Below are 54,326 nucleotides of genomic sequence, written 5' to 3'. Positions count from 1 at the left end.
ATGTTCAATGTCCGCGCACCATAATACGTGCTAGATCATTGACAAATCCAAGGAATGACCACAAGGGGCTGGAGTTCCCCTTGAACTAAAATTTTCTTTTAAATTAAATTCTTTATTTAGTATAAATAATTAATTTTAATGTTAAGTATATTCATTAAAGCCCTTGGTAATTTATTTCATAAACGCCCACACTAAACTTCATCCTAGTAAAGTCAAAAAAAACTTAATTTCTTTAAGTAATTAAAAAGTTTCCAGTTGGAATTTAATCAAATTAATTTTTCTATTTTAATCTAAAAAATAATTTGACTCATTACCTTCTTTTCCAATTCAAAATCCTACATCTACAATCCCTAAAACCTACAAGAATCTAACGACATTTCATGTTTGCAAATCTCTAAGGCTGAAGACTGACAAATACAAATCATTTTCCAATTAAGTTCCAAATACGAATCCTCTTCCAACTAAGTTCCAACAGATATTCTTAATTCTTAATTTTCTAGTCATAATTACCATCACATATGATTATTTCTGTTAAGTTATATCATGTAATATTATATTAAATGAATTTCAAGTCTTGTATTTTTGTTTCTATTAAAATTGTTGAAAACTTGAATTAAGGTTAGTATTATAAATATTATCACTATTTTTTTATTGAATTGGTTTTATTATCTTATTTTTAGATAGTGACATTGTTATTAAGAATAACCCACTCGTGATAATTCATTTGGGTCCGTCCCTACACTAGATCAACCCTCTTTAACGCTCCTTACAATATTGCGATGGATCAACCCACTTTTCTTGTTTAGTATATGTAATTAAATGTAGCCACCACATATGTGACATTTACTACTAATCACATGCTTAATAAACTAGAGACAAAGGATTAGAAGCGGATAGATACGCCAGGACAGAACAAGATATAATTTATTTCATATTATTGATTTTTGTAACATTTAAAAAGGAATAAATTTGATTTTTTTTTGTTTTTTGTTTCTTTTAATGGAAAGGAAAAGAGAACCACCGCTTAATTTCAATTGATATTATCTGGCAGCCGAGAATCAAACATGCATCAAGTCAAATGCCTGGCTAGAGATATTGAAGATGTGAGGATGCAACGCCTCGAAAGAACATTCCGGTTAAAAATGAGACGCGTGAGCCTCTCTAAACACAGCGACAAAAATTCTTTTTCGAAATTTGATTTCATGGCCACCGCAGATTCCACGCACAACCAATGCTGGACACAGATTCAAACACGTCAGAGATAAATGGGTCCCACTTTCTTAAACCTAGAGATTTCCAAACTCTTCTTTTCGTGGGGAACTAAAAACAGAAAAAATCTTCGTTACCTAAACGTCCCTCCCCCGTTTATCTTAGGTTCCCATACTCGGTGCCTAAAGAGCCGCTTTCAATTCCCCACAAAAATATTGTGGGAGCTAAAATTTCTTTTGTAATTATGTAAATAATTATGTAAATATAATTTTTTTAAAAATAAAAATAGAGTAGACATCTCTTGAATATTTAAGAAAATTCAAATTTAAGTTTTTATCTCATTAATTGTTTGATTGTAAATATATCAATAAATATTTTTATGTAATGTGAGTTGTAATCCTAAATATTAGTCTCTTGTAATAAAAAAAATGTTAAAATGAATCATTGGTTTGTGTTTATATTGTATAAATTTTGCCTAATTTAAATATGACTTATTTAATAATTATATTAAAATATTAAAATATGAAGTCAACATCAAAATAATTGTTTTATTAACAAGGTAAATGGATCAAGAACTAAAACTGTAATTCAAAACAAAAAAAAAAATCATATTGACTTGGATATGATCTATTTAATAAGGATTAAGATTCTCTCTTGATCTGATCATGTCCTGAGCAAATAACTCAATTGTTGATTGGTTGTTAATAAATAAAAAAATAAAACAAATTAAATCTTACTCATACACTATCACTAAAAGACACATGGTAAAAGATATTTAAAAACTCAATAAAACTCATATTAGGAGAGGATTCTATTTCATTTGATAAACGTATTAAATTTGATAATCCAAGCTCATTTATTCTTTTTTTTTTCATGTCAAATAAATGAACCGTGTTAAATTTTGTTAGCTCTACTTGTGACAAATGAATAAGTAGGAATTGCAAAGATAGAATTTTAATTAAGGTTTATAAGGGTATTTTGCACATCTGAACTCCTTTCCAATGTTTATTATATGGATTTCTCTATGATACTATTAAAAGAATTACAGTCATTATTATGAACCATTTGTTTAAAATGAAACATCTCCATCCCTTGATTAATCTTTAATTAATAATTATAAGTTACTCAAGTTATTAGTAATTCCTTACTTTAAATTAAATTAGGTCTAGCTTATATCCTATTATTGCTAATAATTTTTTATATATAAATAATAAATAATTATTTTCATTGATTCATTGTAAAAACATTAAAAAAAAATATAAATACAATTAGACCTTTTTTAACTAAAAAATTATTCCATAAGACTTGAAATTAGATCTTAAAAAAAATTAAATTAGATGTATTTTATATGCGTTATTTAAATGTACCATTTCATTTTGCTGTTTACAATATTAATCTCGAAAATGTAAAATATTAATATGTAAATTATGTGAAGATAAAATATTATTTATGAAGATTATTTTGTTTAACTTTTCACAATACATATAAATTATCAAAATCAACAATGATGCATTACCAAATTTATATCAATCAATGTAATTATAATTTAGTGACATAAAATAAAAATACAAATTGTTTGTGAGTAACAAATTTTATTTATCAAGTGATTTATAAGAAAGAATTTATATAATATAGTTTTATATAATTTATAAATAAATTGTATTATTAATTTTTTTATTCTTTTAAAGTTGTAAATTTCTCGCTAGGGTTATTTTTACATACCTCCCCTGAGGTTTCACCTAATTTCAGTTTAATAGAAAGTATCTCCGTATTTTTACTCCCCTCCCCTGCAGTTAGTATTTCCGTCAGTTGACTGTTAGTGGACTAACAAGAGGACGAAAATACCCTTTAAAGGCTGACAAGTACAATTTCCCAGCAAAGTTGACAGTGCAAGCATATTCAAAAGCTATTCAAAAGTCGAAAATATTGAAATCAAACATAAATTTCTCGGTGCTTAAAAGTTGGAGATTTGGGGTCAAAAAAATTTTCTTTCTTCTCCATTGCACAGGAGAATAGGAGTGCAGAAGCCATGGAATAAAATTAAATCAATTAATATAAAAAATAAATTTTCTACAAATTCAACATACATTAAAACCCATTAATCTTTTACAACAAACATCCACAACATGACAACACCAATTTTTCTAATCATTCGGACATGATTACAAGTGAATTTTGAGTACAAACACCCACACCATATTTTCTTTGACTTTTGCCCAGCCATTTATATAGAGAGAAAAAAAGAAAAAGAAAAAGAAAAGAAAAAGAGTGAAGCTCACGGGGAGAGAGAGGAAAAAGAATCGGATCCAACCCGACCCGCGACTGTGATCCGGTCGGATCTCCCATTTCGAGCCACCGTTTCAGTCGAGCTTGGTACCGATCGAAAGCCCTTGAACCGTTGGTTATCTCCATGCCATCTTTGCCGTCGGAAAGCGTCCGGAAAGCCACCGATCGAAGCCGTGAGAAGCAGCGAAAATGCCTCCTCGATTGGCCACGGACTGCGCCCGTCGGCAGTCTTCTATCAGCATCTTCTCGACTCACGAGGAGAGAGAAAAAAACGCAGCCTCGACTGGTATTAGAGCCGTGAAAAGCCACGGAAACTCGCCCCTCAGCAGTCTTCTATTAGCATCGAAGCTTGTCTTCTTCATGGGTAAGTTCAAAATGGTGATGATTCTTGATCCTCAAACTCACTAACACTCGCTTGTTTTCACACTTAAGCTGCTGAGGGGTGAATGTTTGCGTGAATGATGAGATTTTCGTAAGATTTACACTTTCGTGAAGAGATTTTTCTTTTGGGTAATGAAATGGACGGATGCAACGGTATTTCGCACTTACCAATGCCACTACAGCTAACTTTTTAAGTTTTTTAAAATTTAAATGCGCTTTTACAATTGTAAACTTATATACTGATATTATACTGACAGAAATACTAATAGTAGGGGAGGAATATAAAAATACGAAAATACTTTTTATTAAACTGATATTAAGTGAAACCTCAGGGGAGGTATGTAAAAATAACCCTTTCTGGCTATCCTATTTGAGTCTTGTTTCTTATCCCTTTTATCAAATTTAAGTTATCTACTTTATCAATAACTTCGCTTTTCTATTTATCTTATTTAATTATTGTATACCATAAATTTCACCCAATGCTCCACATTAATCTGTTTCTCAACATTAAAATTTGTTTATCGAGTACTGATGTATATACACGTATAATTTTTATTTTTCAAAGAATACATACATTAATACATATAAATTTGTTACGAGGCGTCGAGGCCAGCCCATAATTGTTGACTTGACCATATTCGAAGCTCAATAAAGAACAACACTCGTTCGCTCTATTGAAGCAAAAATCTCTCTAAATCTGTAAATCGGGTCGGTTTAAACATCTCTTCTCTTTTCTTTGTTTCGCAATTCAAGGTACAATAATTATTATTATTCTTATTTTGGTCTCTGATTTACACACCTTGAAATTCCTCTTATTTCAATTATTATTAATTTTTTTAATAGCTAAAGAATTTGTGAATGAATTAGACAGATTTGAGTATGGAGGCAGCCGCAGCAAGCGTGGCTCGATCTTCAATCGGCTTGCATAGTCACAGACCAGTTCTTTTTTCTGTTTATTCTGGACCTGATTTTATTCGTTTTGGCACTAAATCGCTTTTACCGATCAAGGTATAATTATCAAACTTACGGATAGACTCGTAGCTATTAATTTTGCCTTGTTTGTTTTTTTAATCGAGATCCGTTACTGTTTATTGTTTCGTTGCTTTTTTGTCTAATTGATTTAGACTCACTTAGTTGAATATGTTCAATTATCTTGCGCCTGTTTGATTGACTATTCTATTGGTTGATTCGCTGCAGCATTACTCTTCAGTTTCAAACCCTAAGCCAAGGCATAGGAGAAAGGGATTTGGAAGCAGGAGATGCATGGTCGTTAGAGCATCATCTTCTTCAGAATCATCTAGGTCAATGGATCCAATTGCTCCGCTTCAGCTGGAGTCTCCAGTGGGACAGTTTTTGTCTCAGATTTTGATAAGCCACCCACACCTTGTACCTGCAGCAGTTGAGCAGCAGCTTGAACAGCTTCAAACTGACCGTGATGCTGAAAAACACGAGGAGGCTTCTGCTTCTGGCACTGAGCTTGTATTGTATAGGTTAGTTGCTCATCTCTTGATATGGAATGTGAAATTAACTTTAAGGGAAAGTTAAGGCTTACAATTTTGTGTTTAGTTTTAGAAATTTGATGAGAATGTCAACATAAATGATGGAATGCTTCTTGTTTGATTAGTATAAATGATGGAAGTGTATAAATGCCACTTACCAAAGCTAGAAATATGAGGAAATGAATTTTTTTTTTTTAATAACAGCGCTATCATTTCATTTGGCTATGCTTTGAAATGTGTTTCATGGTTATGAGTAAACATTAGCATATGTTATGCTGTTTTTTCTTGCATCACAGTTTTTATATACTCTTGGGCTTGAAGCTCCAGAAATACTGTTATTGGTTAACTAATTTTGAAGTTGGCCTTGTATGGAACTTTTCAGATTCTTTCAATTGATCACTATATAAGTCTTGGTAATTTAAGAATAGCAAAGCTCATGAACTAGTTTCCATTACTATGTTTTATTCCTATTAAATATTTAGTTATAAAATAAAGCACATTCTTACATGCTAAATTTGGAAATCAATGTTATAAGCTTGATGATGGAAATTGTACATTAAACATTTTACAATTATACATCTCTCATATAGTTTTGTATATATAATCTTTTTTTTTAAAGTAAAATAAAAAAGCTCTACATTGAAAATAGGATGCACGGTAATTTATGGGCTTTAGGTTTTGACTATTAGGTTCACGAAATCTCACTCCGAATGCTCAAAAATTTGTAGTATAACTGGCTTATACGAGATAAACAGATTAAGATAAATGAATTTAAAGCGAATTAAGTGCAGAAGGTGGTTCGAAAGTGAATTTTTGTGCTGTAGAATGTTATGATATTTTGGGAATTGATTTATTTTATTGTTTTCTTTAAGGGATTTCATAGTTACCAGTGGCAGAGCCACATAGAGGCAAGCGGGGGCAGCTACCCCTGTAAGTCCTAATTTTTTCAGAAAATGGCTTTTAGAATTCAACCAAACATTTTATTTGTCCCCAATAAAATTTTTAATTTGTCCCTACTGCTTTGAATAATATATAAAAATGTAGGCTCAAAATTAAATTATCATCACTAAAATCACTTTAAATGAATATGTTAAATCCAAAATTATTTACAAACATTTGAGGAAAATCAAATTCTTTTAAGGAAATTAATTTGCTCCCACAGATTTGAATTCTGTCTATGCCACTGATTATTATTTGTCTATGGTTGATTTGGTTATCTTCTCGGTATATTTTTCCTCCATAGATATGCTCTGTTGTATTTTTTGAGACTTCTGGTTTGGATTATAATGTGTGCATAACATAAATATTGTTCTTCTCCTGACTTGCTTCTATTTCTCCTCCTCCTTTTCCCTGTGTTTTATCTCGCTTTTCTTTTGGTTGCCTGTGTTATTGGTTAAACCCAAAATTGTTATTGCTCTCTGAGTTCCCTTTCCGTTATCTCTATCCTATCTTTCTGGCAAGCTCCCTACACACCATTCTATGGTTTATGTTCTATTTCTTTGTCTTTTCTTTAGATCTGATTTAGCGACACTACAACACTCGAAATTAGAAGCTTATGTAACCTTAATCAGATGATGATCAATCTCAAAATCATATAAATGTAACCTATATGAAATGTTTACTAGAAATTTGATTTTATTGAAACCATTTATTATCAAAACTTTTGAATTAGGTAAAAGGCAGTAGTAAATTTCTTTGCTCATGCTTGCGTAAATATACCTTCAACATGTCAGTGATAAATTATTTAGTTTTACTGTCAAGAGTTGAACCTTAAACTATGGTATTTCAAATTTCCAGGAGAATTGCTGAGGTGAAGGCTAATGAAAGGAGAAAGGCATTAGAAGAGATTTTGTATGCATTGGTTGTGCAGAAGTTCATGGATGCTAATGTTTCCTTGATACCTTCTATTACCCCTTCTTCTTCAGACTCCTCTGGCCGGGTGGACACGTGGCTAAGCCAAGATGAGAACCTTGAGCAGCTTCACTCATCTGAAGCCTATGAGATGATACAAAACCACTTGGCTCTTATTCTCGGAAATCGGTTGGGTGATTCAACCTCTGTAGCACAGATCAGCAAACTCAGGGTTGGGCAAGTCTATGCTGCTTCAGTTATGTATGGGTACTTCCTCAAGCGAGTCGATCAGAGGTTTCAGCTTGAGAAGAGCATGAAAATTCTTCCAGATGCATCAGATGTAGAAGAGAGTGGTATTCAGCAAGTGGTAGGAGACGTGACACCCACTGGTGCTGAGGGTTCTCATGAAGCTCTGTCATCTCATCCTGAAGTTTCATCCTTTTCTGGTGGTGTCAGTCCTGGAGGTTTTGGTCATGGGATAAAGGCCTCTCGGTTGAGGACCTATGTGATGTCTTTTGATGGGGAGACACTTCAGAGATATGCGACGATAAGATCCAAAGAGGCTGTTAGCATCATTGAGAAGCACACAGAGGCGCTATTTGGAAGACCAGAAATTGTTGTAACACCACAGGGTACTGTTGATTCCTCAAATGATGTACAAATCAAAATTAGCTTTGCTGGTCTGAAGAGACTTGTTTTGGAGGCTGTGACTTTTGGTTCTTTCCTCTGGGATGTTGAGAGCTATGTGGATTCGAGGTATCATTTTGTCATGAACTGAATGATGTTCATTTTCAACTGTTTCAAACAAAGTTTGTACCAGACTGACCAAACCCAAATGGAGCACGGGATAGTTTTGAGGACAAGTATTAGGTAATTTGCTAATTGTATTGTATATAGTTAATAGTTTAATTGTCATGTTTACTTGTTTTATTGCATGCTATAACACTTGTGGTTGCTAAATGAAATTTACCTTCATTTTGCAAGTGCCTGGAAAACTTAGTTTAATCTAGGTTGACGTTGTCTCTTTTGGTTAAATCACAATATGTAAGCATATACTATCTCTAATTTATTTATTTAATATGTTTTAATAACTAATTAAATTTATTTAATATTTAAATTATTGATGGGAACCGTGTACTCCTGGCCACCCCCTTAGTCATCTCTAGTGTTATTACAACACAGAATCGCCGTTTTTAAGTAGCCTTTGATATCTCGGACGATATTTTCCAACAGAACTTCGATAGGCGAGATATGCAAACAGCGCGAGGTATGAAGCGATCTCGTGCGGAGACTGAACGACTTTCACGTTCCATAACCATAATGAAAGAAAGCTAACCTAGAACCTATTCCTGCAATTGCATTTAGTCTCGCTACCTGTTTTGTGGCCGCCCCCTACTTGCACATTCGCAATTTCTACCACAAGAAAGTCGCCCCTAAATTCCATATCCTTGGAATTCTCGTCCGAAACTTTACGCAACAATCCAAAAAGTTAGGGCCCGTTCGGTACCCTTTTTCAAGGCATGTTTTCGTTTTCATTTTTATAATACACACATAAAACATGTTCGGTGAATTTTTTTCACAAAATAAATTACAAAACACAAAATCCGGATTCATTATTATAACTACACACAAAACAAATTACAAAACATAAAATTCGGATTTATTATTATAATTACACAACTGAAAACAAATTAAACAAATTCTCCAAATTTTACAGACTAAACCTAAAAATGAATTAGAAAACAAAAGAAAAATTGTGACCTCCTCCTTATCTCTTCACTGACGCTCTCTCTTGCCCGCAACTTTCTTCATCCAGTTGCAGCAAATCTGCACTCTCTCCCTCCCCTTATCTTCATCCAACATCTTTCTCTCTCTTTATTTCTCTCGATCCACTCTCTTCTCCTTATCTCTTCACTGCCTCTCTCTCTTCCCCCTTGCCCCGTAGCCTTCTTGATTCAGTTGCAACAAATCTGCACTCTCAGCCACTGTCGTTGCTGTGTTTCCGCCATAGCCGCTGCTGCTGTGTTTCCGCCATAGCCGCCGCTACTCTGTTTCTGCTGCTGCTCTGTTTCCGCTGTTGCTCTGCTCCGTTGCTGCTCAGTCGTTGCTGCTCGTCTTCACCCAACTTCTGTTGCTCTCCCGGATAGGTCACTTGCCGGTATTTGTTTTTTTTAAGTTAAAAACAATCCACAAAATGTCGTTGCTGTTGTTTGGCATGTTTTGCTTCTGTAAGCATATACATCATTCTTTGGAAACCAATTTAAAACGAAAAAAAGGACATTATAATTTACAAGATTTTTGACTTAATTAACTTTTAAATATTTCTTAAAGTAGGATGTTTTTGGACAGCGATATATGACATTTAGAATGAAAAAAAAGCCTGAGAATTTAATAAAAATTTTTAGAAATTATTTGAGTGATTTAATTGTTTTTAATAGCATGTAAAGATGATGTTGTTCACGATTGTCGTTGCCATGATATTGATTTTACTCCAAATTCCATTTTGTTGATGATGCAAAAGTTGAATTTATTGCCTGTCACTTTTTTTTTACAGAGAAAATGCATTAGGTAAATTGGACTTTTGTTATTAGAGAGAAATAGAGATTTTTCAAGCTTTGCCCTAGATAGAATTCAATCAAACAATCTGTAATTTCAATTTATTGCTTTAGATGGAATTCACAATTTGAATTTATTGCTTGTGATAGGTTATTTGGAGACTTTGATGTGCAAGATTTGGTTACCAACGAAGGAGATACTGGTAGACCACTTATTAATATTGATTTATCTCCTACAAGTGTCGCAGAGACGAATGCTACAAGAGATAGAATTGCAGCTTCTATGTGGCATGATTACATACGTAATGCATAATGTCTATTATGTAATTTTTTTATAATTATTTTGTTTAAATCATGTGTTGTAATATATATCTTAATTATGGTGTAAAAATAATGACAATGTAAAATTTTTTTTAATTAATGCTAATTCTAAAATTTTATTATCATGTAATTTTTTATAATAATTTTGTTTAAATTATTATGTTGTATTTGTGTATGTATTAGCTAAATAATTATTTTATAATTATAAATATGATGTAAATGCTAGTAAAAATTATTTTTGAAAAAAGTACTACCGAACGCATATTTTTTGTTTTTATTATTTTCAACTGTGTTTACCGAACGCATATTACTGTTTTCAGTTTTAAAATACAGAATACATAAAATGATACCAAACACATACTTAAATTCGAAATACAACAATTACAAAATACCATTTTTATTTTCATTTTTATTCTCAGAAAATACAAATTCAGAAACAATACCGAACGGGTCCTTAGATTCCATGAGTTCTCTTTTCTTTCTTCTTCTTCTTCTTCTTCCGCTTTTTTTTTTTTTTGGGCTTCCCTTTCCCGGTAGATCTATGGCAAATAGAGACTATATATATATATATATATTGATTACATGAGACAATTGTTTAAGAGTACAAGTCATATTATATGAGATTATAACTGATATTTACAACAGATTATAACTGAGACTAATATACATCAATTCTTATGAAGCATGGTCCAAATTTTTACTTTCTCTAATGTTCGAGAGACGTGTACTTCATTCACATTTCGAAAGGGAGAAGACTACTTTCATTTAAATTGAGCAAGAAAATTAAACCCCTACAATGTATTGTGGGGACTCAAACCTATGATTTCACAATTGTAAAATTTGGGTTCTAACCACTAGGTTAAAGCCTAGTGAATAGAGACTATATTGATATCGTCACATAGACCTCAAAATAAGGATTATGTCAGCACAAATATGATAAACAAACAACATCTATAGATTCCTACTGCTGGTTAGTGGTGGTTACAGTAATTGTATAATTTTATTAATAAAATCAAAATGATATTATTTTTATAGAATTAATATAAAATATTAAAATACATAACAAAATCCTTACTACACTAAATGTAATTTTCTGTTAACTTTAATATAATAACATAGTATAATATACTATAATATAGTTAGATATAATATGGTGTATCAAACATATTAGAGGAGATGCAGAGGTTATTATTTGGGGCGTTATATATATATATATATATATATATATATATATATATATATATATATATATATATATATATATATATATATATATATATATATATATATATATATATATGGATTGGATCATAGCCCCTTGTTATTAAATAAATTAAAATAGACTAGGTCAATTTTATTGACCCCCTTATTGTTATTAGGGAAATTATCATTCGTATACTCTATATTTGCTCTGTTATAAAAAATACTACAACACTTTGAGGGTATATCAATCGTTGATGAGAACCATCAAGTGATCCTTTGCACATTCATGGAGGCCCAATTACAAGAGTAAGAGCCAAAAAGATGCAAGCTGCTTTAAATGGATTAATTGAGAAAATATGGATTGAAAATGCAATTCAAGATGCAAGACATCATGAATTGGGCTTGAAGAGAAGACAAGGCATTGTGGGCATTATTCAAGTCAGTGGGCAGCCAAATACACAAGTTGTATCAAATGCTGAAAGGTCAAATTCGGAATAAAAACTGTATTGATTGAGACAGAATTAAAATGCAAGCTATATACCGTTGGAAAGATAATTAAGTTAGCTTTCCAATAAATTTTACAGAGCTGGATTTGGAGTTCTCTAGAAGGAGTTATGACCAATTCTTTACAGCTTGTTCAGACTTGGGATTTTCAACGAATCCTTTGTTTTTCAACTTATTTGTTTGTTTTGTTTCAAGCTTATCAATGTGTAAGGTAAGTCTACCATCAATGATGGTGGGCTAACATTAAGTTTGTCAATGATAGCATTAATTATAGTAGGCTAGCATTAAGTTTGTCAAAGATAGCATTGATCATGGTGGGTTGGTGAAGACTTTTGAAACATCTTTTGACAAACTTACTTGGAGGGTTGTTCCAATGTTTCCATTTGTATTTTTAGGATCTTGGGTTCCTTTTAGCCTATTTAAATTCAGCAACCTTGGTATGTAAGGAGATGAATGTTATTTTGAATTTGAAAGATTATTCTTTCTTTGGTTCTTTTGAGAACTAGTGAACTTATCAAGAATTTACATTCTTGTGGTGTTCCAAATTTAGACTTATCACTCACCTTCTCATCTTTTTCTTGAGTGTGGCGTCAATACCTTTCTCTATACCTTTGGTTGATATTTTCTTAAGCATTGGGTCAAGGTTTTTGTTTGCCATAAATCTGTTTAGAACTTTCTTGGGAAGTTGAAACTACAAATTAAGTGTAGGATTGAAAGTTTCATTGTGGGATTCATATCAATCGTCCACCCTTAGTTGACAAAATGTATCAGCCGACCACTAAACCGTTAGTTTCCGTTTGAAAGTTAACGGAATTACAGTGAATTGACAATTTTACCTTTGAAAATTATCACTTGTATACCCTTAAATTCTCTTTTTATCACTTGTATACCCTTAAATTATCACTTGTATTATATGAAAAGACCAAATTACCTATCTGATGTCATCATACTTAAACGGCAACTAACGGTTTGGTGGTCAGCTGATACATTTTGTCAACTTAGGATGGACGATTGATACACCCTCAAAATATTGTAGTATTTTTGATAATAGAGTAAACTAAGGGTATACAAATGATAATTTTCCTTCTTATTAATATGCATTTTTAATTTAAATCAATTAAAATAAAAATTTATTAAATAAATAATATTTTAAAAATAAGAAGAAGAAGAAGAAGAAGAAAAGACAAGTAAAAAAGGAAAAAAAAATATTTTTATTACAAATATTTTGAAAAATTAAATCAAATGAGTATTAACAAAAAGACAAAAGTTTAATTCATTTTCTATGAAATCTATCTCATATTTAGCATTTTAAGTTTTCTGTTTAATGTTTAATGTAATTATTTTCTAAATACCCTGATTTTTTTTTTTTGGCTCTCGTTTCATGTTTACGTTCATGTTTCATGTTTCATGTTGCAAGTTCAAAGTTTCATATTTGATGTTTGATATTCACTGTTACAGAGGTACTCGTATTTTATGTTCATTGTTGCATATTTTAAGTAACGTGTTTCATGTTTATTATTATATGTTTCATTCAATTACTTTCGAAATACCCCAAATTTTTTTTTTTGCCCCCGTTTCATGTTTCAGTTCATGTTTCATGTTGCAAGTTCAAAATTTCATATTTGATGTTTTATGTTCACTGTTACAGAGGTATTTATATTTTATGTTCATTGTTGCATATTTTAAGTAATGTGTTTCATGTTTATTGTTATATGTTTCATTCAATTACTTTCCAAATACCCCGAAATTTTTCTTTTTTGCCCTCGTTTCATGTTTATGTTCATGTTTCATGTTCATTGTTGCATATTTTAAGTAACGAGCTTCATATTTACTGTTCAATATTTCATATAATTATTTTCCAAATACCCCAAAGTTTCATATTTGATGTTTTATGTTCATTGTTGCATATTTTAAGTAACGAGCTTCATATTTAATGTTCAATATTTCATATAATTATTTTCCAAATACCCCAAATTTTTTTTCCCCATGTTTCATGTTTACGTTGAAGTTTCATATTTCAAGTTTTGAGTTTCATATTGATGTTTTATGTTCACCATTGCAAAGGTACTCATATTTTATATTCGTATTGCATATTCTAAGTAATGTGTTTCATATTTACTATTCTATATTTCATATAATTATTATCTAAACACCCCGAAATTTTTCTTTTTTCCACCCGGTTTCATGTGTACGTTCAAGTTTCATATTGCAAGTTTAGAGTAGCTTATTTTTATGTTTGTTGTTTATTGTTTCATAATTTATGGTAAGTAAATTTCATTTTATTCATGAATGATTTCTTGTAGAAGTAGTGAAGCCAATGTTAGTAACAATTATGGTTGTGGTAGTTCTAAGTTAGCTCGCTCAAGTGAACAATTTTCATTCAACGCTAGTGAAGCATCATATGAACTTGAAACCCAAAAGGAATGTGGGAGTAGTTCTTATGTGTTCTCACAATCTAATGATTATTTCTAAAATAATTCATCAATGTCACCATCACTAGGAGGGGATACTTTTACATTTCTTCCATATCCCAACATGCAGTCTAATTGGTGGCCTCATGACAATTCATTTGACTAATCGGAAGACGTGACAATTCATTTGACAAGTTAAGATGAACAATTGTATCCAACTTTGCAAGAGTCGTGCTTTAATTGAAGCTTTTGTTAGTGTGTTACTATTTTGTTTATACACTCATGATATGGAATTTATATTCGCCTTAACTTGTCTTATTTCTTATCTTTGATGATTGTTGATATATACTTGAGTTTAACATGTTATATGCTTAAATTTCTGTTTTTGGATGTTCATCATCATGTCTCATGCATAAAAAATGGCATTTGAAATTTTTCAGAATCACAAAATGGTCTCGGAATTGATCAAATTTTGGCCGAAAAACAAGACGGTCTAAATTTAAGGAGAACCGGCTAATCACTTTTTTAAAGCGGCTAACCGTTTTCTTTAAGTGGCTATCTGCTATTCAGTTCTAGAAACTTAGTGGCTAGCTGCTTGAAGCAAGCAGCTGACCGCTTAGTTTCTAGAACTGAAGTAGTTAACCGCTTGGTTCAAGCTGCTAGCCGACTTCATACATATTCACAATCTTTGTCACTCGTTCTCCATCTCTCTCTACATTATTTCGTTTCCATCTCTTTCTCTTTCTCTTTCTCTAAAATTTTTCATTTTCCACTCACTTTCTTGCCAAAGCGACTCTCTAGAACCATTTTCCATTTATTAAACCTCACCTATTCACTCTCAAAACACCATTTCCTTATTTATTTTCAAAATTCCTAAATCTTTAAACCTACTTTACCCGTTTCACATACCCCCGCTTTTGAGTCACTTTTCGCTCATTCTTGACCAAATATTGTGTGTGAATTATATTTCTACACTATATCATTAACAAATCATTTTCCCTAAATACAACAAATTACAAATCTAATAACTTAAACAATTACAAGGATAAGTTTAAAGCTGAGTAACCTCGATGAGAAGAGTGAAAGTGAGAGCCGGGAGTAGGAGCGAGAGTGAGAGAAAGGTAGAGCGTGAGTGTGAGTTGGACCAAGAGTAAGAGCAACAGCAACAGCGACGCGAGAGTAAGAGTGTGAGCGGGAACGGGAGCGTGAGCACGAGCGGGAGAGTGAGCAAGAGCAAGAGCGAGGCATAATGTGGTGATCGAGAGGGAGAAAGATGAGGGTTTTCTTGTTCAATGTTCCAGAGGAGGAAGAAAAAGCAAGGGGGAGAAAGAGAGGGAGATGAAAATGCTTTTCTTCCGTTTGCCCGCTTTTTTTTTTTGCTTTTATTCACTTTTTTTTTTTTATAAATTGATACCCCAACTGTTGGATTCAAATAAGCTGAATCCAATGACTCAAGGGCAGCCCTTACACCATACAGGGGATTTTATGCCCTGCATGGTAGCTGAGGCCATATATATATTGATGTTTCAGTAGTAAAATTACCTAAATGAAACCAAAGAACGATACAAATAATGATCCTACACAAACTCTGGCTCTTCAGTAATCAAATAAACTATACCAAGATGCGGATGCCTCTAGCTTTATACGGATGAGTGACGTGGCTGCTTGATTTTATTCCATCCGTGCAAAACCTTGCCATGAACATCATAGAACTTAATCTCTGCTTCAAATTGAGTCAACTTCACAGACATGAATCCTTGCCCGTCGTAAAAAAAGTTTAAACCATCTCCATTTTCTTCTTTAATATTTCCTCTCCATGCCTTAGATCCTGCTCCACTCGTAAGAAATTGTATAGGGCTGCCACAACAATCTTACGAATTAGTCATATGAAACATAATCCAATCGTTTAGTTTAATGAAAGATAATGTTGCTTCTCAAAATTACCTTTCCCTGTCACTGATATGCTCCAAGCAATGGTCATGGCCGTTCATGTAAAAGTCAACGTCGTAGGTCTGAAATTATTCACAGGATTTACCGGAGTTCAGTGTGCTGAAATGGGTAAATTATTGTATTTACATATAAGTTATTTTTTACCTTGAGAAGTGGGAGGATATGCCTGATAAGTTCCTGGGTGTCTCCATGGTGCCCAATGCTTCTAATTGCATGGTGGCCAACAACTATTTTCCACTTTGCCATTGATTTTTTGAACGCTGATTCTAAATCCTATTATGGATACATGATTGTAAGATTACAACTAATACAAATTTTATCTATTATATCGTTGATTGAAATAACAAATCTTTATATATGTTTTATACCTTCAATATGTTGGCACGATAAGCTTTTCTAGAGATAATACCTCGCCAATTATAAGTATGACCCTCTGCTTTGGAGAAGTACATATTGACAAAAGGAGTGGTATCCACAAAGAAAATCTCAGCTAATTCTGAAAAAAAAAATGTTGGCAATTGAGTATTATTAAGACAGTTTACGTCTATATGACTGAGTATTGAGTATTCCTCTGTATTTGCTTGCATTTACAATAAAAGATCTTAAGCAAATCCATCTTCTATCAATTATTCTGAGGAGGGGGCTTAATTGAGCCTCAGCATCGCCCCTATAATCATGGTTGCCCAGAACTGCATTTTGAATAAGTATTAATTAGTGTCAATTGAATATAGCATTATATTACATGTAAAATTGATGTTGTGATAAGAGATGAGTGATGAGGGAACTTGCTGCTATACCACTGCTTTTGCAAGCTCTTTACTGTGTAGATTTTGGAAAATGATTTTTCAAATGCTGTGTCATCTTCTCCACTTAATCCATTATCATAAAAATTATCTCCTATTGAAACTACGAAATCGATGTCTAGTTTCTCTCCAATTCTTCCCATCTACGTATTAATATCGTAGCAAATCAATATCAATTATTCATTTCTCTTCTAGAATAGCAATCAACATAGTTAAAAATACTAGAACATGAAAGATGATGAAAAAAAGGAATGATGATGTCGGGAGCACAAGCTAATTTGTTATTCAATTGAATAATAGTATACACTAATTATTCCCTTAATAGTCGAATACACAACTACAAAGAGTTTGTCCTTAAGATTATTCAATAAAAGATTACTCAATAAAAAATGCAATCAAAGTGATGAATATGTAATGTTTTGTTACCTGAGAAGTGAGTTGAGACTGGTTGAAGGCACCTCTTCTACCCCAATCACCAATCACCAAAAAGCTAAGCGAAAGCGGCTCATCATTTTTGGTTTCGGTTGAAATGGGATGCTCAAATCTTTGAAGCTCTGCTTTTGCACTTGTAATAAGGAATAGGAAGAAACACAGAGCTAAAACAAGCCAAAGTGCGATTTTGATGAACATATTGGATGCCATGTTATGGTCACAATAACATAATCTACATATCATGATATTTTTGCTTATTTATACGTAGTTGAAAACAATCTCCAGGAAAGTGCTTCAATCACTTAACTTGATACGTAGTCCAGGTTGCATGAATTCTGAGTATGATTAATTAAAACTATGTCGTTACTTGGTAAAATAGAGGCAAAGTTATGTCATATCCGATTAGTTTTAGTAGTTGTAACTGTAACCGCACGGGAGATCGCAGAGAGCAATTGGAGGATATGCGAATATGCCATTGGCATTAGAACATTATTAGAATATTCGTCCCAAGATTTAGAGAGCTCAACTTGTTGTGGGCCCTCTCTGCGTAATATAGTGCTTAAAATATTACATACAATTTTCTAATTTCATGAGAAGAGCATCCAGATTTATATTAACAATAAATCAATTTTATGGTCGGTTTGGCTGGACAAAAGAATGAGGTAGCCGGGTCTAAATTTCATGAATGCCATCAAATCGCCTCTTGTTTTCCATACTGCAGCTATAGAATGTTGGTGTCTTGGTGATATGAACGAATTGCACAAATAAACTTGGACTATTTGCGGCCTCAAATGAAATGGTCGGGTAAGAACTTAAGAAGTAAAAGATCTCGGTCAAATAACTTAAGCAACGCGCGCGCGCGCATCTATAAATATATATTTTAAAAGATAAAAATTTAGGTTGTGCTATAATAAAATATTAATAATTAAATTTTAAATCATAAATATTTGTAGATTTTTTATTATTAAGGACAAACAAGTATGAAAAAAATTATGAGAAGTATTTTTTTTTGAAATTATTTTTTACTTATATTTACCACTTTTTAGATGCATTAGAGGTGCTTTGTGAGGCAGCACATACACATATGTATTCTCTCTAAAATAGCACTTGTAGTGACTCTTAAGATTTTACTATTTTACTATTTAATCTTTTAAATATCTCTGAACAGCCTTTGCTTTTTAATTAATTCCATTTACTTTAAGGGTTTCTCTATGATGCTGTAAAAAATTTACAACATCAATAATGTATTAATTTTGAACCATTAGATTTAATCAATGGTGTACAATATTTGTACTAAAAAAATAATCTAAAAATAATAGTAAACAGTTTGTTAACCGTTCAAGTGGGTGGAGAATTTTTGTAAAATAATACCACCCTTAGTGTTTGAAACAATTTCACTTAAATAACATATTTTATTTAAAATTACTTTTCAGCCCTCCTTTAAATTTGTAATATGATAATCTTTTTTAAATAAATCTTCCAAAATCAATTACCATTAAGTATAAAATATAATATCAAGTAGGTTATTTAACACAAAGTCTTATAATAATTTGTATTGTATGAATTTAATTACAAACCATTAATACCTAAATAATAATGATAATAGAAGGCATTTCAATAAACTATTTTATATGTGTTTTATTAATAATACTATATGAGTCACAACAAATGAGAAATATTTTATTCACCAATTCTTATTGAAAAATATATATGTCTATATAACTATAGAGTGGGAAATATTTTGATTTAATTTTTTAACAAAAAATTAAACTATTTATTTCATGCAATTCAATGGTGGAGGATATAACATTATGAAATGTTGCTTTGACTTTCAATATCAACTATTAGATTATGATATATTAGTGGCTCAAATATTGTGTCAAAATTTTAAGTTAAAGTATCCCAAACCATATCTTTATAATGGAAATATAAAAACATGCAATGATTTTTTTTCTTCATTTTGTCCATTAAATATTATTTGATGTGATATTTTATTTATTGTCACTATTAATTATCATAATAAAAGTAATGACTCTTCGTAACATAAAAATTTATAATTACTATCAAAGAATAACAATAAAATAATCTTTCAAGATTCATAAACTAAAGTTAATTAGGAATATGTGGTAGATTTAACTTTTATGAAATTAATAAAGTGACATTTGAAAATAAAATGAAAACAAACTTGTGAAAATTAAATTTTATAAGGCTCAGATAATTTTCTACTATGTCAATAAAAATCTAAAAATATAAATGATTTTCGTTCACTTTTTTTCCCACGTAAATATTATCGGAGGCAATATTTTATTTATTATCACTATTAACTATCATAACAAAAGTAATGACTCTTCATAATATAAAATTTTATAATTACAAGCCAAGGATATCAATAAAATAATCTTTCACGATTCATAAACTAAAGCTCATTAGGAATATATATTCGATTTAACTTTTATGAAATTAACAAAGTGATATTTGAAAATAAAATGAAAATATATAAGCTTATAAAACTTAAAACTCCCACCATATAAGGATATTAACTGTAAGATAAATATAAAGTACAGAAAATAAGTATGTTAAATGGGTGTTAAAAATGATACATATTTCATGATCAATTATACAACGGCCCTTAATATTATATAAAATAATGAGTATTTTAATATACAATATTAAATTTTATTAAAACATGTGTGATCAAGTAATTTTTATATTACAAGCAATCTCAACAATGAGTTTATTGATGTAACTATGACATTTACTTAACTATATGTACTTAGTTGTGTTATTTATTAGTATTATATCATATATAAATTTTACAATTGCAACTTATTTATTTGATTTGTGTTAAATAACCTACCATTACATTTTATATTTAATGGTAATAGATTTTGGAAGATTTATTTAAAAAAAATTATCACATTTCAAATTCAAAGGGGGATTGATAAATAATTTTAAATAAAATATGATATTTAAGTGAAATTGTTTCAAACTCTAAGGGTGGTCATAGTTATTTTACAAACTTCTCCAACACTTACATATTTGTTAACCGTTTACCATCATTTTTTATTTTTATTTTTACCTACAAATATTGTGTACCATTGATTAAATCCGCACAATTAAAAATATTATTGATGTTGTAAAAAAATTACAACATCATAGAGGAACCCTTATTTTAAAGATTATCCATATTAAAAATAAAATTTAATAAAAAAACAAAAAAAAAATTTATAACCTTAACCACCTCTCACTGCGTCAAGCCACTGCGCCACTAGCTCTTAGTCATCAATTGATCCCACCGATAAAAATCCCAAGCGACCACCGGCCAAAACCTTCATTATTTGATTAGGAAATGATAAGGTCGATGGTTACATAGGAGTTTAATGTATTTGTGAAGCAATTGTCCTCATCGTCTTCTTTCCTTATTTGATGGATTTGTTGCACCTTCTTTGTATGAATATGGATTCGTTTCAATCTAAAAATTTCAGTACATTAGGTTCATTAACAACACATATAGTGCAAGAAGGAGATTTTTATATTATTTTCTCAATAAATTATTGGGCTACGAATCGGTGTGTTGATAATGGAGATAGAAGGTGGTTAGGATTTCTCAAAATTATATATTTTTTATTTTAAAAAGTAAATAAGATTAATTAAAAAATGAATGCTGGAGAAAAATTACCTCCATTCAAGATTTTTATTATTATTTTTTAATTTCAAAGATACCCTCCAACTCAATAAGTATTTATAAATATTTTACATAAAATATTCGTTAATTATTTAAATCTCTAGTAAAATAAAAAGGTGACACGTGCCTGGAGTGGTCACCCGTGCTCAGTGGCAGTTTGGCGGTGACAACGTCACGGACATACTATTAGACTTTAAATTCTCACACACCTATGCTTTTGTGAATTAAGTAAGGTGGGAGGCTTATGCGTGGCAACAGAAACTCGCCGCCGATAACTCTAGCTAACTAGGGTGTCGTCCTGCCGCCATGCTATAGATCGAGAAGCAAGATTCTGCATCGCACATAGGCCTCCCACCCTGTTCAGTTTCCAAAATTGATCTCACCATCATGTAGATTTTAAAAAAGGGAGATCTAAGGATCTTTTCACAGTACCTTGCTCGTACGGAAATAATGACCTGAGCCTGACGTAAAGAACATGGTTTCTTTAAGGAGGGTCGATAGTGACGAGAGAGTCGCGGATCAATACTGAAATTGGAGAAGATGACGAGTTTGGAGAGAATTCATACGGCAAATTATGGAAAGGCAGAGAAGATTCAACCCAAAGAGAGAGAAGACCAGAAGTAAAGGAGACAAGCTTGAAAGTCCGAAAGTAGAGAAAAAGATCCTTAACCTAGAATCCAGAATACATTTGCAGACTAGGATATTTGTTTATTTTGGCCACTTAAACCCAAGAACAAATGTGTTAAGTTTTGTGCCCAAAGCAAACGGTTTGAGAGAGATTTAGTCATGATTCTTTAATAGAATTTGTATAGTAAACAAATACGTTAATTTGTACTTATTCATACTCACAAGGGCAAGCTTAAAGGGAGATGATAGTAGCACCGTACAGAAATAAGCACAGTTAAGCTGTACATTCTGCAATATGCAGCACGACCATAGACATTTAGGTGTACACAAGATGGCATGAACCATATCCTATACCATCATCAAGTTCAATTTGTGATCGTTTTAATTACAAGCGAGAAACAAAAACAATTATTTTTCATTAAGTCCTATAATCAGCTAATATTTGGGACCCAAAAGAGAGAGAAGAAAAGCCCTGTAATTGCCTGATGTTTCAGAGTGAACAGCATCAGTCAAGGTCTTCTTGTATTTCTTCGAGTACTCAGCTTTTATATACTGCATATCAATCTCAGTTCTAGTCACAATTACCCTTACCAGTGTAGTATCGTCCGTGCCCAGACCTTTCATTGCTTTGTGTAGTACCTGGGAAGTTGAGTCAGGTTTTTCATCATTCTACAATAGTTGGTCAAACAAATAAGCAAATGCTGGTAAGCATCACAATTTATTGAAATAAAACTCCTCTGCAATGTCTTTTCAGCACCACCATCCTATAGCATTTGGTTTAATGGAACGCATAAATGCTTCAAAATTATTATTGCCCTGTAACAGTTGTGTTATCATTTTGTTGTTGGAGCCTGAAAGTATTTAAGGTGCACACAATTTGAATATCTCCAAAATGGCTTCCAAGAGATGCTTCAATGAACTGTAAGCTTTTTACCTTTCCAACCCTGTTAAACAATCTGATTTCCACTTCACATATTATTGTAGTTCTCAATAATAGCTTCTTATGACAGCATATGTTCAAAAGTATCCCTTTCCAAACACTGGCTGAATATGTCAATTCTACCGTGCAACATGAACAAAGGTACATGTAATCACCGAACAAAAATATTTGCATATTGTAAGATCACTTACCTTCGTGAAATACTTCGCAGGATTCTCTGAGCATTTTAAAATTGTCAAAAGACCATACTCAAAATTGCCCGATGTTTCCTTCTTCACCACCTGGTAGAAAGCATCATGGATAAGCATCAAATAAAAAAATTTCTCGAGTAATAACAACTGGGGAAAAAATTCACCTTTTTAAGTGAGTTTCCATACATACTGTGATAAACAGAAGCAACATAAGCCAAATGTGCCCTGCTTCGTTCACAGAATATCCGAATGAAAGTCCTCTCATCAGTTCCTAATCTCTTCTCCCCAGCTTTGTAAAGTGCCTTGGCATCATTCTCAACCATTTGTCTGTCAACTTCCAGACCTTCATTCCAAGGGGGGCTCACATATGCCAACAAGAGCTACACCAAATATATTAAACCAAGTCATAAATGCTACTATTTATTATAGAGTAAATCTCTAATACGGAAATTCAGATTTTTCTTTTCCTTCTGACTTGTAGCCTAAGCCATTAGAGCATTCCAATAACTGAAAGCAGTCACTGACAGTACCATAGAAATAACTTATTATCTCTTCCGCGATTAACACACTAAATAAATGGATCCACATACCTTTTAATTTTCTCTTCTCATTTCAAGTAGGGCTGTAGAACCTCAGATTTGGATGAATTCGATCAGATTTCAGATTGTTTGGATTGGGGGAAACAAAAAAAAACCATCTGAATCCATCCAAACCTCAAATCTGATCTGATCCTAACCGAAATAAAACGGATCGGATGAATTTGGGTTCGGATCAGTTTGGATGAGTTCGGATTTGGATGATATTTCGAATTCAGATGGTATTTCGGACTGGGTTGCATTCGGATTAGGGGTCTTTTAGCAATTTTCATACAAAATTCATGAAATAATAATTGATTTGATATATTTTTAATTTGTTCCAATAAGTAATGCAATCTGATCCAATTGTGTTGGATTAACCCGGATCCGATCCGATTGGATGGTAAAAATTGTACCCAATCAGAAATTGGGCAATAACCGAATCCGACCCAATGCCCAACCCTAATTTCAAGTCATCCATTGACTTTATTCACTTTTCCATTATCTCTGCTCTTTTATTGTATCATCAACCCTCTCATATTCTTTGTCGATCTATGACATAACAAATTTTTTTAATTAGGTGGCTCTAAACACCTAGAAAAAGTTTATGACATGACAAGGCGAAAGATGAAGCCAGTTTGGCTCTTCTAATGGGGCCTCTTGGTGGTGGTTCTAAGTGGACAAAACTAGGCTCTCACAAGATAATAAGATTGAGACCAATGTGAAGGGCCATGTTGGATCTTGAGAAATATGTAGAAAGAGAGGCACAAATAAATATAGAAAGAGAGGCACAAATAAATAGCTGTAATTCAACTATGCTTTCAGCATTTGTTCAATGGGGCTTGTAGTATCTTCGGGAATAAGATGATTGTGTAGATGATATTAGTCTTTGGAGGTTCAAAGCAAGCACAGGCAAGAAAACTTAGATTTCAGTTGAGTTGCCGTTTCCTTTCTCTCTCTCTTTAATTCTTATTTTTTGGGTGGTGATTGTTGGTATTTAGTAAGTTGAATAAACAAAGTCAGAATCCATATAGATATTATCCAGTGTTTTTATGTTATGGTAATAAACTAACTGGAAGAATGAATGAACTTAAAGGTCAAATAATTTTCTGCACAAGGGTTTCTTGTGAGAAATAATAAAATTAAGAGAGTTGGAGAAAACAAGGCAACCAAACCAGTGAGAGAGACGTATAGGGAGTTGGAGAAAGAAATAAAGGCACAAGCAAGAGAGGAATTAAATTGTAAGTTAGGCCATTGATCACTTTATTCATGAAAGATCTCGACCAATTGAATGATTCAATAGCAGGGACTGAAGTCCAGATGTCCATGAATATAGGCTCTCCACATGTACGTTAAGTTATTTGGCAAGTAAATTGCATCCTATTTTTTGGAGTAACAGCATAGAAAAGAATAGCCCCGCAGCAATTGCCCTCTCATTTGATGACTATTTTCTAGTTTGTTATCAATTTCAAAAGCTTATCCCTAAAGGGCATGCAAGAACTAAACAATATCCCGCAACTGTTAAGAGTACCCAGGTTCAGTTTGAGTACACAGTATTTTTCTTTTCTTTTTCTTTTCTTTTTTTTTTGGATACACAATTCAGGTTTGCTAAAGAAATAAACAGTTATGAAAAACATACTTATCATTTATGGCAATCATGAATAATACAACTTTCATGCAGATCCTGGTACTAGCTAAATTACCCTATATAAAATTGCAGCTAATATTTCAAGGCATAATTGTCGGATGTTAGCACAGCATATAACATGTTTCTCAATCCTAATAGAATTGTGTTTAATAAATACGTGCCTTCTCTGCCCACCTTTGCATTTCAATAAATCAATAAATAACTAAATATATGCATTAAGTATTACCTTTCTTCAACATTTATAAACTTACTTTCAAAAGTTGCTGCTGAAGATATAAAGGTTGACTATGGATGGACCATTCACATCAATAAGAAACCCTCAAATATGTCGAATTTTCTGTGTAATCGAATTACTTCAACAATGCTAAGAGAAAATGAGAAACCAGAACATTTCTGAAAAATGAGGTGGGACCACAAGCAAAGTAAGGCAAAAAGTTTCGAAAACAAGGAAACTAATAGATATTACTCCAGATGACAAATATTTAGAGCAAAGTTAACAAACACAATATTTCAGATAGAATAAAAAGAGAAACATATTCTACCTTTTCATGATCACCAGAAGTGTGTCTCTTAATATCATCTTCAAGGTGGACGCCAAACTTTGAATGGTAATGTTGTCTAATCAACTGAATCTGGGATGGTGTGCGAGAACAAATTACTTCAGTGGCAGCTTTTAAGTTACCTGTGGTAAGTGAATTTCTCACAACTACTGCATCACGTCCTGCTGGGTCATGCATCCAGAGCAAAACTGCCATCTGATTTGTAAAAGATCAAATATAGGAAGAAAATTAATAAAGGGAATAGCCAATATTTCAAAAAAGCTAAAATAGTTTTGAAAAGATATACTGAGTGCGTATTACAGTGGTACCTCCAATTTGCCACTAAGCTCTGAAGACAAGCGTTTACAAAGGTCTTCAGAATACATAGCTCTGTAATCTTGTTGGATAAGAGCTCGTTGTGTTGCATCTCGATGGGCAAGAATGTCGATCACCACAGCAGTATCACATCCCCATCCTGAATTCACATGAAAGAGCAAACATTTGATGCAATGAAAACCATAATATTCACACAGAATGAACTCATCGGAAGAAAATCTATGGAATCGTAACTGTGTCAGCCCATCCACCTCCAGGGTGCGGTTAGATTATTTTACACAGAAAATAGAACACTATATACAACAGATGTCCAAATCACCCATTTGGTTAACAAGGGTGAAGGCAGCAATATCATAATGCCAATAGTAGAATATTCAAATAATAATTTTTAAACATTCCAAATGAAAAGAACTCCACAGATACTACTTACTTTAAAATTAGAGGAAAAGAAAAAAGACATTAAACCTGCCACTTGTCATTTAGTTTAGACTTTAAAAGAAATTTGCTTCTATACAATATAAAATCCTCTTATATAAGGAAAGCATATATAGGCCTTCTCTTAGAATTTCAATTGAAGAGAGCACCTCAAATATTACTTTCTTCGCTTATCTTGTAGAAGCATTTTCTTGATGAGCATTTTCTATATATGAGAAAGGATTCGAAAGACTAATCTTGGAAACATTTCACATCAAGGCATTACAACAACATTGTGCCGGTCTCACTACTCTTAAACATGGCTTAAAAGCCTAAACTTGTTAGATCCAGTCTCATGACAAAGTAGATTTTCATAAACTACATGACTTTAGACTACAGTATTAAAATGCTCCCACATTACATTTCGTGTGTAAACCTTGACCATATCCTTGATGCTGCAACAGAGAAAGTGAGCATGTTATAGAAGAGATGCTCATACCAACAAGAAAATTTTTTATCCTCAACAGTGTTATCCGAAAAAAGTAGTATTAATATTAATGAAAATAGTTATAATAAAACTAGTGAAAGCCTAGTGAGAAAAAGAAATAAAAACAAAACCAAAAGTCAAAAGCGTAAATCCTACCTAAATGACTATTCTTTTCTTGTTTCCCTTATTGGTGACCCACTAAAACATTGATATGATCATTTTTTTTTTCTTTTCACGTATTCAAGATTGTTATGAAACAGTAAAAGTAAGAGCAGTTTTCTAAGTCGACTAATAATAGACATGTCAGGCACAATTATCATCATTTCTCTACAATTTGTACTGCTGTATTTTATATAAATATAAATGGTGAAGTGACATAATCACTAATTGTTATTAACAACTTGCAATGCATTGCGTGCTTCTGCCATTTGACATTTTGGAAAAGCACCCAATTATGGATATTGAAGGGATCAATGTAGCAACTCAATTAATGTCGACTGTAGAATGACTCAATGGGTTTGGTCTTGATGGCTCAAACTGAGGCTTTATTAAAGAAAATAAAGAATAAACCCATGTATTGCATACAATAACATTATGCTGTTTGTTGACTATTTATATGTCATAGCCCAAAATCTACATGTTTAACATATTAATGGTTCACCCATTTCCTTTTATTTGATCAATTAGCTTACCTCACTTAAGACCTTCTATTGGCAAGTTTCTCAATCAAAAACACTTATCATTACCATCTCTTACATCAATCAAAGAAGCTTTTATCTTTTTGCCTACTTTCCGACTGTAATTCCATCCAAAATTTCTTTTACATAACACTCTTCCAAAATAAAGAATCCAACACCAAGTTCATTTAAGCATAAGATAAGATTTGTCAATAATTCCAAAAGTTCCTGAGTACTATATTTATCCATGACATAAAGTTAAATCACAGAAATAGCAGCAGTCCTGGTTATGTGACATATCGTATGCTCAAATTTCAAATCAAATTCCTTCATCCTTTTAGAACCCACACTACACCGAGATTTAAGCCTAGGTTCATTATCTTTGAGCAACTCTATGAACTCTGCCTTCCTCACATCCTTTTTTTAATTTTTTTTAGCAATAGTAATTTGTAAGATTTTCCACATGGCCAAATCTTCTTTCAAAAAAATTCAAACCACAACTCAATTTTAAGTCCTAAATCACATATCCAGATCCTCAAAATCTAAGCATACCATTTTGCTTTTCATCAAATCATAACAAAGAAGATAAGGATTATGAAAAAACAAATGGGATTGTCGATTTCAACATGCCACACATGTCCCTAATTCTCTCACTTGAATTTATACGTTCAATCCGACAAGCAAATTAGCAAATTTACAATTGATTTTATAAGTCTCTGTAATCAGTCAAGAAATTAATCCCTGAGCATTTCAGAATTTCTCTACCGAAACATGAATATACGATATAATTAACAAATTCTTTAAATAAATAATTAAAAAATTATTACAAAAGTTTCATGATTGGAAGTAAATTAAAAAAAATGAAAATTCGTAGAAAAAGAGAAGAATACCCTTAAAAGCACCGTGAAGCTTGATGGCATCATCTCGTGGAGAAGTTAGGATTGGTGGAACGATTAGGCTTGACATTTTTGTTTTCTTTTTGAATTTCAAAATATCTCTCTATCTTCATCAATATCTGCTATGGGTAGGAGTAAAGGGTTTGTTGAAATTTGATTACGTAAGCACCACAGTTGCCACGTGTCAAATGCTTTTATTAGTTTTTGACAAGTTACTAATATTTGCTTCACTTCAATATCTGGCGCGTGGAACAGAAAAGGTCAACCCCAGCGATGTAATTATGGTTTATTTACTGGTAGTAATCGGGATCCTTCAAAATCGGAACAAAGTAAAATGAGAAATGAGAAGTAAAATAATTTATTTATTTTAATTATAAAAATTATAGTTGAAATGAATTGTATTGTTATTGATGTGTTTATTTTTATTTTAAAATTAAAATAAATTTTTATAAGTTATTAAATTGATATTAGTTGATTATTATCATTAATAATAATAAGAATATTAATATGATAATAATAATAATTAACATCGTTATAATTAATCTTAATAATAAAATTACTATAATAATAATGATAATAATTACCATTATAATAATATTAATTATTGTTAATAACAATTATAATTATAATTATTTATAATCATTATATTAACAATATTAATTATTATTATTATTGTAGGCCTAATTTGAAAATCTGACCAGGCCTTCAAGAACAAATTTTTATGGCCCAAATTTAGCCTTCAACCATAATAAATGTTAATATAGCCCGATGAACTACATAGAGCCCAAAGATTCATCTAAAAAAGCAAACAAAATTTATTAAGAATACGTTTAACACACTATATTATATTATTTTAATATTAGAGAGTGTTTGGTACCCCTCATTACATGCGATTGCATTGCATTAGCAATGCAGCCCCATGTTTGGAGTACCAAATAACTGCATTAAGGTGCAATTATAAATTATAATGCAGCCATTGGGCGCATTAGGTAAAGTTAAAAATTTATTAATAAATTATAATATAAAAATAAAAAAATAATATACTATTATTGAATGATAAATTATTTATTTATTAATTTATATTAATAAATATAATGTAAAAAAAATAAAAATATTATATTAAATTAAAAACTTTATTTATTTATTATTATTATTATTATTATTATAAAGCAAAAGGAAAAGTCAAAAGCAAAAGGAAAAAAAGAAGAAGCAAAGCTAATGCATTAACTGACGGATTAGCTAAACCTAACTCACATCTTAATTCCTTACAAATTTGTTCCAAACATGAGGTTGATATTATTTTAATATGAACAGTATTTTAATATCATATAATACAATGTACCAAATATGCCCTAAGTTTCAATTGGCTGTTCTTCACACTAATCTATGGCTTTTCTACTAATTTTTTTTTAGCTTAAAAATTCCTACAAAACATAAAACACTAATAAATGTTCAAAAATTTCATGAAAAATAATTTAAATAACCGCAAAGAAAGTAATAAAAATTTATGTAAAATTAACCAGTTATCAACTGCAATCAATGAATAGAGAATTCATTAAGGTGTGCAAGAGCACATTTCCTTTAAGACCAAATTCTGCGCCTTAAATGAAGGTGCAAGAATGACAAATAAGTAGCTTAATCTTGAGAATATAATGAATTAGTCATCCACTTTTTCATTTAATTTATGTGACTCATGATTTTATTCAACTTAAATAATCGAAATCCAATACATGATTAGTTCAAATCAAACACAAGACTATTACTCTCACTTCCCTCCAATATGAACATTAATATTTTGAAATACCTACGTAATTCCAACATATTATAAAAGAATTTTTTAATCTCCTCAAAACAGGTACAAAACTTTCTCTATTCCGTTTGATGATTTTTGGGTACGGCATTTACAAATGGAAAACGGGGCTCTATTTATAGTGCTAAATCACCGCTTAATGAATTTGGCAAACATGCCTAATTTTGCTCAATATATCTTCTACTTGCGTGGCCATTTGATGAAATAACACATCGCCTTTTGCATTCCAACTCATGCATGCATGATCAGGTGTCTATCATTTAGATTACTACTTTGGCTTAATAATAAGACTCCGTGAGCCTTGGTTTATGTTGGATATGCATCATATTTTGACACTGTCTATTATTTGAACGCTAAATTTAGTAAAACCTCAATTCAGCAACTGTCATCAGTTGAAATTCTGAAAATTCTATGCCTCATTTAGTTTCTCTTGATATGTGATAATTTTCTTTTTAGAGAATTACTCTGAGAAACTCAAAAATTCTAAATTCTTCTCTTCAGAAAAAAATCAAATAATGGCAATTGAAGAAAGCCAACCTTCATTGATTCTAACATCGGGTGCAAGCGGACGTATAAATGCTCTGTTTTCTCTGAGAGCATTAAAATGTCTTATAGCAATTGTAAATGCATTGATTTTAATATTGCTGGCTCCATTTCGATTTCGAGGGCGAAAAGGTTCAAGAAGGATTGTGCCATGGAAAAGCACTATTAGTGGTTTGGAGCAGGAGGTTTTGGCAAGGAGATCATTGGCCATTAGGAGAGTTGTGCAAGACGATCATGAAAATAAGAATATTCATTGTCTCAGTCTTAGAGACTTTTCTCTTTTTGTGACACCTAGAGGTGATACCATTTTTACACAATCTTGGTCTCCAGCATCTGTCAATGTTAGGTAAGGTTTCTATTAATCTGAATTACGAAAATCTATTTATTTGTTTGTTTGTGCATTGATTTGATAGCTATTAGGGAATACTATCACAACATTTCCATGAATTGACGACATAGTTACGCGAGTCATTTTATTAGAGACACACATCATAAACTTATTTGGAAACACAGTCTCTCTTTTGAAAAATTAATTTTAATATGGTATGACTATTTTTTTTCTCTGTAAATAACAAAGTTTCCATGACTATTTTATCTAGCTTCTATTATGGGTGGTGTCCGGCTGTCTGCTGTTCCTTTTTGATGCCTTTATGATATAATAATTCTTCGTACCCGAACAATTTCCTTTCTTGGCTACTTCTTCACTACATCCCTTGCATTCTTTTATATTTGCTTCAAAATATGGTTGATCAGAATTTAATCCGATTCATTCAAACTATTTAAATTTTAAAAAAATCATATCTGTAAAAATTTAATATGTGGATTAATGGATTGGATTAAATTGAAAAATTGACAATTTGCAGTTGGTGGATTAGAATTGGATATAGTAAATTCACAAAAATCTGTGAATCTACAAAAAAAATTTACTTAATTAAAAAATAAAATTTATAAATGTGGCATTACTACTCACTTCTAAATAAAAAAATTAAAATGTAGTTATATTAATACCATTTATATCTTACCCGACAATAATATAAAACAAAAAATTAAATAAAAAAATTTAGCTTCCTTAACAGTAAAAATTCTGAAGCAAAACAAAAACCATAAGTCAAACAAAACACTTTAGCACATAACATCACAAAACTCTACCTCGCCGCACGCACAGAGTCATCATTGTTTCACCTCATCAATTGAGGTAATTAAGCTTAATTTCTTATTTTCTTTTCAAGCTTCTCAAGCTTGTCATGTATTGATATAAATAATTGAGATTTTTTCTTTTGGGTATGTTATATTTTGAAACTTTAAATATATTACTCTATCTATATTTATACAATTAATTTATTTAAATTTTATTCAATTTTGAATTTGCTTGATAGGAAAATTATTTTTATATTAGATTTGTTTATTTAATTTATTTGTAGATTGGACAAAATTAAAAAATTTTAATATGCAAACCAATCTACAAAATAGTAGATTGAATATGGATTGAGTTAAATACACATTCGATTCACAAACATATGAAGTAGATTTGAATTGAATTTAACCAATCCAAGGTTTTGATTGGATTGAAAATTTATAATTAGCAAAATTATGGAATGGATTAATGTTCAATCTGCAAAATTTGATCCGCAAATACCGCTATAAAATTAAGATGGTTGCTATATTTGTCACGTATGAATCACAATTTATTGAACCAGAGGTCTGAGATTGTATACCTAGTATTTCTTTTTCTTTTTTTCCTTAAAAAGCCAAACAATGTATTCCGTAAAATGTCAGTAAAAAATAATGAATTAATTGGTTTGGCCAATTCATTTAATAGCAGCATTTTGGAATGGGGCTCAATTGCTAAGGTCTGAGTATTTGAGACATTAGCCTCCTGAAACTTCACAAAATAATGAACTTCTTATATTCAAATGTACACATAAAACGTAAACAAATCAGCGTCTGAAACTAAAAGATATCAAATTCAAATTGTTGGCACTTCACTGTACATACAATTTGGACAAGGGGCCCTTTCAATAATTTATATTGTTAATTTTTTACAGAAATGTCGTGTTTAGTTCACTAAAAAATATTATATTAATTTTAAAAGCAACTTTTTGCGTGGTTGAATTTCTGGAGTTCTAAAATCATGAAGTCGAAATATTACTTATCAACTAAATTTATTATGTGAGTCTTATATATGACTATGAATCTTTTCTTATACTTTAATTTAAACGGTCCTAGTTTCTCATAAAAATGTATGGTTGTGACCGTACTTTTCAATGGACCATAACTTGAGTACTGGATTGTCCGCTGACTGATTAAATAAAACAAACTTCATGAAGACATCATTTGTTATAGGTTCATAAAATTCTTGCTTTCATTGGACCGATATATGATAATTATCACAATCATGTTATACCACTTTAAGGCAACACATAACGACTCCTACTTTTATGTTACCTATTTCTTCGCAATTGGTTAAGCAAATGAATCTGTTGTAAAAAGCATTTTTCAATTTTGTTACTCCTTTCATTTCATTTTTCTTTTTTTTTCTTCTTGTGTGCTCAACTTCACAATATTTTCATCTTTCCTATATAGAGAGTTAACGTTATCTTAATTCATTCTCAATCTTATTACGCAGGGGAGTAGTGGTTCTATTGCATGGCTTGAACGAACACAGGTTCGTTATTTGTGCAAGTGCATATTTTATATTAATTTGATTCTGTACGGCTCAATCTTTTATTAATGATGATTTTCCGATTTATTTTCTACAAAAGCGGCCGGTATAATTATTTTGCCAAGCAGCTAAATGCTAATGGATTCAAGGTTTTTGGTATGGATTGGATTGGTAAGTTTGAAGCTTGTTGGCACCCTTAACATTCTCAAAATTTTCTTTTCTGTCTATAATGACTACTTATTTTACAACTCCTTTTTTTAAATTTAATATAAATAAACAAACATAAAATTAGAGAAGAGATACTTTTTTCTCATCACCTTTGAACATAAAAAATATTGTAAATTATTTCCGGAAAGTACTATGTATTATGCTTATGATGTATAATTCTGTAATTATTGCAATTTCTCTATTTTTTTTTAAAGGAAATAACAACCCTTAAAGGAATCCTATTACTGAAATTAAAGGGAATAATTTAGGTTTATTAACTATCAGTCACATGCTATTCTAGTAAAAATGAGTAAATTTTAAATGTAATTGGGCCTGGTGCTGCTGTTGTAATGATATGAAAATTCGTTGTTACTTCTCTTTCGCAAAGGATAATGAGTTGTCAGTCAATTTTAAAGGATGAAGATCATAATATTTCTGTAGGTTTGTGGAATAGTAAATATTCTAGGAGTGAGTAGGAACTCAGCAAAAACTTTTATTTTCTTTTTCTGCAGCACACAGGATAGGTTTAACCTTTTAATAACACATATGGTACTCGTTCTATTCAATCTGTCCACACATATATATAGCTAACTTTCATCTACTTATCCTTCAGAGGAAAAAAAATTGCATTTTTTAATATTCTAGTCTAGATCTAAGACTACGCTCCTCCTCTTCAACGATGCATCTATATTTGGATGTTGCAGGGATTGAGTAAATCAATTGGCATCCCATTGGTGCGAAAAAGTAAAATCTGAAGCTTCTTATTTGTGTTTTTGCGTCTGAACTTTTACTTCTAAAGTTGGCAAGGACATTAAGGGAGGAGGTTGCATTTGGAAGACGAGCTAAGCCTTTAGGAACTACGTTCATTTTATTTGTTTCACAGGGAAAAATTTTATGCTAGAAAGGCTCTTTTTTTTTTTTTTAATTTTAATTTGTTTATTTCTGATTGATGGATACCAGAAAAAATCAGTATATGATTTTTCTTACCCAAAATTTTAGTGGATTCTAATAACATGCTTATGTAAATTTGCTTCTCACTTCGTCCTCTTGTGCATTTATTTTAAAGTGACCTTGGTTATAAATTAAATGAAATACATTTGCGGATGTATAGTTTCATCTGTTGTTGGGTATGTAGTTTGTGCTTTTAGTTTCTTAAGATTTTGATTTTCTCTTGATTGTCACGGGAAAGTGAAATGTGCCCCGTTTCCAAACATTGGACTTGATCTCATGTTGCACAAGCAGAACTTTTGCTGATCTTGTAATCTTGTTTACGGGCTATTAATTTCTAGAGTTCTCCGTAAAACTTTTATTTAGTTAACATAAAAATTTAATTAATCTTCTGTCTTCGTTCTCTTTCTGATAATAATGAATCGTGATAATGTTCTCTGGAATAACTTCTTTCGGGATTCTACTATCTTTGGTTTTATTAATCTTTTACTATTATTATTGTTTTTGTCACTTGCTAACTAGCTGCTCTGAGTTTGAACCTCTGGGTTATGTATCATCCTATTTTGTGATTCAAGTTTTCATCTAAATCATTTGTTCAGGCTCACATGAGCTTTTGTTTCTATTAGGACATGGTGGAAGTGATGGACTCCATGCATATGTTCATTCTCTTGATGCTGCTGTCAAGGACATGGTATGTCCAAAGATTCGAAATAAGATGCTGATGATCATAAATAATAATTAATACATTTAAAATAAATCTCAGATTCAATTAAATATTGATTTCTTTAATTTATATCCAGAAATTATTTGTTGAAAAGGTTTTAGCTGACAATCCTGGCCTTCCATGCTTTTGCTTTGGGCACTCGACGGGTGCAGCCATTGTACTTAAGGTTTTTGTTTCTTACAATACTCTTAATGAGATGATAATTTTGTTGAGGAGGAAAGCTTATTAACTTGGGTTGTTAATAAATCGCAGGCGGTGCTTGATCCAAAGTTTGAGGCCAATGTTGCTGGTGTAGTGCTAACTTCGCCAGCAGTTGGAGTTGAGCCATCCCATCCAATTTTTGTGGTACATATACATACGTACATACATACATACATATATATACATATATATATATATATATATATATATATATATATATTGATAGAGATATATGATGAATCAAATTATTCAATTTGTTTATGTATAGTTATCTATTCTCGAGATAATGTTGTAATTTGCGTTGTGTCATTGTAGGTACTTGCTCCGATTGTGTCGTTTTTATTGCCAAGATACCAAATCAGTGCAGCAAATAAGAATGGAATGCCGGTGTCACGTGACCCAGAGGCACTAGTGGCTAAATATACTGACCCACTTGTGTATACTGGATCCATCAGGGTAAGAACCGGTTATGAGATCCTTCGAATCACAACCTACTTGCAACGAAATCTCAACAGATTAAAAGTTCCTTTTCTACTTCTCCATGGCACTGCTGATACTGTAACTGATCCAGAAGCTTCTAAAAAGCTACACAAATATGCCTCTTCAGCTGATAAAACCATGAAATTGTACCGAGGATTCTTACATGATCTCCTTTCCGAACCAGAAAGTGATGATATCGTGAAAGATATAATTGACTGGTTAAGTTGTAGGGTACATGGTCAGGTAGTCCAATGATCGATATACAGAATGATTTGACGATCTCAAATCCCACTGTTCATGGAAAAATTAAACAAGTGTGTCTGGATGAAATTCATAAGTCTTTGTTGAAAATTCTTGACTTCAATACTCTCAAGGTTAAAGAATTTCTTAAATATTTTTAAAGACTATATTTTTCTTGTTTATTGCAAACCTTTAACAGGGGTTTAAAAAAAGAATTAGACTGAGCTTGGTGTATTTTATTTCATACTTTCTTTAGAATTAACTCCTACCGGAATAACAGAAACAGTAGGTAGTTCTTAACTTCTTGCTTTAGTTCAGCTAAGACTTCTATTAAAATGTTTATTCTAAATTCATTCCCTCACTATAAATAAACTGAAATTTGGATGGATGATTTGAACATATACAAAAGTATTCTATAAAGCCTAATTAAAAAAAATGAAAATAATAAACTAATTATAGTCATGAGTGTTTAATGCATGATTTCAATGGAAGAAAAAGTATTGTTTCACTTTAGTACTCTTGCAAGCCTAATACAAAAGTGAATTTAAAAATAGACTAGTTATAGTCATGGGTGTTAATGGTTGATTTGAACAAAAGCAAACATACTCTATAAAGCTTAGTACCCAAAAAAAGAAAAAGAAAAATGAGAAGGTTTCATTGAGTATTTTTCCTTTTGTTCAAATCATTCATTCAAGATTTATGAATATAATTGATGAGAACCAGGTTGCTAAAGCATCACAAGATTCATTGAGCATTCATGAATTGGTTGAATGACAAAAGACAAAAACCAAGACAATGAAGCACTAAATGAATTAATTGAGCATGTCTCACACACATTGTTCACGACACTAATTTGTATTAATTGAGTGTTCAAGATGGTCAATACTTTGTCAATTTTATTCAAACTTGAAAATCTGATTTGGAATGACTGGAATGAGGATCAAACCAGGCCTTATCAAATTAGGAAGCAAAATCAAGCATATTTTTTAGTTTCCTGGTCTGTATTGAAAAAAAAAAAGATCTTTTATTTCTTTCTTACTTTAGATTATATTTAGCAACAAGGAAACCTTATTCTATTAGTAAAATATAACTATATAAACCCATGTAACCCTTATTTGTGAGAGCTTTTCACTTTGGTTCTCAAAGAACTTTAAAAACTTATCAAGATTTTATCTTGTGGCGCTCTTTCTTGACTTATCACTCATAGTCTTTCTCTTTTTTCTTGAATGTGGCCGTCAAACCTAGTCTTCTTATACCTTTGGTTCTTATCTTTTTATAGATAATGAGTCAAGGTCTTGATTTCATAATTGTTTTTTTATCTGAATTAGAATGATCCTCAGCAAAGAAGCCTCATTGAGTGTAGGGTCTCACTTATCTTTATAAAGTTCACATTAATTGTTGTTGGAGCTTAGGTCCTAAATCATGTTTGATCTATTATAAATCTATTTAATTTCTCTAATTCCGCATCCTTTTGTTTCTTTCTTAATCTTTGTTTGAATATGCAAATCTATTTTCTTTTAAGTTTTCTTTTCTGCGATTTTGCCCTAATTCTTTATGTTCTCTTCTTTTTCATCCAAAACTAAAAAAGAAGAAGAAAGAAATATAAAAAAAAAACCAATTGAATTTAAAGCATAGCTTGTTATTTAACTTTTGTCTATTCTTATTTTCTACAATTCGACTAAAAACAGAAAAGAAAAAGGCAATCCTGATTGCATCAAGATTCATGTTTTTTTTTTTTCTGTCTTTCTTTGTTTGTGATCTAATTTGTTGAGATTTGGATTTTGTAAGTAAATTTTGATCGAGGTCATTTAAGTTGATAAATAACTGAAAGAGAAAATTAGAGAGTGGAAAAAAGCAACGGAGTGTGAGCTTATAAGAAGTAAAAGCTAAATTTGAGTAAATATAAGAATGAGTGCTATTAGTCTTGAGAGAAAAGCAAGTAAGAGTGTTTATGAGGTTTTTCTAGCTCTATTTTGCAAGTTTTCTAAATATCTCAAGACAAAAATCAAAACTCAACAAATGATTCTTATGAACAAATAGACTTCAGACTCTTCTTTAAATCCTTAGAACAAAAATTTGAACATTTGAAATTAAGGTTTGAGGAGGTGAGTGAGAGAAAAGATAGGGCTAAATATAGTTTACAAAAGGGGCAGCCATCTAAAGCTCCTAATGCAACAAAGAAAGAGAATTCGATATAGGTATATTGATTAAGATGACTATGGGGAAGACCTAGATAGAAAAGATCATGCTCCTTATATCAATTTAGGTAGATATGGGTAGGGATGGCAAAATCAGGGTTCAGGTGCGGGTTTAGCTTTTTCAGATCCAGACCCGAACGAATATTTTTAGTACTGGACCCAGCAATAAACCCGGCTTTTTCCACTTTGGGTCCAGTCCGGGTTCAACTCGAGAAAATTCGAGTTCCCGAATTGCGGGTTTTCAACCTGGATTGATAATTGAATTAAAAAAAAACTGAATTCAATTGAAAAATCAAATAGAAATACAAATCCAGGATTTCAACAAATCAAATACAAATCTAGATTCTAAACAAACCAATTACAAATCAGCTCGTTTGTTTCTAGGTGCGAACCTCCCACTTATAATGAATGTTATCATCATCATTATTGCTGCTTCTTTGCATTTGAATCAAACCAATCACGTTTCCAGCACTCTAATTTATTAACAGCAATAGCCAACAATTAAAAAATATTTCAAAATTAAATAAACTATAAATAATAAAATGGAAGCATATCAAAGCACAAATATTCAAATCAAATCATAACAAAGCATAAATAGCATAATTATAAAATGGAAGACATCAACTTCCAACAACGAAAACATGAACTTAGGATTCGGTATTTACGAACTTGAAGGATTGGCATCCGGTGAATCAACAAACGGCGAACGCAAGCCCATTGCTTCTGACCATATCGGAGCTGGTTACGACGGTGCTTGATGATGATGAACATAGCCGCAATCGCGATTGGCGAAGGTGGCGTTCAACCCACATCACAGTTGGTTATCGGTCGCGCCAAAGAAGACAAGGAAACAACGACTGATTATGATGATGAACAGCCGCAAAGGTGGGCAAATGATGAAAACGATGATGAAGATGAAGATGAGCTAAAGAGGGACTGAGAGAGGAAATGTTTGTTGCGACTGTGAAAGATAAATGAATTAGGGCACCATTTGGGCTCCTTTTTTTCTAATTTATATTAAAAATAATTTTTTAAAAAATTAATATTAAAATTATTAAATATTCGGGTCCGGGTTTCGGATATACAGGTTCACCTAAACCCGGAACTGGACCCGGACATATGTGGGTTTTAAAAATAGCATCCGGATACCGGATTTTATTTAATTTGGTACGGGTTGAACCCGGTCCAGAAAATCTGGGTTCGTCCATGATGCGAATCCCACAATGAAACTTTGAAACCCACACTTAATTTGTAGTTTCAACTTCCCAAGAAAGTTCTAAACAGATTTATGACAAACAAAACCTTGACCCAATGCTTAAGAAAACATGAATCAAAGGTATAGAGAATGATATTGACGCCACACTCAAGAAATAGATGAGAATGTGAGTGATAAGTCTAAATTTAGAATGCCACAAGAATGCAAATTCTTGATAAGTTCACTAGTTCTCAAAAGAACCAAAGAAAGAATAATCTTTCAAATTCAAATATCATTAATCTATAATATTATTACATAGCAAGGTTGCTGAATTTAAATAGGCTAAAAGAAACCCAAAATCCTAAAAATACAAATGGAAACATTGAACAACCCTCCAAGTAGGTTTGTCAAAGGATGTTTCAAAAATCTTCACCAACCCACCATAATTAATGCTATTTTTGACAAACTTAATGCTAGCCTACTATAATTAATGCTATCATTGAAAAACTTAATGTTAGCCCATCATCATTGATGGTAGACTTACCTTACACATTGACAAACTTGAAACAAAACAAACAAATGAAGTTGAAAAACAAAGGAGTCGTTGAAAATCCCAAGTCTGAACAAGCTGTAATGAATTAGTCATAACTCCTTCTAGAGAACTCCAAATTCAGCTCTGTAAAATTTATTGGAAAGCTAACTTAATTGTCTTTTCAACGGTATATATCTTTCACATTACTTCTGGCTCAATCAATACATTTTGTATTCCGAATTTGACCTTTCTGCATTTGATACAAATTGTGTATTTGGCTGCCCAATAACTTGAATAATGCCCACAATGCCTTGTCTTCTCTTTAAGCCCAATTCATGAGGTCTTGCATCTTGAATTGCATTTTCAATCCATATTTTATCAATTAATCTATTTAAAGCAGCTTGCATCTTTTTGGCTCTTACTCCTGTAATTGGGCCTCTATGAATGTGTAAAGGATCACTTGAAGTTTTAGTGGTATTCCTTTGATGGTTCTCATCATTCCCCCTCTCCTCAAAAGATTCGTCCTCGAATCTTCACCTACATCGAAAGGAGAAGGATCAGAAACATTAAAAGTAGCACTCACATTATACTCACTAGGAAGATCCAATTTGTAGGCATTGTCATTGATCCGTGCAACCACTTGAAACGGACCATCTCCCCTTGGAAGCAACTTGGAACGCCTTTGTGCTGGGAACCTCTCATTTCTCATATGCACCCAAACCCAATCTCCAGGCTAAAAAACCACTTGCTTACGTCCCTTGTTGGCTTGAGTAGCATATTGTTCAGTTCTCTTTTCTATGTGTTGACGTGTTCTCTCATGCAATTGCTTGACAAATTCAGCTTTCTTTTTACCATCCATACTAGCACGCTCATCAATAGGTAAAGGTAATAAATCCAACGGAGTTAATGGATTAAAACCATATATAATCTCAAATGGTAAAAATTTAGTAGCTGAATGGACAGTTCCATTGTAAGCAAATTCAACATGTGGCAAACATTCTTCCCAAGTTTTCAAGTTCTTTTGAATAATGGCACGCAACAAAGTAGACAGTGTTCTATTTACAACCTCAGTTTATCCATCAGTTTGTGGATGACAAGTAGTAGAAAATAAAAGTTTAGTACCCAACTTACCCCACAAAGTTTTCCAGAAGTGGCTCAAGAACTTAGCATCTCGATCTGAAACTATGCTCCTTGGTACTCCATGCAACCTGACTATTTCCTTGTAAAACAAATTAGCTATGTTTGTTGCATCATCAGTTTTGTGACATGGAATGAAATGTGCCATCTTTGAAACCTTCTAGATAATGCATCAGCCACCACATTCTCCTTACCTTGTTTATATTTGATCACATAAGGAAATGGCTCAATAAATTCAACCCATTTGGCATGTCTCTTATGTAACTTACCTTGCCCTTTCAAATGCTTCAAGGACTCATGATCAGTGTGTATAACAAACTCTTTAGGTAAAAGATAATGTTGCCAAGTTTCCAATGCTCTCACCAATGCATACATCTCCTTGTCATAGGTAGGATAGTTTAGGGCTGCTCCACTCAATTTCTCACTAAAGTAAGCAATTGGACGCACTTCTTGCATCAAAACAGCTCCAATACCTATACCTGAAGCATCACACTCAATTTCAAAAGTTTTAGTAAAATCAGGTAAAGCAAGTAATGGTGCAGAAACCAATTTCTCCTTAATTAGATTAAATGCCCTTTCTTGTTCACTACCCCACTTAAATCCCACATGTTTCTTCACAATTTCAGTTAATGGTGCAGCAAGGGTGCAAAAATCTTTCACAAATCTTCTATAAAAACTAGCCAAACCATGAAAACTTCTTACCTCACTTACACTTTTAGGTGTAGGCCACTCTTTAATAGCCTTTACCTTCTCTTCATCAACCTCAATTCCTTTAGCACTTACAGCATAACCAAGAAAAACAATCTGATTTGTACAAAAGGAACACTTTTTCAAATTAGCATACAACGTTTCCTTCCTTAAAACAGTCAATACACTTTGCAAATGTTCAATGTGTTCATCTAAGCCTTTGTTATAGATCAAAATATCATCAAAATAGACAACTATGAATTTACCAATAAAAGCACGCAAAACATGGTTCATTAACCTTATAAAAGTGTTAGGTGCATTAGATAACCCAAATAGCATCACTAACCACTCATATAAACCATATTTTGTTTTAAAGGCAGTTTTCCACTCATCTCCCTCTCTAATCCTAATTTGATGATATCCACTTTTAAGATCAAGTTTACTAAACACACAAGAACCATGCAATTCGTCAAGCATGTCATCAAGTCTAGGAATAGGATGTCGATACTTTACAGTAGTTTTATTAATTGCACGACAGTCAACGCACGTCCTCCATGTTCCATCCTTTTTGGGCACTAGTAAAACTGGTACTGCACATGGACTCATGCTCTCCCTCACATATCTTTTTGCCAAGAGTTCTTCAACTTGCCTTTGAAGCTCCTTTGTCTCCTCGGGGTTACTTCTATATGCAGGTCTATTAGGAATGGTAGCTCCAGGGACGAAGTCTATTTGATGCTCAAATCCCCTAATAGGTGGCAAACCGTTAGGGACTTCATTTGGAAACACATCATCAAAGTCCTGCAAAAGAGTCACAATAGCACTAGGCAAAGAAAAGTTAAGCTCATTAGTGTGTAAACAAGCCTCTTTGCACAAAAGTACAATGATAGGCTGTTTTGAAATGAAAGCCCTCTTAACCTCGCTCTCTTTTGCAAACAAGTTCACTTGCTGCCTCTCTTTTCTCTCAACAATAATTTTTTCTATCTTTTCACTTGCTTTTCTCTCAATCTCTCTTTCTTTTGTACTCTCATTTTCATTTTTTGTATCACTCTCTTTTTGTATTGACATTTGATCCTCATACACTTGCCTAGGTGTTAATGGTACAAGAGTGATTTTTGTTTGTATAGATTATAATTGGGATTCATTGATTTGGGCAGACTCGGGGATATAGGAATATTCAACAAGGTTTTCAATTTTAGAAGTTATGTGTTTAGAACATGACTTTAGAAGAGATAGAGTAGATGAAAGAGAAATATGAGAGGAAGATGATGAAAGAGTCGAGATTGAAGAACAGTTCAAACTGGTCAAGAAAAGAAACTTTCCATTCATGGTTTCTCATCAGAAGGATATCCAGTATATCCAGATAAAATCAATGGTCACTTCTTATGGGATGTTCCTGAAGCCCATATGTGCAATCCAGATTGTCCTTGCTTGGATGATACGGATGTTGATGACGAATTGGAAGTTATGAGGAGAAAGAAAAAGAAGAATAAATCCTCTCGCCCAATAACATCTTGTAACTCTTTTTCTCTACAACCTCCACCAGATCCCAAACCTCTTATTCACCAAATAAGATCATGCCTAATGTTTTCAAGCCAATCTTATGAGGAATCATTCCCTCCACTTGAAAAACAGACAGACACACAAACCAGAGTTATCTCAAAACCTTTTTTCCAATCCCCGGTTACGGCCTCTGGGCAGCCTGAAGAACCAAAACAATATAAATCTGTTTTAAATTGGGAAACCAAAAATGCCAATGCTCAGAACCAAACTCTTTAACAACTCGAAAAGAAAATTGATCGAGTTGCCAGTAAAGTCTCTCAGATTGAAACTAAAGTTGATTCAATCAGCAATCGTCTTGATCAGATGTACATCCATCTACAATATTGTATCTCTGAGCTAGACACCGATCTCCGACGAATGATCAACAACCATATCTGGGGACTAGAGTTTAATAAAAAAGAAGCAGAGATCAGAAAGCTCAAAGCTGAATTGATAAGAATTGATGCTGAAAAAACTCGACCTTCCCTTTTTACTCAAACACAAACCCCAACAGTATCTCCTTCGATCTTTGAAACTTATGCACCTTTCTACACACCATCCAGACCTCATCAACCTGTTTACAATCAGTTCTTTGGATTCTCCCACCTTCAACCAACTCCTCAACCAAAGCCATCTTCACCCAAAAAACCAAAATCCAAAGTTAAGATCTCAGAACCAAAGTCAAAGGCCACTTCATCTTCATATGTTCCTCCGGTACCACCAGAAGATTCACCGAAAGCCACTCCTAAACCTCCCAAAAAAGTCAAAGGCCCAATGGATCAGTACCATTATCATACTGTCCAAAACACATCTTCTGAATCCTCTGAGCCAGAAACAATCTATGAGTCAAACCAATCAGAGTCCAACCCATCTTCCTCTTCCTCATCCACAAACTTAGTCGGTACCTCCATTGACTTTGAATCCGAATATGCTGACACTACAAGCATATTAATGGCCACCAAAACTGAAGATCCAAGCACTTCAACTGCCACACCTATTGTTGAAGACAATTCTTCTGATGTTGAAAATAAATCATCTCCAACAGAACCAGAGCCATCAATGCCTCCACCAGTCCCTGATCACTCAACAAAACCATCTTCAACATCTTGGTTCACATTTGATGACATTCCCCATCATAAATGACCTGCTCGACTTCAAGAATTTGCCGCATGGATTGACCTCCAAGGAACCAAACATAATGCTCAACCTCAAGCTGTTCTTCACGAATTCATGGCCCAATCAACGGGTTCTTTGCGAGACTGGTTAGAAAGCTGGGAGAAATCTCCAATTGGCACAGCACTCAATATCATCCATGAACAATTCGTCGGTGAAAAGACAGCATCTACCGATGCAGACAGAAAAGAGTATCATTAGATGAAGTGCTGCTCGCTCAAAAGACACCTTTTGGAATCTCATTACAAAAGGATGAGTATTCTATTTTATAAGCTGAATGGGTTCAATGAGCCATCTCTCAAACATGTCTTCATAGCCTCTCTTCCTTCTGAGTTACAACCTGATCTTCAAAGAAAACTCACAGCCACTAATCTCAATATAGCTGATATCTCTCTAGGAAAGATTTTTCAAATTGCAATACTATGTCTCGACAAGATCTGTGAGCTGAAAAAATTCTTCAAAGATCTCATGGAAGACAAAAAATCCTTTTCTGAAGCCTGTAAAAAACCCTATCTCAAGATAAAATGCAAAGATGAAAAGAAGTGTATTTGTCCGACCAGCAAGAAGAAACATTTCCAGAAACACTTCCACAGAAAATCATCCTCTAAAAAACCTCTCCGATATTTCAGGAAAAAAGATGCTTCCCAGTACATAAAGAAAAAGCACAACCGTTGTTTCATCTGCAAGAAACGCGGTCACTTTGCGCGAAACTGTCCTAAAAAATTTGCCAAAACTATTCGTCTCATACAACATCTTCAACATTCTTCCCTGTTATCTGAAAATGAAGATGTCGAATCAAATTTTTCAGAGCAGTCAGAATAAGATGATCAGACTGCCTTCATTATCGTAGAATCTTCTGATTCTGATAATATTTCAGTCATTTCTACAGTTCAAACTGTCAACCATGTTTCAACCATTCCTAGACCTTCTCTAAAAATGTCAATCCTTCCTTCAAAATTTCATAAACCTGTTCCTGTCATCGGGTTTATTGACACTGGTGCAGATACCAGTATGATTGATCCTTCTGTCCTTCCCTCTCATTGTTGGGAAACATACTTGAAACGTTTCTGAGCAGTTAATGGAGAAACTTTTGAAACCACTTTGATTACCAAAAAACCCATTGGTATTCAATTATTTCCAAATTGCATAATTTGGAAAAAGATTGTAGCATTCAAACTTCCAGATAAAGATTTACTTATAGGTTTTGACATTCTCCATTTGGTTAAAAACCTATTCCTCACCAGTTCTGGAGTTCGCTACAAGCAAATGTTCTTACCGTATACAGATACATTACGCCTGTATGCACTTTCAGAAACACCATCTCCATACAGTCATATTTCACAGAAGTTTCTAGAGTTTTGTCCAGAAAACCATTCACAGTTCCACCACCCTTCACCTCTTTGGAAAAATGAACAATTCTTCATTCACCTTCCTTTCAAGCTTAACGAAGACATCAACCCCACCAAAGCATCACACACGGGTATGTCTCCTTCCGACCTTCTATTGCTAAGTAAGTGTTGTGCAAATTTCATTGAACTCGCAAGTGCACGAATCTATTGTAGTATAGATCAATGGTGACGAGTGTCGATCCCACGAGGAGGTGGATTTTAATTGTGTGTAAAATTAATTTTCTAAATGGGTGGTTGGATTTGTGGTGAAAATGATTTGGATTATCCTAAAATTCGAATTAAGATGGCAAGAATAAATTGAAGTGAAAATCTATTAAATTGATGTACTTGGGTATCTGGATCCACATCAACATGCACCATGGGCTAAATATTCCTTATTAATGCCAATTAAATCATGAGGGGGGAATCCACAACTCATGAACCACACTCTAATCAATATGGTGCTAAGGACTTATCGTGCCAAATAATAACAACCTTATACTAGGGAGCCGGTGTAACCAGGGCGGTATCTAGACAAGATTATTATTATTTGTCGACGAAAAGTCAAATTATCCACAAAAATTAGAGGGGAAAAGAAAATAAATTTACCAAATAAAGCCCATGACACATGTTGAGACTTCACTTTCAACCCAAGCTTGAAAGAAAATTAGCTACTCATAATTGAACTAGGGGCAAAATGAGAATTTATTAAAATACGTATAAAATACAAGATGGAGAAGGAATTACAGAAAATGGATCCCAAAAATGGATTCCGAACTATCAAATTAGAGGGGGAGGCCCCCTTTTTATAGATAAATTGAGTAAATTATAACCATCGGATTAAAAAAAGTTTGGATGCTTAAGATTGCGCCACGTCATCAGTCAATAGTATGCGGTTTGACCACGCGATTTGAACAGTAACACGGTTTGACCTAGCTTGAACAGTGACGTGGATTGGTTGAAAATAATCCTGTGTAATGCATGTACCGTATGCGAGATTTTTGGTCCACTGATATGCTGCGACGTCACCATCAGCAGTACATAAGAATTTTAGTCCAACAGGATCGTGTCACCTCATCAGTCAATGCCACATCATCGGTCAATGCCACGTCATCGATCCGTCAATGTGAACAGTGTCGTGAATAGTAACGTAGACAGTATCGTACATGTGAACAGTGCCATTTTTTCTTTTATGTTCTTCCTAAGGTTTTTGATCGTCCTGAGTTCAAAAGTGATCTCCATTTTGCCGTCTGATCTCTCGTTCATTGTGAAATGACTATGATGCCCCTAAAATACATAAAATACTTAATTATAATACAATACACATAATTAAATGACAAGAAATTTAAATACATAAAAGTAGGAATGTTAGTGGAACTTGAAGTGTAAAATAATAATTTTCTCCTTTATAAATATACATTTTCTAACACTCAACAACAAGAATGTTCTCAGTTGCTTCAGCAAGGTCTCATTGAATCTACTGACTCAGATTGGGCTTGTCAAGCCTTCTATGTTGAAAAACATTCTGAATTAGTTCGTGGAAAAAAGAGGTTAGTTATTGATTACCAGCCACTTAATTCTTTCTTTAAAGATGATAAGTTCCCCCTTCTAAAAATTCAGACCTTATTTGTCTATCTTCAAGGGGCTCGTATATTCTCTAAATTTGATTTAAAAACTGGTTTTTGGCAACTTGGTATTTCACCAGTTGACTGTCACAAAACTACCTTTTGCATCCCTGATGCCCATTATTAGTGGACTGTTATGTCTTTTGGTTTTAAAGTAGCTCCTTCATTATTTTAAAAAGCCATCATGCTTTGGTGTACATTGATGATATTTTATTATTTTCCCATGAGAGCCACCAGAAGCTCCTTTTGGATTTCTTTCATATTGTGCAGGAACATGAAGTCTGGGATGAGGTTCTGTTTGCCTTTTATGTGTGGGACAGTAAAATCATATTTAGCAAATCAATTTTTGAGGCTGAGCAACTGTTTGTCAGGGAGAAACTTATTTTTGAAGTCAACGATTCGGGAAAAAGAGGAGTTGTCCATGTTGATAAGGAATTTATGGCTGATTAGATGAAATTCAAACTTTTTGATTTCATACTTGATCGCCAAAATCTCTTTGTAGATCACATGGTAATTCTTTTCAGAGTCTTTGAATTGTCCACTTGCATGTGCACATAAGTGCTGTACACCATTTATCTCTTTAAGAAGGATGGCACTCCAGTAATCATCACTAACAACGGTTTGCAGAATGCGTTGTCCAGTTGTAAAAATTCAGAGAGGAGGAGGTGACTGGGCTATCACCTTTAGTTGTTGGACAGCTTCTGTTTGTGCTGGTCCCCATGGAGGGCACTGTTTTTTTAGCATGCAGGACAGCTGGTTTGTGTGGATTGCAACTTTAGGGATGAAATTACAGACATAATTAACAATTCCAAAGAATTGTTGGATCTACTTTTTGTTGAGATGTGTGTCCAAAAACTTTAATAATTCAGTTACAATGTGTGGACTAGGTTGGTAAGGGCCATCTTTAATCACCATGCCAAGAAAGTCAATTGATTCTTTTGCTATACTGGTTTTCTTTTGAGAAAGCATGGTCAGAGGAAAATAATAAGATATCATCAATGTAGACAAAAGCATGATGAAGAACATGATTGAGGATTTTTGTCATGGCTTTTTGAAATAATGAAGGAGCTATTTTAAGACCAAAAGGCATAACAGTCCACTGATAATGGGCATCAGGGATGCAGAAGGCAGTTTTGTGACGGTCAACTGGTGAAATACTAAGTTGCCAAAAACCAGCTTTTAAATCAAATTTAGAGAAGATACGAGCTCCTTGAAGATGGACAAACAAGGTCTGTGATAGCCCAGTCACCCCCTCCTCTCCGAATTCCCACAACTGGACAACACATTCTACAAACTGATGCCAGTGATGATTACTGGAGTGCATCCTTCTGGAAGAGATAAATGGTGTACGTCACTTTTGTGCACATGCAAGTGGACAATTCAAAGACTCTGAAAAGAATTACCATGTGATATACAAAGAGATTTTGGCGGTCAAGTATAGAATCAAAAAGTAGAAACAAGAGACTTTGGGACACAAGATATGGCCTATGAATGGAAAACTTGTCCTCATCCTTATACCTTAATCCATGATACATCTGTTACCTCTGTTATCAAGTCATACCTAATGGAACTCAACAATGTTCAGCCACCCATCCAGTCATGTATGATGTTCTCTTCAAGTTTTTACCAAGAACATTTCCCTACCCTAGAAAAATAAACTGATCCCTAGACAAAGGTTACTACCAAACCTTTTATCCACTCTCCAGTTACTCCGAATGGCCAACTTGAAGAACTCAAACCTTTTGAAACTATTCTAAATTGGCAAACAAGAAGCAAATCAACCTATTCTTTATTCAACACCCATCCAGTCATGTATGATGTTCTCTTCAAGTTTTTACCAAGAACATTTCCCTACCCTAGAAAAATAAACTGATCCCTAGACAAAGGTTACTACCAAACCTTTTATCCACTCTCCAGTTACTCCGAATGGCCAACTTGAAGAACTAAAACCTTTTGAAACTATTCTAAATTGGCAAACTCAAAATGCCAGAGCTTAGAATTTAGCTTTCAGATCCCTTGATGAAAAAATTGAGAAAGTGGCATTTCAGGTCAAGCAGATAGACACAAAGGTAGACAATATTACATCTTAGTTGGAACATATGTATCTTGACATGCAAAATTGAGTTACCCAACTTGATTTAGATCTTCGGTTCATGACCCAAAACATATATTGGGGCCAAGAATTCAATCAAAATGAAGCAGAGATTAGGAAGTTAAAAGCTGAACTTGCCAGGATTGATGCAGACAAACAACAACTTTCTTTGTTTGCAAAATCTCCTGCATTGCCTTTGCACACACCAACCTTTAGTACATACCAATCTTTCTACACACCATCCAGCTCTAGACAACTTGTAGACTATGCCGAATTCTTTGGCCTGTCTCATCTCAAACACACTCCAACTCTTGCTCATTCTAAGCCACAACCCAAGCCCACTAAAGCCCAATCAGCTCTAGCCTATCATCCAACTTCAACGGTCCTAGATCCAGAAAACTCTCCAGAATTGCCTCGAGAACCTCAACCAACCCAGAAGAACAAAGAATCTATGCACCAATATTCATCCCAAATTCTACCACACCTTTCAGAAACAGAAGAAACCTCCACAGATGAAAAATCATTTACTTCTTTAGACTCTAAAAAAGAATTAGCTGATGCCTCTAAGCTTTTTATGGCCCAACCATCAACAGGGTCAAATGATCATTCTTCTTTCTCACCCCCTTAAACACCAATAGTTGACGAAGCAGATTCATATACCAATCCTACAGCACCTCACCAAGAAAATTCTTTCACTAAACCATCAAACAACCCATGATTTACTTTTGATGACATTCTAAAAGTAAAAAGGCCATCCAGGTTTCAAGAATTTTCTGTTTGGATTGATGTTCAGATGCTCAAACAATCCTTAAAGAGTTCAGTTCTACGAGATCCTTAAGGGATTGGTTTGAAAGTCTAGGACAATACGGACAACTCCAGCTGATCCAAACGGAAATTTCGCAAGTCCTTAGAGTAATTTATGAGCAATTTCTTGGAGAAGCTACAACTAATAATGAACAAATAAGAAGAGAGTTTCATTTAATGAAGTGTTGTTCTCTCCAGATAAAAGATCTAGATTTTCACTATAAGAGAATGTCTACAATGTATTACAAACTCAACGGCTTTAATGATCCCTCATTGAAGCATGTCTTTGTAGCATCTCTTCCGAAAGAGATACAGCCAGAGCTTCAGAGACAGTTCACAATCCACCAGTTGGGCATAGTCAACTTCTCCTTCGGGAAAATCTACTAGTTAGCAGTCAATTGTCTAGAAAAACTTTGTGAACAGAAGGAATTCTTCAAAGACCTCATGGAAAACAAGCAGTCTTTCAGAAGTGCTTGTAAAAAATCCCATCTTTCTATTAAGTGCAAAGGAGAAAAAGATTGCACTTGTTCAACCTAAAGAAATCTCATTTCTAAAAATTCCGGAATTCAGATAAGAAAAGCCAAAACTCTTTCAGATCTAAAAAGCCTTATCGATTCTTCAGAAAAAAAAAAAAGAACCCTGACCAGTCCTCTAAATCCAAAAGCAGTCGTTGTTTTATTTGCAAAAAGAAAGGGCATTTGATAAGAAATTATCCAAACCGACTGTAACACCCCAAATCTAACACGTGTGGAGCACGTAAAGAAGGAGGTTACTCACAAATCATAATCTTTACTCATAAGTTTCAAATTGAAATACCTCCAATTCTTATTCAAATTGAATCCAAAAAATTCAAACGTCTAATACTAAATAATCTCTCCCGAGGACATAAAAATAATAACAAAAGTCTCAAACTCCAAATTACATGTTCATAACAGAAATAACTAAATAGAAACACAAGTCTATTCCTCCTCTAATTCGAATAGCAACGGAAACAGAAAATTACTAACTCCAAAGCTAAGCGCCCCTCTCAAAGAAACTTAATCTGCAAAAAGTAATGACGAGGGGTGAGCAGTCAACTCGGTAAGTAAAACCATTTCTAACATACTAGGCCTATCGATACAAAAAAAAATATTGCAAGCCTTCTTTTGTTTAAAACATATATCATAATCCATAAATTTCATAAAACGATATATCACGATAAATAACATAAATTCTTAATAATTCAGAATATTCAAAAGCATATTTACTTACAAAGCAAATCATATAATACGTATACAGAAAACAAAATGTTAGCTCTTGTCACATAGTGTCACCTATAGTCCCGGTGACCCGGCCAGAAATAGAATCAGAATATCGTGTGCACACTCAAACAGAAACCTAGTACTGGTCCAGACAGATATATCGTATATTACGATCAGAATCAGAATCAGAATCAGAATAACTATGGACAATAAGCCAAAACATTAAGAATCTCATACAATCATCAATAATTGAAATCAAACATAGGTACAAAACATTCGTACCAGTTTCATAAAAGTTCATATCAATAATTTAGGCTTGCACAACATTTTAAAGATAAAATCATAAAAGGTTGTCATGTCATAAAATCATTTACATATTAAAAAGTATTTATAAAATACTTTGTTAAAAAGAATTTAGGTTTGAAAACATTTACATAAAACTAATTTTGTTATCAAAATCAATTAATCCTTTAAGTAGTATAAAAACATTTATACTTATAATAATAATATCAAAATACTTATACATATCCAATACATTAGGAATGAAGTTACTTACCTCGACAAATGAATGAATAAACACACCTCTAAGCTTCTAAGAGCCTCAATCACCTTCAATACCTTAAACAAATACAATATATGACAATCAATAACTTATTCTAAGAATCTGATTTTCTAATTCATACCCGTACAGGTCTGATTCTCAGAATTTTAACTCTTAATCTAAGATTCAGAATGATATAATATCCTATGGAACTATTCTAGACATCCATGAGTACCCCATGTAAAATTTACAAGAGGATACGATATCAAAAACATTTTAAAAACTATTTACTTCTCAGCAATTTCGAAATTGTTTTCACATAATCTAAACTAAACAAAACGGGTTCCATGATTTTTTTATAAAATAAAATACTAATCAGAAAATTATGAAATTAAAACTGGGAATCCTAGACACATATATTAACCTACATATAAACTTTCAAAATTTTTCGAGTTCATTTGATGGTACAAATAGTCTTGTGAATCCGATCACAATACTGGAATCGCAGTTTTCCAGTGTAGTGGTTTCTATTTCTAAAATACATATAAAATTGAAAACGAAGTCGGATTTAATGAAATAAAATTTAATCAAGAAGCCCTACATGTCTAGTTTTCAGAAATATAAATTTTATAAGACAATTCATTCAGAAAATATAGCTTTAAATTCGAGATACTCATGCTGTCCAGAATTATCCTGTGCTTAATGCGTCAAGGATTGATTAACTAAACTCATAATAAATCAAAACCCTAAACAAAGCCTAAATATATTCTAAATCATGCATTATGATCTACAACCATTTAGAATCGTGCCAATATAAACCCTAGCTAGATAGAGTGATTAGAAATCTGTTGAGAATAGGGAGAATAACTTACCCGTCGCTTTGATTCTCTCCTAAACAAAGGTTTGAATCCTAAGATTTGGGTAGGAGCGTAAAGAGCAGCAGAGAAGAAGAATAAACGTTGTGAACTTAGGGTTATGGAAGGGGAAAAAGTATGCATTTATAGGGGATCTTAAGAAACCCTATTTAATAAGGAAAAATAACCATTTTCCAAAATTATCTCATAAATAATCTCTTAATAAGGGTTTTAGGCCACCCATAATTCTCAATGAAAGCCCAATTTCCATAATTTAATATATATGGGAATTTGTGGCGTTACACCGACCTTCAAAATCAGTCAGGCTTATTGAGTATCTCCAAGGTTCCATGTTACTTTTAGAAAGTGATGATGTTGAATCCTTCTTCTCTGAACAAGAAGAATATGATGAACAAACAGCCTTTGTCCTTGCTGAAACAGAAGATCACTCTGAGTCTGAGAATGTTTCTGTAATTCAAACTGTTAAGCAAATCTAGAAAGTCCAACCATTCATTCCTATCCATTCAATCAAGATCCACCTTCTCCCTGGAAGATTTGACAAACCAATTCCCATCATAGGATTTATTGATACCGGAGCTCTAAAGAGCATGCTTAATCCTTCAATTCTCCTATCCCATTTTTGGGAAAAGCACACATAATATTTCAAAGCGGCTAATGGAGAACTGTTTCATACAAGTCTGATTACCAAAAAACCCATTGGTATTCATTTCTTTCCAGGATGTGTTTTTTGGATTAAACTTGTTGGATCCAATCTTCTTGACAAAGATCTTTTAATCGAGTTTGATATTCTTCACCTGGTTAAAAAGCTTCATATAACAGGTTCTGGAATCCGTTATAAATAAATATTTCAACCTTATACGGATATCCTGAGATTGTTCTCAATCTCAAACTCTCCTCCTTCTTATGATCCTTTTAAATCCCATTTTCTTCCGTATTGTCCAGAGAGTCATAATTTGTTCTTTCATCCTTCCTCTTTATGGAAAAATGAAAGCTTCTTCATCAAGTTCCCTTTTAAGAAACCCAATCACGGCTACTCATCCAAGAATGACTCCCACGTGTCTTGG

At 32.8% G+C, this 54,326-nt stretch overlaps 5 protein-coding genes across 6 annotated transcripts; 3 read left to right on the top strand and 2 right to left on the bottom strand.

Annotated features, from left to right (window-relative positions):
* Positions 1 to 4,479: 4,479 nt before the first annotated feature.
* LOC18049449 (UV-B-induced protein At3g17800, chloroplastic) lies at positions 4,480 to 8,279 on the top strand. Of its 2 annotated transcripts, none has more exons than XM_006441257.2 (4): positions 4,480 to 4,629; positions 4,748 to 4,884; positions 5,074 to 5,366; positions 7,173 to 8,279. In XM_006441257.2, exons 2-4 carry the CDS (start codon positions 4,756 to 4,758, stop codon positions 8,002 to 8,004), a joined length of 1,254 nt encoding a protein of 417 aa, XP_006441320.1. In that variant the 5' UTR covers positions 4,480 to 4,629; positions 4,748 to 4,755; the 3' UTR covers positions 8,005 to 8,279. The 2 variants fall into 2 exon arrangements, with proteins under 2 accessions (XP_006441320.1, XP_006441318.1); XM_006441255.2 differs by having other exon boundaries at positions 4,744 to 4,884.
* A 7,383-nt stretch (positions 8,280 to 15,662) lies between these two features.
* On the bottom strand, positions 15,663 to 17,755 carry LOC18049448 (purple acid phosphatase 17). Its single transcript, XM_006441254.2, has 7 exons — positions 17,400 to 17,755; positions 16,960 to 17,116; positions 16,752 to 16,859; positions 16,539 to 16,666; positions 16,315 to 16,443; positions 16,165 to 16,232; positions 15,663 to 16,077 (listed from the first exon to the last, which is right to left on the bottom strand). Exons 1-7 carry the CDS (start codon positions 17,646 to 17,648, stop codon positions 15,861 to 15,863), a joined length of 1,056 nt encoding a protein of 351 aa, XP_006441317.2. The 5' UTR covers positions 17,649 to 17,755; the 3' UTR covers positions 15,663 to 15,860.
* A 4,283-nt stretch (positions 17,756 to 22,038) lies between these two features.
* LOC18049446 (annexin D5) lies at positions 22,039 to 28,564 on the bottom strand. The gene is made up of 6 exons (XM_006441252.2): positions 28,415 to 28,564; positions 25,940 to 26,085; positions 25,614 to 25,826; positions 23,013 to 23,228; positions 22,849 to 22,938; positions 22,039 to 22,356 (listed from the first exon to the last, which is right to left on the bottom strand). The coding sequence occupies exons 1-6, from the start codon at positions 28,488 to 28,490 to the stop codon at positions 22,153 to 22,155; spliced, it is 945 nt and encodes a 314-aa protein (XP_006441315.1). The 5' UTR covers positions 28,491 to 28,564; the 3' UTR covers positions 22,039 to 22,152.
* A 2,181-nt stretch (positions 28,565 to 30,745) lies between these two features.
* On the top strand, positions 30,746 to 36,250 carry LOC18049445 (monoacylglycerol lipase). The gene is made up of 7 exons (XM_006441248.2): positions 30,746 to 31,119; positions 33,400 to 33,438; positions 33,536 to 33,606; positions 35,217 to 35,281; positions 35,391 to 35,480; positions 35,567 to 35,659; positions 35,831 to 36,250. Exons 1-7 carry the CDS (start codon positions 30,746 to 30,748, stop codon positions 36,248 to 36,250), a joined length of 1,152 nt encoding a protein of 383 aa, XP_006441311.2.
* A 7,651-nt stretch (positions 36,251 to 43,901) lies between these two features.
* On the top strand, positions 43,902 to 44,666 carry LOC112099599 (putative protein TPRXL). Its single transcript, XM_024187012.1, has one exon. It carries the CDS (start codon positions 43,902 to 43,904, stop codon positions 44,664 to 44,666), a length of 765 nt encoding a protein of 254 aa, XP_024042780.1.
* Positions 44,667 to 54,326: the final 9,660 nt, after the last annotated feature.

Source organism: Citrus clementina, unplaced genomic scaffold (genome assembly GCF_000493195.1).
Source record: "Citrus clementina cultivar Clemenules unplaced genomic scaffold, Citrus_clementina_v1.0 scaffold_3, whole genome shotgun sequence".
Taxonomy (NCBI): domain Eukaryota; kingdom Viridiplantae; phylum Streptophyta; class Magnoliopsida; order Sapindales; family Rutaceae; genus Citrus; species Citrus x clementina.
The sequence above is the reverse complement of the archived record's forward strand: the minus strand, read 5'-3'. Positions and strand labels throughout refer to the sequence as shown.

Excerpts from the sequence above, each read along its gene's own strand:
- LOC18049448 (XM_006441254.2), bottom strand. The coding sequence starts at position 17,648 with ATGATATGTAGATTATGTTATTGTGACCATAACATGGCATCCAATATG. Across the intron at positions 16,860-16,959 it reads GCAAAAGCAGTGGTATAGCA|TTCTGGGCAACCATGATTAT; the intron begins GCAAGTTCCCTC and ends TTCAAAATGCAG. Across the intron at positions 16,078-16,164 it reads CATATCAGTGACAGGGAAAG|CCCTATACAATTTCTTACGA; the intron begins GTAATTTTGAGA and ends TTGTTGTGGCAG.
- LOC112099599 (XM_024187012.1), top strand. The coding sequence starts at position 43,902 with ATGATCAACAACCATATCTGGGGACTAGAGTTTAATAAAAAAGAAGCA.
- LOC18049445 (XM_006441248.2), top strand. The coding sequence starts at position 30,746 with ATGGCAATTGAAGAAAGCCAACCTTCATTGATTCTAACATCGGGTGCA. Across the intron at positions 33,439-33,535 it reads CATGGCTTGAACGAACACAG|CGGCCGGTATAATTATTTTG; the intron begins GTTCGTTATTTG and ends TTTCTACAAAAG. Across the intron at positions 33,607-35,216 it reads TTTTGGTATGGATTGGATTG|GACATGGTGGAAGTGATGGA; the intron begins GTAAGTTTGAAG and ends TGTTTCTATTAG.
- LOC18049449 (XM_006441257.2), top strand. The coding sequence starts at position 4,756 with ATGGAGGCAGCCGCAGCAAGCGTGGCTCGATCTTCAATCGGCTTGCAT. Across the intron at positions 4,885-5,073 it reads AATCGCTTTTACCGATCAAG|CATTACTCTTCAGTTTCAAA; the intron begins GTATAATTATCA and ends GATTCGCTGCAG. Across the intron at positions 5,367-7,172 it reads ACTGAGCTTGTATTGTATAG|GAGAATTGCTGAGGTGAAGG; the intron begins GTTAGTTGCTCA and ends TCAAATTTCCAG.
- LOC18049446 (XM_006441252.2), bottom strand. The coding sequence starts at position 28,490 with ATGTCAAGCCTAATCGTTCCACCAATCCTAACTTCTCCACGAGATGAT. Across the intron at positions 25,827-25,939 it reads AGCTTAGTGGCAAATTGGAG|ATGGCAGTTTTGCTCTGGAT; the intron begins GTACCACTGTAA and ends TTTACAAATCAG. Across the intron at positions 22,939-23,012 it reads ATGGAAACTCACTTAAAAAG|GTGGTGAAGAAGGAAACATC; the intron begins GTGAATTTTTTC and ends GCTTTCTACCAG.